Below are 72,089 nucleotides of genomic sequence, written 5' to 3'. Positions count from 1 at the left end.
ACTTAAAAATATCCCTAAAAACCAATTTTTGAAAAAAACTAAAAAAATACAAACACGCATGTTTTTAGTACCGATACACCTTTGCTGATACACAGGAGTGCATCATACTGATGGTGGTTCCGTTGGTAGAGTCTCTGACTCATTGAAGTAGAGGCCTGGGATCAAATCCCATTGTTGCCACCAGGGTTTGAAAGGTTAAGGGAGGGGGATGACCTGGGATCAAATCTCTGACCAGTAGTTTATTTCACTGGATGGGTGAAATAAATTACTCAACCCCACACTACAAGCCATAAGTTATAATAGGTAAACACAGAGGGAATTCTTAGGCCATGTTTGGGAGTATTTATGTTAAAAATAATTACTTATTGAATAAGTGATTAAAAACAAGTGCTTATTCAAATAAGAACTTATTTGTATTTGGCACCCAGTTTTTTCAAGTACTTGTTTTAAAAATAAGCACTTATTTCATATTAGGCATTTGGTGGTCTTTTTCTCCAATAAGCACTTAAATAAGCAATTGTGATTCTTTTGCCTTTCATTTTCTAAATTTTAAAAATGCCCAATCCAAAGTGAATGAATAAAAGTACTTTGATAGAAGCGTTTTTATAAAAGTGCTTTCATAAATGTATTTTGATAAAAGTACTTCTGTAAAAATACTTTTATAAAATTGATTTTGAAAAGTACTTTTATAAAAGTGTTTTCGTAAAAGTGTTTTTGTAAAAATGATTTTATAAAAGTGTTTTCATAAAAATGCTACTTTCATAAAAGCACTTTCCTAAAAGTGCTTTCATTAAAATACATTACTTTTATAAAAGTACTTTTCATAAAATTACTTCTATAAATGTGCCTTTGTAAAAGTGCTTTTATAAAAGGGTATAATTGGTATTCTAAAAATTTATCGGGGACATTTATGGGTGAACAAATTTGAATAAGTGCTTATTGTATGAGCACTTAAACAAAGTTGAAAATTTGGACTTAAAAAATAAGTCCTTATTTTTAAAATAAACACTTATTTTAGGCTTATTTCCCAAATACCAATAAGTGCTTAATAACTCAAATAAGCACTTATTTTTGAGCACTCCCAAACGTGACCTTAGTATTTGACAAAAACCCCAAGAGAGATTACTAATTTCTCCTACCTAAATAGCTAACAGAGTAAACATCACAAGGCAGGTTGATACGGTTGCTGGCTTAGTCTCCCAGCAGAAATTTGGGATTGAATCCTATTGCCACCAGGGGTGGGGGTTATGAGTTATGTTGCAACAATCTCCATAAAATATATAATAGATTTTTCATAAAAATAATATGGATTTCATATTTTGATTGCATAGGATAAAGCCAAATGAGAGCAATCATCAACATGACTCACATAATCAAGGGCGGAGCCATGAATTTTTTATAAGGGGGCCCAATACATAAAGTGGATTGGGGGGATAAATATTAATGGGCCAATACATAGGAGGGCCAACCATTGGGGTGAGGGCTAGGAGAAGGGGGAAACTTACATGAAATAATGCATTACAAGTGGGATTTTCTGAATAGAGGGGTCATGGCTCCCCCTGGGTCCCTCATAGCTCCGCTCCAGACATAATGATTAAATCCAAACCATATGACAAAACAAGGGTAAACCATGTGGCTCATGTGACAAATAACAAGGTTAAGATTTAAAAGTAATTTACCTTTCCTCTGTAATTAATATTTCGTACTTATATTAATTTATATATTTGATTTAAATTGTACTTTTTTATTTTTAAATTTTATTATTAAAAAATAATTTCACAGGATTCAGTTTCAATCTAAGATTCCCAAATCCATTTCGAATCGGTTTCAGATTCCAGTTTCCTTTAGTTGGATTGAATTTGTAAATTGTTAAATTCGATCCAATCCAACCCGATTACAGCCTAGTCTAGGGTAACAATTTCTATCCCAACCTACATTTTTAAGATGCAATTGACATGGATTGGTTTTCAACCCGAACCCAATCCAATCCGTCAATTTACCACCACTGTGTGAATTATTATATTTTATTTACAATTGGATTGGATTTGGATGGCTTGATTAAAATTTGATCCAACACAAGCTGGACCTTTACATCTTTGTTTTTTCCCCTCTTCTAACATTACTCAGTCTCAGACAACTCTTTCAAATTCACTTTTACTTTGGGCTCACGGCCCAAGAAGGAGGAATAAAACAAATGAAAATGAAAAAAAAAATTATAGGAAGAATGATGATTCAGCCCAGGGTCAGATTTTGTAGGCTTAAAGTACTTTTGGGCCAATTCATGGGGGGCATTGATACATAGAGTGTCGGTTGTTAATATTTTGAATGTTTATATCTCTGCAGTGGAAATTAGAAATCTGCATTGGATCTGTCCGTACTTTTTCAAAAATTGTATCGGATCTCAAACTTGCTTTTGACTCTCTATGGCGAACCCGGATGTCCTGTAAGAAAAAACTCTGCTCAGAGAGCATCCAACAAACATTGGGAATATCCCATACTAGAGAGAGATTTGCTTGGAGGCGCGTATATTGAGATGTTAAGCTCTGCTCAGAGAGCATCCAGCATACATGTGTATGATGCGCCAGTAGGGGTGTGTCGACCTGTATCTTTGGTCGCTTTTTATTTTTTTCTTTGAAATTGATTCAGAGGGGTCGGTTTAAGGCCAATTTATCTCTTGAATTAGACCAAACCCCGGAACTCCCCTTGTAGGGGCGTTTTAGGAAGCTTACGATATGTATTGACCGATACACTCCGATACGTTGCGATTTTTTTATCCTTGCTTGGAACCAAACCCTACCCAGAAACAGATTGGGTATGCTTGGTCCGAGGCTGGTTCAGAGTTGATTCCATTCGATTCCAGTTTAAACCAACCCATTTGCTCACCCCTAGCTGCAGCTATCAAAATTTAACTTAGTTGAGTTGTCTTGTCTGCCAACCATAGTTGTAGAGGCATTGCTTTAGCTCTAGTGGTTCAACTTGGGCTATCCAGCCCATCCCAACCTAAGGCTAGATCAACCCAACTCAAAGTTTGTGTGTGTGTATAACCTCTATACACAATTCAGGTATGGTTTGCAGTATCATTAATATTTGGAAAAATTTCCCTAAATATCTCCATTTTGCTAGATGAAAATACAAAATTTTCTGAGAACCTTTTTTCATAATATTTCTGATTTCATTCATATATATATATTGGAACCAGAACCTACCCGGAAATAAATTGGACAAGGTTGGTTTGAGGCTGGTTCAAAGTTGAAGCCATTCGGTTCCAGGTAAAACCGACCCATTTACCCACCCCTAGCTTCAGCTAACAAAATTCAACTTTTAATAGCCTGTGGTGCCCTCCACTCTACCATTCATTGCATACTCCCTGACAAAACACAAACCATTATCTGCCAACCATAGTTGTAGAGGCATTGCTTAAGCTCTAGTGGTTCAACTTGGGCTATCCAGCCCATCCCAACCTGAGGCTAGACCAACCCAACACAAAGTTTAATGATCACATTACTCTCAAATCAGGTATGCTTTGCAATATCAGCGATTCCCTAAATATCTCCATTTTGCTAAGTGAAAATACAAAATTTTCTTAGAGCCTTTTTTCCTAATATTTCCAATATTTTGCCAATATACCATGAGTTCGGCTTCAGTCAGGGCACGCTCTATACGTGCACCATTCGTGCAAAAAAGGCCACACATCCTTAACTTCTTGTGACTGTTTAAAGTGTGCAGGCTATAGGAAACAACGCCTCCTATCAATGCTGTTATTATTTCGAAAACGAGTAATAGTTTTCGACACTTCCCGCTCCTCTCTCGCAGGGCTCTCTCTCTCCTTCCAACCGGCGATGACCAACAACCATCACTGGCGACCCGGGGTCAACCTCAGGTATTGATTCTTTTCAAATTAGCTCCGGGAGATTGTAGATGGATTCTTGCAGAATCTGAAATGTTGCTAGAGCTGAGAGAACTGTACCAGATGTTAATGGAGCCTTAACTACAATCCTGAAGAGTGAAGAGAAAGACGACAGCTGAGCACGTATACAGATCTCTAAGTTGAAGGAGCTTCTTCAAGTAGGCAGTTTTCCAAGAATGAGTCCCTCGATTCCATGATCTTGGAGTGCAGCGCTTCTTGCATATTCGCTAATGGAGTGTTGCTAACCATCGCCAGGATCGTGGTGAAGAGAGCAGCAAAAGAAGGAGCCCCTCCAAGGTTTACGTACAGTATAATCAGACTCCATGAATGTACCAAAAGAACTCTCCAACTCTCTATGCATCCACATTGATCAAGTTTACGATTTTACCATTACTTGGACCGTATTTAATCGAAATGGGCTTTCTTGTAAATGGATGCCACATGAGCTGCTCTGACACGAATTCCAACGAAGTACCATTGCCTTTGAGATAGAGATTCAACCGTCAGTCTGCTATTAGGAATGGACCCATATAAGCAACTGTGTTCATCCATGTAAAGAAGAATGCCAATTCCCATCTACAAAAACCTTCAAAAGAAAGAGGAGAAAAAAGAAAGCAACAGACAAACCAGCCGGCTATACCTGCAAAAAGTGCATTCAGTGCTAGAGGTTTCCAGATAGCATAGATTATTGCCTTCAGAAGAGAAGAGAGAAGAGGCTCTGGTTTTCTGTAGACGAAGTGATTTTTGTAGTAAGGAAGAGGATTGCTCTGCTGTTTCGGATTCAGGAACTGACGGAATATGTGACGGTTCAAGTTTTTGAGTTCGACCCTTCTCAAACAGAGGGTTTAGCCACCGGAAAGTTAGTTGGCTCCAAATCCCAGCATGGGCGAAAGTGGTGATATCTCCGACAACATTATTGTCTTTCTTTCTGAACCAGTGAGCGTTCGAGCAGTACTTAAACTTTTAAAAAGTGTCAAATTGGTCCCTGTCATTAACCAACCCTCAGTTATTTGTTAAAGATGTCAAAACCACACTTCAAAAGAAGACACTGTTCATTGTCTTCTACCTTGGGACTTGGGACTGAACTGGTTACCTTTAAAGAAAAAAGAGAAAAGACATGAAATATGATAGAGGGAAACAATAATGAAAAACAAAGAAATAACTAGACAAGAATGTGTTTCAGATCTAAAGGTAGAAGACAATGACTTCATTAGTCTAGAATCTCAAACACCTCAACCGGTTTAGTCTCAAGGTAGAAGACAATGAACAGTGTCTTCTTTTGAAAGGTAGTTTTGACATTTTAAACAGATAACTGACGGTAGATTAACAGCAGGGACCAACTTGACACTTTTTGAAAGTTTAGGTACTGCAGTGACACGTTTGAAAGTTCAGGCACTAACTTGACACTACCCCCAAAGTTCAAGATACTAAAGTTGAATTTTCCCTTTTTGAAATAATGTAACGGCGTTAATAGGAGACACCGTTTCCTATAGCCCGCACACTTTAAACGGTCACACGGAATTAAGGAAATATGGTGTGTCCTCCTTTTGCGTGAATGGTGCACGTATAGAGCATGCCCTGACTGAAGCAGAACTCATCAACAATATTTCTGATTTCATTAAGAGACTAAATTTAAAGTTTAACATTTTAGAATATTACTAAAAACTTTTTAATATTTCATAAAAATCAACATGTTTTTTAAAATATTTTTCTAAAAACCAATGGAGAATTGGTGATTGGATAATTGGCTTACTATTTTGATATGATTCACTAAATTATTATAATTCAAAAGAAAAAGAAAATTGCATATAACTACAAAAGAGTATTCTTAACTAATCAAAACATACAATAACAAAACAATGCAAAAGTCAAAATGGCAAGTGACATATTTAACGAAGAGAAGGTTAAAAAACTAAAAGGGAGACAAAGAGAAAGATACCTCTTAAAGTCTCTTACACAAGGACTGTACAAAAGCTGCCCTTGCAGCACTATACCCCCATACTGAGCTTTACAAAAAGATTACCATGTAGGGGAAAAAAAAGGAATTATAACCTATATTTTTAAACAGCTTATGTGTAGCCAACCAAGAAAACATTTTCCCTGTATCTTCTGTTAAACAGAATCAATAGAGCTGCTCTTGTTCTTAAAATTCCTTGCTTTCCTGCCATATGCACTAAAAAACCACAGCCGGAACTACATTTCAGGCTAGCTTCCCTTTTTTACTCAGAACCTTCTACCCTTTAACCCTTTACAAACTCCACCACTGATCCTGGGCAGCAACTTTTCACTACAAACAGACTCCATGCTTAAGACCAAACTTCATAGGAGAATTTGCAATGTAACAAAAGATGCTTTACTGATTCCAAGTACCCTTCACACAAAACACAGTTTGCTGAGTCCAACATTCTTTTATGGAGGTTGCTCCTTGAAGGTTTTGCTAACTAATTCCATGTTTCTAGAGAACTTGATTGATTTTTTTAGATTTTCCAAATATCTTAGCAAAATTAGCAAAATATCTCCAAAATTTCTCAATCTCCCATGGTGAAATGTCCATTGATATCGAAATTGCAACCGTGCAGATATCCAATGCTTTTACACATTTGAAGATCAGATTATGGGGAACTGACCATTGTGAGAGTTTTAAGAGGGTATACAAGAAGAAGAGGTTAAAAAGTAGCAACACATCCTTGAGTTGCTTTTAGGAATCAATGCAAGAAGACACTTTTGAGATGCCTTTAGGTTGGAATTCTTTTGAAGCGTCAGATTTGGTTAATGTTGGTGAGGTTCCAGGAGTTCAGAACCAGAGGAGAAAGCTTGAAGAAAATTGGATGGAAGTTTCATTGTTTGGAAGTAGCCAAATCTTACCTTTGGTCTGTGATGCTCATACACATTGCAAATGCTCGTAAGGGGTAGAGGGTATGGATGAACTTGAATTGGACAGTACCAATGGAAGAGGAAAGGGGCAGAGTAAGCTTAATAATAGTGCTTGGAAGGAAATGGTCAGGTTAAGAATAAATCATATATAAGTTAAAATCAGCTAGAGCCTGGGTTTGTTCTTCTTGGGGGTTGAGGATTTTGCCAGACATTTTTTATGGAATTAGAAGGTAGAGTAAGAACTAAAAATTCTGATAGATTGATACCATTCCGGAGGAATCCATGTTGGAGGCTGTAGTTGATTTATCTGATGATTTGGAATATTGAAGAGGGTGGGATCAGACTCTGTTTAGAAGTTTAGTTTCAGATTGGTCTTAGCTTGCTTGGCTGTGACATTTTGGTCTTTGTGAGTAGTATATGTTAGGCAGCTGATGAGTTTTTTGTGATGGTCATTTTCATGTTACACAAAGAAACCACACAAAGCATACTCTTAGAAGCATAGATATCCAAGTAAGATTTCCTATGGTACCTGTCGTAATTTCTGAGAAATTTCTAGTTTCTAAAATCCTCACCATGGCAGCCATTCTCCCCCTTCTAAGTGTACATACCATCGAGTCCAGGGCAACCTACACACTAATAGAAAAGGCAAAAGATATCCATTCCACAACCAATAATAATGCTCAAAAGTCAGACAAGCTATCAAGTTCAAGAACTATATGCACAACTGAAGAAAAGAGGCAAACAATTAAACAAATTCAAGAAAATAACTGGACTAGAAATTGACATCAGATTATCCAAGAAAGCCAATCAAATATTTCAATCTGAAAGCAGCCATGATCAAGAAATAAAAAATGCCATGATGTAATATGTAAACAACTAATGATATTAATATAAATTTAAACAAATATGTAAACAATTGATGAAATCACATAGAATCAGACAAAAAGTAGTAGTTCAAAACAATCATAAAAAATATGTTGTTATCCACCTAGTGCACAAGTCATTTATCACTTAAAAAAAGAAGAAAAATTAATCAACATCCACACAGATCATCATCAGCATCTATCTAATCCCTGTACCAACCATATGGGGTTGACTACATGAATCCTGTTTCACCATTCCATTCTGTTTAGTGTCATATCTATTGTTAAATTATGAGCACTTAAAATCATTTGCTACTACATACTCATTTTTTAGATGTGTTGTTTCTTGACTACCCATTTAGGGGTGGATTCCAGCTGAGCCGATCCAAATATCCGGATATTTGAGCTCAACTCGCCAAAAAAAAAAAAAAAAAAAACACAAGGCTCAAGTTCGATCTCAACTCTTTTGAGCTAGAGATTTAATCTCGAATTTGGCACGAGCTCGACTATGAGCCAAGCTACCTATAAAAATAAAAATTTATACAGATAGAAAAATATTTTCTTATTTTAACATATAAAAATAAGAATTAAAAAAAATTTATTCTCATACATATAAAAAATAAACATATTAAATACATAATATAAGCTCAATTAGGCTCGCAAGCCTCATGAGCTGAGCTTCATTGGGCTTGAGCTCGGCTCAAAAATCGATTTAGACCGAGTTGCGTCGAGCTTTTCATGAGCTGACCTTGAATAGCTCCTGAAAATCTCAATCTGTATCCACCCCTACTGCCCAACCCAACAACATTGCTGGCCTTAAAATGATTTATAGGTTTTTCCTTTTAGCCTAAGTAGCATTCACCTATCAGATAAGACCCGGGATGCACCCCCTCCATTTTACCCATCCTACTCTAGTTCGATGGGTGACATCCCCCTCAGGATTTAAAGCGTACCCTAATTTGCAGTCCTAATATCATCAAATTTACACTACATATATCCTACCTTGTTTATAAGGTATTTGTCAATAAACATGTTTAGTCAATTCATCCATGACTAGTGTAAATAAATTAGTACGTTGTTGAGTTGGACCAGATTCTAGTTATTGGGCCCATTTGTTTTTATTCTTATTTTAAGTTATTAAGTTAGGAAGTTGTTGGGCTTTAGGCCCGTTAGTTTATGTTTTTAAGTTGTGACTATTCAGCTACTTTAGTAGCCGCCCTACTAAGGGTGTTCTTGTAATATCTCATTCTTTAAATTAAGTATAAATTATAATGAGGGGATGGCAACTAGAACGAATTCAATTATGGTTGACTTCCTACTCTTTCCTTCTCCTCTTTTCTTTACTGCCTAAATTCTTCATCTTCTTCTTCTTTCTCTTCACAAGGAATTCATCTAAATTTGCAATCAGTAATTTCTACTTGGTATCAAAGCAGGCTGAATGTTCCTTCAGTTGTTTTCTCATGCAGCCCTAGATCGACCGACTGCATGGTGATTTAAGAAGTTGATCGAAGATCTCAGGTAAGCCCAGTTTTTGGATTTTTTGGTGGATCTGTTTGCCTTGTAGTTGGTCTAGGGTTTCTCATCAAAATCAGGAAAAACTAGAGAAGGGGGAAAGTCCTGTTTCTATTGGACTCTTCAATTTTGACCAAGGAAGTGGCACCCTAATTTTTTAGGGTTCCTTGGAGTTTTTTGTAAGGGCGGTTCAAGTCTTGCCTGATTTGGAGGCTTCTAGAGAGAGTGGCTGCCTATTCTCTCTCTTCCCCCGTTCCGTAGAAAATGAATCTTTTGTGGGAGGACTATCTAGGGCACCAGAAAGGTGTTGTTGGTTCCAGAAGTGTTTCTTTTGATCTTCTTGCATATTACAATTATTTTCTTTGCATTTTTTGAGAAGCATGGAGGGTCACAGAGTTAAAAATAAGCCCGGGAGTGAAATGAGATTAGTGGGAGGAGGTGCTGGAGACCTTTTCGGGACTAGGACCATTACTACAGTTAAGTTGGATGGTTTAAATTACTTAGAATGGTCACAATCTGCAAAGATGGCCATTGGCACTCGTGGGAAATTAGGGTATATCACTGGTGAAGAAGTGAAACCCAAAACTAGCAACTCTTAGTGGGTACAGGAGAATTATATGGTGATGACTTGGTTGTGTAATTCCATGTTGCCCCATATAAGTAAAAAATTTTATGGGCAAACACAACTAAGGAAATATGGGATGGGGTTGCAGAAACCTATTCACGAAGGGAGAATGTTGCTAGGACTTATCAGTTGAGAAATTAGATCATTGTTACAAGGCAGGGAGATAGACCTATTACAGCTTATTTTTCAGCCCTTAAATCCTGGGGCAGGAGATTGACCATTTAGAGACATTTGCTTGGGAAACCACTAAGGATGCAACTACCTATTAGAAACATCTAGAGAAGTATAGGGTGTTTGAATTTCTTGCTGGCCTTAATCATGAGTATGATATTGCAAGACAACATCTTCTTTCCCAGGACAGTGTTACCCTCTCCTAGGCATATGCTTTTGTGTCAGGGGAGGAGAGCAGGAGAGATGTGATGATGAAAAATCCTATTTTTGATCAGTCAGCCATGGTGAGTACTGTGAGACCTAAACAAGGTGGAGATCGGGGTGGTAGTGAAATCAAGAAGGAAGATAAAAAAAATTTGATCTGTGACTACTGTAAGAAGCCTAAACACACAAGAGATACTTACAGGAAGCTTCACCCACATCTTGTGCCGAATAGACTGAAAAATAAGAAGGAAAATGCTCACATGGCAGCCACTGGTGACATTCTGGCCCCTCTTACTACAGCTACTCTGGAGTCTGTTACAACAGTTGTGGTAAGGGCTGAACTTGAGCGGTATGGCTAGCTTTTGAACCAGCGAGATACAGCCAATTCTAGTTCAACAATAGGCGGATAGCAAGGTAAAGGTGGTACTAGTGGAGTTCACTCTACTTCCTTTGCTTACACAAGTAGTTCACATGTCATTGCAAATTATGTTTCTACTTCAGGTAAGGAGGGATCTCCTTGGATTATAAATTCTGGAGCCTCAGAGCACATGACCCATAGCTCTACTATTTTTTCCTCTTACTAGCTCTGTTCTAGTAGAGATAGTCTCCGCAACTGATGGATCCCATGTTCTCATTGCTGAGAAGGGATCTGTCAAGATTAGTGATTCCATTTCCCTTCCCTCTGTCCTTCATGTTCCCAGATTGAACACTAATTTGTTATCTGTTAGTAGTTTGATTAAGATTTTGAATTGCTCAGTAATTTTTTCTCCTGGTCATTGTATCTGGCAGGATCTGGATTCAAAGAGGACGATTGAGAGTGGTCGTGAAGTGAATGGAATCTACCTCCTGGATGTGCTTCCTCCTCATCAAAGTCATCATGTCAGCAGGGATAGTGAGTCAGGGTTTGTGGGTCAGATTATGCTTTGGCATAATCGTTTGGGTCATTTGCCATTTTCTTCTTTGAGTCTTTTGTTTCCAAAACTTTTTGAATCTGTTAATTTATCAAGTTTGGAGTGTGAATGTTGTCAACTTAGAAAGCATTGTAGACATTCATTTAAAGCTAGTAATAAAAAGTGTTCTTCTTCTTTTGATGTTATTCATTATGATGTATGGAGACCTTACCATGTTCCTTCTATGGGAGGTTATCGATATTTTCTCTTATTTGTGGATGATTTTTCAAGATACTCTTGGATTTACTAGATGAGATCCCGCGATAAAGTACCATCCTTGGTGAGGTAATTTTATCAGATGGTGCTAACACAGTTTGGAAAGAGAATAAAAGTGTTCAAATCAGACAATGCCAAGGAATATTTTGAAAAACACCTTGCTTCATATAAGTTAGAATATGGTGTTGTCCATCAGAGCAGTTGCCCTACAGTCCACAGCAGAATGGTGTTGCAGAAAGGAAGAACAGACACATTATTGAGATTGCAAGAAGCATGATGATTACATGTACAGTTCCAGTTCGGTTTTGGGGTGATGCAGTCCTCACAACAGTATATTTGATTAACAGGGTGCCCTCTCATATACTTGGATTCAACACCCCATTCAATCTCCTTTTACTTGAGGGGGAGATGTTTCATATTCCTCTCAGGGTGTTTGGGTGTGTCTGCTTTGCACATATCCTTGGTCCTCACCGCTCGAAACTTGATCCCAAGGCAAAGAAGTGTGTCTTCCTTGGATATGCAAAAAATCAGAAAGGGTACTACCGCTATGATCCAGTCTTTGGGAGCTGGTATGTTACTATGTATGTCACCTTTTTTGAGTCCACATACTTCTTCTCAAAGAATCCTTCTCAGGGGGAGTGTTTTGGGGAAGTGAGTCAACAGTTTATTCCTGTGAGTCAGCAGTCTATTCCTCTCACAGTTCCAGTCCCTGTGTCTACTCCTGTGCTTGCCCTTCTGTATCACCTACCTTACCACCTTCTTTGCGTCCTGCTTCTTAGCATTACTCACGACAGAGACTTCAAAGGGAGGTTGATTCGACTACAACAGAACTCACATCACTTCCTGTTGGTTCCTTGGAGACTCCAGATTTAGCTGACATGGATTCAGGTATTCCTCTTGACCCCTCTACTATTTCAGTTCCCATTGATTCTACTAATCCTGTTACAGATAACCTGGATCTTCCTATTACTCTCAGAAAAGGGAAGAGAAAGTGTACTACTCATTGTATTTCACAGTACTTATCCTATAGTGGACTTTCTCCTTCCTACGATGCTTTTCTTTCCTCTCTTGACTCTGTATCTATACCCAATGGTGTTAGTGAGGCTCTCTCCAAACCTGAGTGGAAGGCAGCATTGCAGGAAGATTGAAGCTTTATTTAAGAATCAGACATAGGACATTGTGGACCTACCAGAGGGCAAGAAGACTGTTGGATGCAAATGGGTTTACACAATTAAATATAAGGCAGATGGAAATATAGAAAGGTATAAGGCCAGACTTGTTGCAAAAGGGTACACACAAACATAGGGCATTGATTACTTAGAGACCTTTGCACCAGTTGCAAAGATGACCTCTGTTCGGATACTTCTTTCTCTTGTTGCCACATACTCTTGGCCCCTGTTTCAACTTGATGTAAAGAATGCTTTCCTAAATGGGGATCTGCAAGAGGAAGTGTATATGGATCTTCCTATTGGTTTTTACAGTGATCCTGAAAAGGGAAATGTATGCAAGCTTAAGAAGTCACTTTATGGATTGAAACAATCTCCCAGAGCATGGTTTGACAGATTCAGAAAGGCCTTGATTGCTTTTGGCTACACTCAGACTCAATTCGATCATACCTTGTTTGTGAAGTGAAGGGATCTTTGGTGTCAGTCCTAATTGTTTATGTGGATGATATTGTTGTCACGGGGAATGGCCTAAGTGAGATTGATTGTCTGAAAAAGAATCTACATAAAAATTTTGAAATTAAGGATCTTGGAGAACTGAGATACTTCTTAGGCATTGAAGTTGCAAGATCAAAATATGGAATTTTTATCTCTCAAAGGAAGTATGTCTTGGATCTTCTTCAAGAAACAATGAAGCTTGGAACGAAGACAATCAGTACACCTATTGATCAGAACCACAGAATCAATGCATCAGAAGGTGAGCCGATAAAGGACATTGGGAGATATCAGAGACTTGTGGGTCGGCTGCTATACTTGTGTATGACAAGACCAGACATTTCCTATGCAGTAAGTGTGGTAAGTCAATACATGCATGCTCCACAAGTCCAACATTGAGACATTGTTGACAGGATTCTTGCTTATCTGAAGGGACACCCGGGCAAAGGCGTATTGTTTACTGACCATGGACAGTTGAAACTAGAGGCTTATACAAATGCAGATTGAGCATGATGTCTTGATGATAGGAGATCCACTTTAGGAGTATGCACCCTTGTTGAGGGTAACCTTGTCTCGTGGAAGAGTAAGAAACAAACAGTGGTGGCAAGATCAAGTTGGTGCATAGGTAGAAGAACCTATGATGTTGTACTATGATAACCAGGCAGTAATTAACATTGCCCATAACCCAATCCAGCATGACCGAACTAAGCACATTAAAGTGGACAGACATTTTATCAGAGAAAGAGTGACTTCTGGGGAAGTTTGTCTTCCATATATTGCTTCTGATCTGCAGCTCGCTAATGTTCTCACAAAAGATGTTGCAAGGAACAAGCTGGAGCATGATCTACGCAAGTTGGGAATGCGTGACATTTACTCCCAACTTGAGGGGGAGTGTTGAGTTGGGTCGGATTCTAGTTATTGGGCCCATTTGTTTTTATTCTTATTTTAAGTTATTGAGTTAGGAAGTTGTTGGGCTTTATACCCATTAGTTTATGTTTTTAAGTTGTGACCGTTCAACTACTTTAGTAGCCGCCCTACTAAGGGTGTTCTTGTAATATCTCATTCTTTAAGTTAAGTATAAATTATAATGAGGGGTTGGCGACCATAACGAATTCAATTCTAGTTGACTTCCTACTCTTTCCTTCTCCTATTTTCTTCTCTACTGCTGAAACTCTTCATCTTCATCTTCTTCTTCTTTCTCTTCACAAGGAATTCATCTAAATCTGCAATCAGTAATTTCTACTTAAGTGTTAAACATTGGGGAAGACCCACCATAATTATGAAATTTAATGCCTCTGCCATAATTGTTCCAACGTTAATTAATGGGTCCTCATTTATATACTTAATTAGGTCCACGTACCTATTTGCAGCTATTTCTTTTCCAAAACCCACCATATTATCTCTCTTATCATATGTTATATCTAGATCAACGAAAATACCATATGAAGATCTCACTTCTTCTTCCTCAACTTTTCTACAATCATCTCAATAGAAAAATGCCTTTAATTGTTGATCTCCTGGTAATTAAACCCAAATTGGAATTTTGATGTACTTTTTTCATGTTGTAACCTTTGTTCAATTATTCTCACTCAAGATTTTTAGTTTGGCACATGAGTTTAATCCTACTATATTGTTACGACTTTGTATATTTCTTTGTTTTAAACATACACATCATAGTGCTCCTTCTCCATTCATTTGGCATCATTTTTGCTTTCATTATATCATTAAATAGTAGAGTTAGCCATAATAACCCTGACTCACCCAAACCTCTCCACAGTTCTATTGGGATACCATCATATCCTAACACATTTTCCTTCATCTTGTATCAAACACCATTTTTCTTTAGTTTCCTCATCTTTTATCAAGACTCTTTGGCTCTTTGATTCCTCTAACATGATTTAGAACTCTAACTTTTCTAGTTTTCTTTCTCTCATCTTTGCTAAGAACATAATGTTGGGGGTGACAACTTTACTCCAGGGTGTTTGCTATATGCCAATGATAATCCTGGCTTTTAAAATTGGAAATTTTCCAAAATTCAGCATTCAAACTCTAGTTTAACTACTAGCAAACACTGCCTGAGTCTACAAACTGTTTTCTCTCCCCTTCATACCTAACTTATATTTTTTATAGTATGATAAAAAAGAAAAAATGCAACAGTACAAAAGGTAACTTGAAGAGATATTACTAAAAGGGGAAAATTACATCAAACTCAAAAAACTAAAACAAAACTAAACATCATCTTTAACAATGCCCAAATTTGACCATAGACCAAACAAGAATGCAAATTCATAACACACCAAACAATCATTCCACATTTCCACCATCAGTGAACAAATGTCAGCCACAACTTTTCTGCTTGGACAATATTTTCCTTCAAATATACATCTGATTTTCTCCTTCCAAATACAGTAAAAGGTTACAAATAGAATGGTGGTCCATAATAGGGGTACCAACTTGATCGATACCCTTATGGAGGTCTACATCCCCCCTCCCCTGACCACCACATATAGACCTTTCACCCAGCTTAAGTCCTAGCTGCTGAGCAGCAGAACACTCCTCAATTTCCTTGCAAAAAGATTTGGGTTTCCCACATTCCACCCAGATATTCATTTTTTTGTGTGTGTGGGAAGCACGCTTCTTTGGGAAGAATTGCTTTCATTGCAAAAAAAAAAAAGAAAAAAAAAGAAAAAGAAAGTACATGATGAAATGTACAACAGAAATAGAGAGCAAAGGAACTCCATCAGAAATTACGTAGGCAGGTGTTGATCACTATACAAATAGTTTAGATGAGCACCAGATTTTGCAAAGCTATCTACTATTACATTCAATTCCCTAGGAATCCATCAATCCACAATGGATTTGCAATCATTAGAGAGAGATCAGAAGTCTCTAGCCTTAGTTAGGTAATGAGCCAACCTCCAAGGTTTGCCATCCTTCTATCCTAGCCAACTGATTATATTTGCGGAATCACCTCAGCTTTGATGGAGCCAACAATCCTAATTGGTCCACTAAATGCCCAGCAAATATTGACCTCCCTAACCCCCATTACTCCCATTCCAACTACTCTTGTGTTACCAACAACACTTCCATCAAAGTTTAACTTCAGCACCCACTCTAATCTAAAGGAGATGTCCCGGGAGCAAGTATTACTAAGCGAGGAAGTAGCATATTATACACATTTCTATGTAGTTCATTCAAAGAAATTCCTTTAAAAGTTTTCGAATTAATAGGCCACAAATTATATTAGTGAAAAAATATGGGAAGTTAAGTCTTTGAGAGATTTTTCCCTTATTATTAAATATGTGGCTATTGCTTTCCTCCCATCCCCCCCACATCACTGGCTCACTGCATGAGCTATTATTGTTTTCCAATAGACTTTTCCTCTCTACCAAGGCCTCAGGCCTCTCCCTTGCCATTGCGAGAGAAAGCTATCAATATGTTCAAGGGAAACCCAACTACAACCAATCAAGCTTAAGAAATGATACCAAATTATCCTATTTTCAAATCAATGAGGGAGAAGATGCCCAAATGATTCCCCATCCTAGAGACAAAAAATGCAAGCGTGAAGAGAATAAATACTTGTGACTTTATCCAAACGAAGAACAAAGGCAAGTAATTTCTTTCTCCACGAACTTGCAGTTTATGTCAGTGATGGGGAATCTGTGGATCACCTCCTTCTCTATTGTCTGTAAACTAGGAAAAGTTCGCACCATTTCCGCAACCTAATGGGGTATAGTTAGGCTATTCCTGAGCTTATTGAAAACTTCTTTTGACAATGACAAAGCAAAGGACTTAGCAAAAGAGGTAATATCTTTTGGCAAACAGTTAGTCATGTTCTTATGATATGATGATTGCGGGAAGAAAGAAATACCAGATATTTGAAAATATGGCCAAATCTCATGAGGACTTGATTTCTCACATTACCCACAAATGCTTTTTGTGGGTTACCAACTCAAAGTCTTTTGAGGGTATCTCTATTAATGAGTTGTATAGAAATGTTGTAAACTTGCTATTCTCCTCTCCTATGCCCTTGACTCTCCCTTGGGTCCCAAGTAACATGGAGGAAGTGGTGATGATTCTTAATTTTGATAGAAGTGTTGTTGGAATTGAAGGAGTAATTAAAAGTTGGGAAGGTAGCATCTATTGGGTTTTAGTGGACCAATTGGGATTGCTAACTCTGCAACATCTAAAATCTTGTTTGCTCTCACTGGTAAATGCATTGCTAGAGATTTGGGCATCTGACATCTAAGCATTAGAGGAAACTATGCAAACACTACCAAATGGTCAAGTGAGGAAGAAGGTGACCCTTGGAGACCAGCACATTATGAAATTGAAGCCAGTGATATTCTGAATTCTGTGGTTATAAACTTGTAATGGATGCCTAGGGAACAAAACCCAACTGCAAAGGGCCTAGCCAATTCTAGTTTTTATTTGGAATTTCTTTATAGTGACATATCTCTTCCTATATAGCATTGTGGTTGTTTGTTGTTTCCCTACTGTATATCATCTCATGTATTCTTCTTAATGAAATATAGTTGACTTTCTTTCAAGTTTAGAAGTTCTGCTAAGCACAAGATAAATATGATGGAGACACAAAAGAAACCGAAGGAGATTTGAAGATGAATTTATTACCATGTTAAGAATAAGGAGTAAATTAAAACAGGAAGGAAACCATTAGTAGTTAGACTAAGTTAGCTTCCATGCTATAAAAAAAAGGAAAATATGAGAAATAAATTCAAGAATTCAACAAAAGAAAACCACACAATGACCTCCACGTTACTGGGTCAGAAACTTTCAAAAGAGATCCCATATGTAAATTGGAAAGGCATCCATTCATTCGTTACGCAATAATCGATACTAACTATCAATTAAACCAACAATTAAAAGCAAAAAATTCAAAACAAACAAAATGCAAATCAAAATCAATAAGCTAATGAAACAAAGAAATAATATTACCTCAATTTAGATCACACTATCGTCCCGAAAGAAGATAATCCCATTGACGAGAGAATTGATTGAAATACAGAAAACCAAATCCAATTTAAAACTCTGTCTAATCAAACATCTCAACAAGAAGATGATGACGGAGAGAGAGATATCAAATATCCAAGAAAAGGATGAAACCAGGAACCCTAAACGTAGAGAATAATTTGTTTATCTTTGCTTACCTCTAGAATGTAGGAGAGGAGAAGTAAGTTAAACAAGATAAATGAAAAAATGAAGCTTTCGAGTGTGATCTTGGAATAGAGAGAACCGCTCGCACATGTTCGGCCTCGAGCCGTTGCCCAGAAAAGCTCGAATTCATCAAGAATTGAGTCGATTGACATGCAACATTTTCTTAACAATTCGCGGGAAATTATGGAATAGAGAGAAGTTCAATTAATGGAGCTGGAGATCATGTTCGAAACCATTTGATTGGAGTACTCTTAAATGTTGATAGAAAAAACTGCATCGAAAATAGAAAGATTGCATTCAAGGATCGCGGTAGCCGATAGGGCCGCAAACGGATCGGATCGAAACAGTGCAGGAAATAAGATTTGATTTGTTTATATATCGAATCTTAACTGCCCGATTATATACGGAATTCAAATCAGATTTGGGTTGCAATTGGATATTGAATTAGGGTTAATTAATAAATTAGAAATGCCGAAACGGTCAAAATATTATATTATTAATTAGGGTTAATTAAAAATTCAAAAGACCCCCTGTACTATGGGGTCTGTGACGAAGACCCCCTGTACTATATTTTGCGACAAAGACCATCCGTTAGACTTCTATTAAAATCTGTTGTTACAATATTTTTTAATCCCCATGCTATCCTTGTAATACTATTCATCTTCCCCGACCTCACAAACAGCAGTGGCGGTAGCTGTTGAAGCGTCGGTGGACTTTGGAACCTCCCTCTCTCTCCCTCAATGAGGAAGTGCGAGTCCGACAATCGCGGAAATCATGAACAGCATGGCGGAGCGCTCGCATAGAGGAGAGAACATGAATTACACAAATTGATATAAGGATTGTAGGCCCCAAAAAATATCCATTGAGTATTAACCAGTCCAAGCCAAGGGTTCTCTAAGTAACTGTCAACTGATTTAGAAGCTAGAGAGTGGAGGCTGGCAAAATCTATTCATTGCGTTTCTGTAAGAAGCAATGAATCATACACAACACACAATGCTAGAACAATTTGAATTCCAGATCAAATAGCTCTCCACAGAAGAGAGATCACATGCTAGAATAGTTTGAACTCCAGATGCCCTCCTATAGACTTGAACTCCAAACGTTTATTCTCCTGGGAAAGCATAAATGGAACTTCGAGATCACAAAACTTGGGTAGCTCCGGTGGGATGGCACACCATATTAATGCCCAATTCAGGCCCTCAAAGAATGGATGTTGCTTAATCTCTGCCGCCCCTCTCTCTAACCCTAAATGCTTCTTTGGATCCTTTACCAACAGCCCTCTGATCAAATCTTTTGCCTGAAAACTGACCATTGAGCTTTCAGGAAACTTGAGGCTCTATATCACCACATTCACTAAGGTCTCCTCATTTCCCAGGCCCTTGAAGGGTGTTTTACCAAATAAGAGCTCGTAAAGAAAGATCCCAAATGTCCACCAATACACAACACTCCCATGACCCTCTCCTTTGATGATCTCAGAAGCTAAGTACTCATAGGTGAGCGGTCCCAACAAAGGAGTTGGATCGGGCAATGGTTGGCTCTGCCACAAGCAGCATCGATGAAAAGCATGAAACCTGCACCCAGGATGGCTGGAGACAGAAAGGATCTATACAAGGGGATTCTGCACATGGACCTGGAAAGTTTTTTGTGGGCTCCATGATTGATGACGAGGGTGTAAGAAGAGTAGGATTCACTGCACATCTCAATGACAAATCGAAATCTGAGAGCATGATATTACCATCTTCTCGAACCAGAATGTTTTCTGGTTTGACATCTTGATATATAACCCCAAGCATGTGTAGATACTCCAATGCAAGGAGAACTTCGATAGCATAGAACCTGCAGAAATCGTCAAGGAGAATTAGCTTCGGCAACAGAAGCTACGGATTTGAGGGCGTTTAGATCAACGTTCTCTCCTCTGCGCGAGCGCTCCACCATGCCGTTCATGATCTCCGCGATTGCCCAGACTCGTGCTTCCTCATCGGGGGAGGGAGAGAGAGAGAGAGAGGGAGGCTCCAAAGTACGCTGCCGCTGCTATTTGTGAGACCGGGGGAGATGAGCAGTGTTACAAGGGTAGTATGAGGATTAAAAAATATTGCAACACAGATTTTAACGGAACTCTAACGGAAGGGGGTCTTTGTCTCACGGACATAGTACAAGGAGGGTCTTTGTCATAGACCCCATAGTACAAGGGGGTCTTTGTTTTTTACCCTATTATTAAATAAAGGGTAAATTGCTAAAACCTCCCATGAAGTTTCTTACTTTTTCTAAGACCTCCCCTGAAGTTTGCTAATTGCAATCACCTCCTCTGAATTTCCTAATTGAGGTGGCATTTGATAAATCTGAAAATTCATATTTGAACAGTTAAAAAGATAGTAACAGTGTCTGAAATCTGAAAAGAGACATAGATGCTTTTCTACTTTTTAGAGGCTCTGAATCCATAAATTTGTTTGTGTTGGATCAACCCTTTACAATATGAAATTTACTGATTTTACTATTTTACCCCTAGAACATACTATTTGTGAATGTTGAGTTCAATTTGCATTATCTCATAAAAAATAATTTTCAACCTCAAAATAACATTGAAATAATACAAATAATAAATAATAAATTAATAATTAATAAATGAAACAATTAAAATTAAAAAAATAATTAATGACTATAAAAATATTAAAATAACTAATAATTACTAATTTACACAAATAAAAATAAAATAATTTTAAAAATTAATGAAATAATTAAAAATTACTATTTAATAAAAAAATTAATGTTTAATAAAAATATTAAAATAATTTATAATTAATAATGATATTATTATTTCTACTCACCGAACCGCTAGTGCAAGTTGCAGCGGCGGTGGCGATGGCAAGAAGATAGAAGGGAGAGGGAGCGAGAGCGAGAGTGAGAGCAAGAGAGACAAGGAACTGCCACTACTACTGTAACTTGCAGCGACGGTGGTGGGAAGACAGGAGAGAGAGAGAGAACCACCACCGCTACAACTTGCAGCAACGGTGACAAGAAGAGAGAGAGAGAGAGAGAGAGAGAGAGAGAGAGAGAAGGAACTGCCGCCACTGCAACTGTAGTGGCGGTGACGGGAAGACAGGGGGAGAGAGAGAGAGAGCGAGAGAGAGAAAGAACCGCCACCGCTGCAACTTACAATGGTGGTGACGGGAAGACAGGGGAGAGAGAGAGGGAGAGAGAGAGGGAGAGAGAGAGAGAGACGGAGAGAGTGCAACGGCGATGGTGGCAATGAAGCTTCATAGGTCACAGTGAGAGTTTGATTCGAGTTATATGAAGGACAAAAACATGTAATATTAAAATTTCTTTGAGGGCACTTATGGGTTTTACACACCTCACAATTACGTCTGAATGCATAAGTGCCAGGCTATCAACTTAAAATTTCAGATCTGAAAAAAGATTTGAGATTGATTTCCAGATGCAACACCAAACGAGTCCGGTGTTTGAAAAAACAAGTTTTTTAGACACTAGCCCTCTAAAAAGTGTTATAAAACGAGGCCTAAGTTGCAAGTAGACCCTGTCTCCTATAATCCTATAAAAAAGGACATGAATATGTCCAAAATACCCATGCAGTTACCTTTGACCAAAATGGTTATTTTCCAAATTCTTTTCATATCAATCGCTACCCTAAACCCAATGTTCAAAATATCGATATGGCCGATACACTGGTAGGGGTGTATCGACCTGTATCGAGACTCATTAGTCCTTTTTTCAGTTTTTTTAAACGTGGTTTAGAGGGGTCAGCTTAAGGCTTGTCTACCCCGTGAGCTGGGTTAAACCCCGAAACACCTTTTAAGGGCGTATCGGGAAGCCCCCGATATGATATGTATTAGCTAATAGGCCCAATACGTATCAAAATTTGGAAACTTGCCTAAACCCTTCCAAAATTTGATTTATTTTCCAAATTCGCCCTTCATATCAATTGCGCAAAGGTAAAGTTACAACTTTAAACTCTTTTTTTATTGATCATAAAGTTTGTATTGTTTTTTTTTTCCGTAAAAACCAACCTCAATTGTAATTGCATGGGTATTTTAGACATTTTGTGCCTCTTGATTGAGGATTCTAACAGAGCAGATCTACTTGCAACTATGTCCAAAATTTTAGGGGAGGTGATTGCAATGACCAAACTTTAGGGAAGTTTCAGTAACTATCAGAAACTTTAAGGGAGGTTTTAATAATTTACCTTAAATAAAACAGGGTAAATTAGAAAGACACCTTTAGGGTCAATAATAATACCCCTGAACTTTCATTTGCGACAAAGACCTCCCAAAACTTTCACTTTGTGATGAATACCCCTCTATTAGAGTTTAGTTAGCTAGCTTTGAAAAAGATTCTCATTTAGCTATTTAAAAACTTAAAGAGAAAATTTAGAGTTCAGTCCACCTCAGAGACCTTTGTTATTTTTTTTTTTTGTTTTATTAATCAACACCTCCACCTATAATTCACTACCCCATTGAATTTTGATTCGTTCCCCCACTTCTCATTGCTCCAAATGTATAAGTTGTACAAAAGTGTTATGGGGTGGACTGAAAAAAAAAAACCAATTTTTTAAATATCTAAACTAGTCAATTCTTTTTGATAGATATAAATTTATGGTTTCATTTGGTTTTAATTTCCTGGTTTATTGGAGAAAGGACTAAGGAATGAATATTTTTTATATTTTAAGTTGAAGAAAGACATTCATGTGAGTGAAATAAATCAAGAATTAGAAAGAAAAAATAAAAACTTATTTTTCATTTGGAAAAAATGGAGCTACTTTTGGTCAATTAGAGAGTTTAAGAGAAAAAGGGCAAGAAAAAGCAAATAAGAAAATTTAGGTGTATATTTTGGAAATTTGATGCATTCCAACACTTAATGGTCAGGTTGCAAAATGAAAGTTCAAGGGCTTTTGTCTCAAATGACGGTTTAGGGAGGTATTTACATAATACAAGGAAGTCTTTATAATTTTATTGGTCAAAGTCAAAGTGTCAAACAACTGTAACATAGCCATCAAATGCAGCTCTGAGTTGAACTCAAGGCCCATCGGCCCAACCCCATCTTACACAGTACATGAGTTCAAACCTAGCAACTTGAATTGAGCAAAGCCCGTCAAGGCCTACGCCTTAAATATGCTGAGCAAGACGGACCCTGACTGCCCCTCACATGGTCACTCCTATGCCTTTATTAATGGTCACTAATGGTGATTTATCGAAAATCTTGATTTTAAATATGATTTTTAAAGTCATGATAAATTTAAGAGAAATGTGAAAAATTCACGGTTTCAGATAATATCCCAAAATTCAAAATTAAGGCAACTCCATTCTAACAGCCAGAACTTATCGGAATTATTAAAAATAATTAAAACTTATTTGATTTACGCCCACTTGTGTTCAAAGATCGGTTTCAATCAGAGTTAGGCCCGTTCGAACAGTGTTCGAACAGCCTTTACAACTTTTCATCGGGAATATCTTTGTATTTCTGTGTTTTATTTTATGTGAAGATATTCCCAATGCAAGGTATGATGACTGTTCGAATGGACTTTTTTCTGATTGAATCCGCCAATTGCTATGAATTGCAACCACACATCACCCCCTTGAATTGTGTGCCCATACTCTATTTCTCCATTTGTGTGGCTGCACACCACACATCACCACCTTGAATTGTGTGCCCATCCTCTATTTATCCATTTGTGTGCCTGCACAAATTTCCTGAGACCCTCGTCTCAGGATGATCCCGTGATGTCCAATACATTTTGGGCACGTCACTCTCTTTTAAGCTCTAAAAATTTACAGTAACTTTGAACTAACTGTCCGGAGTCTCCGGACTTAACCCAAATGCTAAAGGCAGCCCAATTGGTCTTCCCAATTTTCGGAAAGTTCTTGGAATCCTAAGCCCTTCTTACCCATTTGGGTGGAACCTACTCAGAGCTTCCATCACCAACAAGGGTCGTCCTATTGGACCCAACAAGGGCATCCTCCCTATCTAGCTTTTGCTCAGAGTCAGCAGCAAAACCCACCACTCTCATTCCATTTTCCAACACTTTTTAGTTTCTCTTGGAGATTAAAGAGATATGAGGCTTCTGGGTGAAATGGGTTTTTGCAAAAACTTTAACGGAGAGTGCAAGGATACAAGATGGAGGAGAAAGTAAAGCCATAACAATCTCCTTCGTAATATATCTTTTTGGCTTCAAAATGCTAATAAAGAGTTTGCTCTGTTGTCTTCAACTTCGATAAATTCAGTTTGGGTCGCCGGAGCTACAGGTATATCACAGTTACCGGAGTTGCAAGTGCATCAAGTAACAAAGAAAAAACGGAAAGAGAGAATGTAGATGAGATCGGACAAGCATCGCCTGGGCCATAGGAGTTGGAGGTGGCGGTGAGAGAGGAGAAAGGAGATTGGGTTTGGGAGGGAAAAGGCGTAACTCAAATTTGTTTCAACTATTTTTTAGCATTTGGCTTATGTCCGTGCCGTCAGTTCAAGTTACCATCAATTTTGAGACATTAAAAGAGAGAGTGACGTGCCCAAAATGTATTGGGCATCGCGGGATTATCCATCCTGAGACGAGGGGGGTTCGAATCTGCCCCCGACTGATTTGCCCCCAAAATCGTCCCACACTATCAGAAGAGGCCGCGTGTCCTTTCACACGCATGCATCTCAGTCTCGTGCAGAGTTAAATGGGACGGTCGTTAGCTCCCATTTCGCCCAAAAAAGTGAGTTTTTCTCTTTCAAGTTCCAATCTCAGACCACCCTATCTCCTCCCTCGTCGGATCTTGCCGAGAAATCCAACACTGACGATCGTTTCGGTAGATACATCGGAGGTACGTACTCCCCATCCCTCTCATCCCAGATATTCTCAAATATGTTTTTCTCAATTTTTTTTTTTTTTAATTTCTTCTTTTTTGCAAAGAATCGCGACAGATACAGGTGCTGGCTCTGGTTAAGATAAAGGCTTGAAACAATGACAATAATGTCTTTTTATGGTATTCCCAGAAAGCTCTTTGTCTTGATTATGCGACTTTTAAGTTCCACAAACCGACTGCTTTCTATCTTTAAATCATCAGCAACAAGGACGACTATAGGAAAAGCATTCATCATTTTCCTTGACGGAAGCCAAACTGAATTAATTTACGCAACTCAACCTCCAACTACTCTTGATTTCCCTTTAAAGTACAGAAACACATCATGGCTCAAAATCAAGTTCTGAACTTGTTTATGAGCTTCAACCCTCTATTTTTTTTTTTTTTTTTCTGAGAGAACCAACCCTCTGGTCACGAAAACGGTTGTGCTCTGTCTAACCCACACAATTATTATAGTTTTAATTAACGCCATCTTCATTCCTTAAATAACCATGAAATTTGCTCTTATCTTTGCACTGCGTATCAGTCCAGCCGGAGGCATTCCATATCTTCCGGCGATTCTTCCCTTCTGCGTTTTTCTATTGTATAAAAAAGTTAAAAAACTGAAAAGAAAAATTTGAGAATATCTGAAATGAGAGGGGTGGAGAGTACTGGTGATTCTGCCGGAATGATCATCGGCGTCGGATTTTTCGGCAAGATCCGGCGGGGGAGGAGATGGGACAACCTGAGTTTCTGAGGGCAGGTCGATAAGAGTGAAAGATTGAATTCAAACTCGAAAAAGGGAAACTTGCTTTTGGGTGAAATGGGAGCTAACGGGATGATCTAACGGCCGTCCCATTAGCTCCGCACGAGGTTGAGGCGCATGCGTGTGAGAGAACACGCGGCGTCTTTTAATGGTGTGGGACGTTTTTGGGGCGCAAAGTGGGGGGCAGATTCGAACCCAGACGGGGGTCTCGAGAAATGCATTCCCTCAATTCACGGCCCGTTAGAGGGTGGGTATAAAAAGTGAGGGCCCGTTTGATTTGCGATCGGAATCGGAATTCCTTGGAGTGGTTATTAGTTATTTTGGTTAATAATTGTTAAGTGGCATTTGAAAAGATAAAAATGTCATCTAATTTTCTTTATCAATCATTTAAACTGAATAATCTCAAATCTTTACCTCTCCTATTCAAGAAAGTTGGGATCACTCGAATGTTCACTGAAACTGAAACGTAATCCCAATTTTTTTGAATAGAAGAAAAAGGATTTGAGACTATTTATTTTTTGTCAATATTTGAGTAACTAATAAAGAAAATTAGATGATACTCTAATGGCATTTGTGTCTTTTCAAATATCACATAATGACTGGTTAACGATTGATTACCATCAAATATTGGATTGGCATGTCTTAAAAGTTCAGGTATTGAATTATCACATTTTAAAATTCAAAAGCTAAAGTGACACTAAGCCCAAAATATAGGATAATAATCAGAAAATTTTCCATAAAATTATTTCGACTACACTATTTAATTCATTCTCTTTTCTTCCTCGTCTCCTTTCCCCCTCCCCATCTTCTAACCTAACTTACAAAAAAGATAACCATTTTGCAGACATTAAGAGCCACCAGCCCACTGCTGATGGTAAGGTTTCTAGTGGTACGGTTTCTTTTCTTCCTATTGAGATATAACTTGGTTATAAATCTAAATCAGTCCAACAAGAAGATCATATTCATATGGAAGAAAATATATGCATAATTTGCAACCCACATTTTTATGCTTTACCCATGTTCTATTGGAGACATATAATCCAATTTACACATCTGATGATGTATCTTGTCCCATTCTAATCGAAGGATTTCCATCTTGACCCTTTTCCTTCCAACATAATTTCTTATTTAAAGAGGATAGGAGGCTTTATTTAACTTCCCAATTACGAAACAATGCGGCCAAAGAACAAATAGAAATTCCATTTGATTCCATCTTAATTCAAATAGTTTAATATCTTTTTTAAAATCTACATAAAAAAGTTTAGTGGCATTAGGAAGAGAGAGATGGAAGTGGTGGTAAGCAATTAATGGTGACTGGTGGGGAGGCAAATAAGAGAGAGGGAATGGAATGGACACAGAAAAATGGGCAAAAAGACACTAGGCCACTTAGTTTGCAATGACCATTTTCTCCCAAACCCTCAAATCTTTATATCGTCACAATCTCCTTAAAGAGTGCATCAATACGGACTCACTTTGGAATAGGTAAATTCCCCATACCCAATCCCTCTCCCTGGTCTACACCTTGAACCATTTATCGATATGTATCTTAAACTTGATGCAGTTTTTTTTTTTTATGCTCGAAAGCTAGAGATCTTGTCATTTGGAACATCGCGATTGCTAGCTGTGTAAAATCAAGAAGTACTGAAGATGTTTGGATTCCCTTAAATAATGTGATTCCTGAGAAGACAAATCTCACGGAATGCTATTGGGGTATGTTTAAGAGGGAACTGCTCATAAGCTCTCGATTTGTTTGTCCAGATGCTTTAGTATTGCTGATTGCCCACCCATTTTTCTGTGTCTAGCATTTTGCAATTGGCCATCACCCATTTTTTACACAAAATGTTGGAGAAACATTAGAAATTGATGAATTGAGGTGTCCGGCGGGAGAGGTAAGGGGTGGATGGTGTGGTCAATTTTTTTTAAGTTTCATTGTTTTTTTTTTTAAATAAAAACGAGATAGAAGTAAAATTATTGAAACAGTCACTCTTATATTGCCTTTCGATGAGGGTGGATTTGGCCCTCCAATGACATTATGACACCTGGCACCTCATGCCAATTAAGTGTAGTCTCTTGACAACTAGGCAGCTCGCCACAGGTAGTTCGCCATTAGGCAGCTCATCCTCATGTAGCATGGCACCTCAGAACAACTAGGTAACACCCAAGACCACTTTGACAACAACTTGCCTTTGCTAAGTTGATGGTGTCCCACCAGGCGTAACCTGGCATAGGCGTGGCCTGGCACAAGCGTGACTTGGCACAGGCGTGACCTGGCCCTAGCACGAGCTAGCAGCCTGGCCCTAGCGCGACCTGGCCCTAGCACGAGCTGGTAGCCTGGCCCTGGCATGAGCTGGCAGCTTGGCCCTGGCGTGACCTGGCCCGGGCACGAGCTGGCGGCCTAGCCCAGGCACCGACCTGGTGGCCTGACACAGGCGCCAACCTGATAACCCCGAGGAGCTCACCACCGCACCTCGCATTTTACGGGATTGTGACTTGTAACGGCTATATTCGCTCACCCACTCCTCGAGTTAGGCGGAAATGGGCAACCTTACCAGTTGGTGGCTTTATCCCCACCTAATACGAAAGCATGTCCCTTCACAGCGGGAATTCAAGAACTGCTCCACTTAATCCACAAGAACTCTAGTATATAAAGACCTCATCCCCCAGGGGCGAGAGGATGGGTAACCTCTGCTCTCTAGCTCTCTCATTCTCTAATATCATTCTCAGCTCTCCACTAAGTGCTAACTTAGGCATCGGAGTGGCCTCGCCGGGTTAGCCACCCCGGGTCCTCTGACATTTGGTTCCTTGCAGGCCTCTAAAAGAGCAACAAAGCTCATCAAGGTAGCTCACCACCAGGTAACTCATCAAGGTAGTTCACCACCAGGCAGCTCATCAAGGTAGCTCACCTCCAAGCAGCTCATCAAGGTAGTTCACCACCAGGCAGTTCGCCACCAGATAGCTCACCACCAAGCAGCTCGGCACCAGGCAGTTCGCCACTAGGTAGCTCGCTACCAGGCAGCTCGCCAAGAAGCTCCACTTCAGCCTTTGAGTCACAGGCCACTTGGGAGCAGACGAGATGACGAGGTACTCAGCCAAAAAATTAACACATCACGAAAAAATGATACATGACCAGAAACGGTTACATCACCTTTAATATGGGTCATGTGGAGATTGATAGTGGACAGGAAATTCCTGCCCACAATTGGCAGCCAAGTTATTCCCTGTATCCTACCCTTAAAGCTCTATCCATTAACCTATAGGAGAAAACAAAGAATCTCCAATCATTGTCTATCTCAAACCTCCTTAGAGTTACAATCCTTTTTCTTTTTCTCCACTATCGTCCATTCTTGATTTCATATTTAGTAGTGTCCTCCTAAGCAACATTTAGCAAAGTGGATTAATTATATTTAGGTAGAAAGATTAAACCATTTAAACCAAAAATAATCAGTGCTAACAATTTGGTTTAATACAAATCGAGAAAACCATTCTAAGGACTAACCACGTTTATTATTCTTAATAATTTGACTAACAAATCAAGAAATGATCAAATAATGAAAGTAGCCTTAAAATGAGGTAAATGATTGAAGATGAATTGAAAAAAAAAAAAAACATTATCAACTACGGAAGATGGGGGAAGTTTAAACTTATCATTGTTGCCTTCAAAGGAGTAATTAGTTGCTACATAGAGGCAGATCGTAATGCTTGATGATGAATGTTTGAATACGGGAATCAATAACGGAGGACTATGATCTACTATTGTTAGAGCTTGAATTGGGTTGATCAGGAGTTACAAAACTTTAGTGATTGGTGATAAGTTTATTGCAACTATTTGATCAGCTTCAAATTATTGACATAGGTTAGATTTGACATTTCAATGCATGTTTGGCTAGTATTGGGATCAATTTCAGTGGTGGAGGATTCAAATAAGGCCCCTTTCACTTTTTGGTAAGTTACTTACCCGGGTAAATGCAATTACCCAGGTAAGTGTTTTCAGGAAAGACTTATCTGGGTAAGTGCATTTATCCATGTTCTTTTATTTCCCATGCAAACAAGACAATGACCATTTTACCCATAAAAATTCATTATTATAAGGGCATTTTTGTCCCAAGAAAGGTGGGAAAGTTATTTACCCACCTAGGAGATGGGTATCACTTACCCAAGTAAGTAAGTGACACCCATAAAAATAGACTTTCCCTGGTCCCCACATAAATCTGAAAAAAGAACATGGGATTCTTGGTTAATGGGAATCAAAATCCCATTGACCAACTTCCCCCCCTCTCAATATCCGGAAAAAGAATGCCCCCTAAGGATGATGGTGAATGGGTTAATTATTGGATGCTTGGGTGATGAAGATGGGGACCTTGTTCAATGGTGGAACTTGGATTCAACCATGATAGATATTGAGAAGTGTTAAGCAACCGGTAGTGGTCGTTTTGTCAATAACATTTGAGTGGGAGGGAAAACCTCTATTTGTTGTAGTGATGGTGTGAGAAGAAGAAGAAGAAGAAGAAGAAGAATGGGTGTTTTGATAAATGAAAAAGCCTGAAATGAAATATTGGTTTGATGGAAGGCTAAATGGTGTTTGATAGGTGTGAATTTGGCAAGCATATGTCATGAGGTGTTAGGAGTATATTAGTCATTGGTGGTGTCTAATAGGTTTGGAGTTGGGTTAAAGGGGTAGTAGACCTGGGAACTTTAAGGTTTTAGCCAATGAGATAGATTGAAATGGAATCTAACTTTCAAAAGGATAGATGATGGAGATCAAAGATGAAATTCTCTCAACTAGTGTTCAAAAGTGTTTGGGGTTTTATACAAAAAACAAATTTTCAATTAGATGGGTAGAATGATAAATCCGACGTTTGTAAGCATCCTAGGTCACATTGGGTTGGCCAATCTAGGGTATCAAAATGGAATATGATTGCTCACTGGATAAATAGAGAGGAGTTCCTTCGCAAGAATTTGGTAGGTTGGCTATAAGCGTGGCTCTTAGGATTAAGATTAAAGGCAGGGTTTTGATATGAATAGTGAGATATGGTTGGACATTGTTAGAGCTAGCAAAATGAGGGTAGATTAGTCATTTTATTTCTGTTAAGTTATGTGCTTATGTTGTAGTTTTAATACAGACTTTCTGTCCCATACTTAAGTGGGGGCAGTTTAGTCTTTGTACTACTAATTAGAAGCTAATCCATATTAGGTTTGATTGTTCTCTTCTTCTTCTTCTTCTTCTTCTGGTTTGAACTACTGTAGCTACAGGACAAAAATGGTATCAGAGCAGGACATTGCCCTCTAAATCTCCTCACCTACTCCTTTTTATTCGTGACCTCATTTTTTTTCTCTTTCTTTTTTTCTGGGCTGAAAATGGAGAACACAAATTCGACCTAGGTCTGAGAACACTTCAGTCCTTCTTCCTCTACGCAAAACTTGATTGTTTTTCAAGGAAAAAAAAACAACTTCAGAAGTGGATGGTCGATTGAAGCTCTCCATCGAAGGTTGGTTACCTTTTTTTTTGTGTTGTTGGTATTTCTAGGTTGAAAGCCTTCAAAATTTGCTTGGATTGATCATAACCTAGAGAACCAGGTTATTTGTAGCCTTGGTTCTTGGAAAAAGGTCCAAGAACAGGCTGTGTTTACAGTGGCCGAATGGTGTAAGGGTATGTTTGACCCTTTTATGTTGGTTTGCAGTTGTTTTGAAGCCTTTGTTGGTCACAAGTGACCTGAATTGAATGACAGGTTACTGCAGTGGTAGTAGTTGATGTTTTCTTTGGACTTGTAGTGCCCTCTGAAAAGGTCAGACAGATCTGTACCATGTGTGACAGATATGGTTGTGTGGTGGTGCTTGTGATGCTCAATGTCTGGAGGGCTTGTATGTGGTCAGTGAGTTGCTGAATTAATGTTAGTGTGATTCATGGTTTTGTGAAACCAGTAGTGGTGTGAACAAGAACAAAAGTTTCTGTACCTATCAACTGTGTTTGGGGACATCTGTGTGTTTGGGGACTGATTGATTGTGACTGGTTGTGAACAGTGGTGATTGATTATGACTGGTTATGAGCCTATCATCTGTGTTTGGGGACTACTATAGTGTCTGGAACATCAAACTCCTAACAGTAGTACTTAGTTGGTGACTGGGAATTCAGATTAGAAGTAGCATTGGAAAAGCATCATGGCAGCAACTGAAGATGGTTGTAGTGATCAGAAACCTAGTGTGGTGATTCCCTTTGACTATCTGGGTATGCAGATGACTTCAATTAAACTTAATGGTGAGAACTATGTACCATGGGCCAAGTCAGTGGAAGTTTTTCTCAAGTCAAAGAGGAAAGTGAAGCATGTGAAGGAAGATAAACCACCAGCTGACTTTTCAAGGTTTGATGACTGGGAATAGGAAGATCCCCAAATCATGATATGGTTATGGAATAGTATGAAACCCAAAATAAGTGTCAACTTTATGTTCTTAAATACAGCTAAGGACATATGGGAACATGCCAAGAAGCTTTATTCTGGGCAGGATAATACTACAAGGGTATATCAGCTCTATCAGGAGTATTTTGATCTGCAGGAAGGGAATAAAACCCTAGAAGAGTATTATGCCAGTATAAAGAACCTTAGAAATGAACTCATTGTCTATCATCCCCTCACTTAGATGTTAAGGTTCAGCAACAACAAAGAGAACAACTAGATGTCACTAGGTTCTTAGTGGGGTTGAAATCAGAATATGAACCAGTTAGGGCCCAAATATTGGGAGGCTCTACTCTTCCTACACTTGAGGAAGATTTTGCACGGCTTCGTAGGATTTGTTTGGGACCTACAAAAAATCCCACACAGTCTAACAGATCAGCATTTGTGATAGCCATAGGAGGTGGATGTGGTACTAGAGGGGGAGGACATGCCTCCTGAGGAGGTCGTGGTGGTTCTGTATTTGGCCGTGGTGGTAGTCGTGACTCAAGGAGAGGCCATGATAAAGGAAAAAGTAACTCTACAAGGAAGTGTACCCATTGTGGTAGGGACGGACATTCGGTGAATTTTTGTTATGATCCCCATGGCCCTCCTTCTACATGGGCCAATCATGCAGTAGCTGGTGGGGTTGATGTCTGTGATAACAAACAGGTAGATCTAACACCTTCCACATCTACATCTGTTTTCGGGAAGGAGATGGTGAGTGTACCGCATGATGAGTATGTGAGGTTCCTCCAAGCTACTTCACAACATACCCTCTCCCTGGATTATTGACTCTGGAGCCTCTGATCACATGACTAGGACTCCAGGTGTGTTCTCTTCCCTCACTAACACTTCCACATCTCAAACGGTTATCATTGCCAATGGTTCCTCTTCTCCCATCTGTGGTGTTGGCAATGTTGATACGACTTCTCTTTCTTTATCATTTGTTCTATATGTCCCTAAGTTTCCATTCAATCTTATGTCTGTTAGTAAATTAACCAATACTCTTAATTGCTCTATTATATTTTTCCCTTCCTTTTATGTTTTTTAGGATCTCAAGACGGGGAAGAAGATTGGTGGGGGGGCATGAGGCTGGTGGATTGTATTACTTTGATGGTGGTGGATCGTCAGTTACACATTAGACTTCACTCACTCCTCTACAGTGGCATTGTCGACTGGGACATCTATCCCTCAAGGCACTCAAGATACTGGTTCCGTCTTTGAGTCATTTGTTGTCTTTATAGTGTGAATCATGTCAGTATGGGAAACATCGTCGTATTCCCTTCAGTCCTAGAGCCTAGAGTTGATAGTCATATGTTGAATCATTTTGTTTTAATTCATTCAGATGTTTTGGGTTCGATTAAAATAAAGTCTTATAATAGTTACAAGTATTTTGTCACTTTTATTGATGATTGTTCAAGGATGACATGGATTTATTTAATGAAAGAAATGAGTGAATTATTTTTCATTTTTCAAAAATTTCATGCTGAAATATATACACAATTTGGTGTTCCAATCAAAGTTCTTCGTTCAGATAACGGTTGTGAATACTTTCTTACTTCCTTTCAATAGTATTTAGAACAGCATGGCTTCATTCATCAAACTTCATGTGCATCCACTCCTCAACAAAATGGGGTGGCTGAACGAAAGAACCGTCATCTCCTTGAAACTACTCGGTCTATTCTTCATTATATGAGTGTTCTAAACGATTTTGGAGTGATGTTGTACTTACTGCGTGTTTCCTTATTAATCAGATGCCCTCCTTCATTCTTCATGGTCGGTCTCCATTCTCTATTTTGTTGCCCACCTTGTCTCCCTTTCCATTAACACCCCGTATCTTTGGTTGTGTGTGCTTTGTTCACAATCTGAGTCTTGGGATAGACAAGCTGTATGCATGCTCTATTAAGTGTGTTTTTTTTGGCTACTCTCGAACTCAAAAAGGGTACAAGTGTTATAATCCCATTATTCGGAAGTGCTATGTCTGTCCTAATGTCACCTTTTTTGAATCTGTTCCCTTTTTCTCGGGACCTGAAGCATCGGTGTCTCCACCTTTGCTTCCTCTTTCTCTTCCAATCAATAATCCCGTTCTGGGTGTTCCAGTTGGGGTTGACCCTTCACCTCCTCTAGTGCAGATCCCTACTGAACGACCATCGATCCGACATGTGTATACTCATCGACAGACACCAGTTCCTCCTCCAGCTTCTACCTTGTCCGCAGATCCTGTTGTTTCTCCTGTCCCAGAACCTTTAGGACTTGATCTTCCCATTGCTTTACGGAAAGGTAAACGTAGTTGTACCCTCCATCCCATTTCCAATTTTGTTTCAGTCTCTTGCCTTTTCGCTTCACATCTCCCGTTTGTTTTACTGTTGTCATTTATTTCTATGCCTAAGAATGTCCAAGAGGCTCTTAGCTCACCTGGGTGGCGGCAGGCAATCGAGGAGGAACTCTCTGCCCTTCAGCATACTCAAACGTGGGAGCTCACTACTCTTCCTCCTGATAAGCATGTAGTGGGTTGTAAATGGGTGTATACTGTTAAATACTTGCCGGATGATAGTGTGGAACGTCTGAAGACTAGATTTGTTGCTAAAGGTTATTCACAGTTGTATGGGGTGGACTATATGGAAACCTTCTCTCTAGTGGTTAAGATTGGTTCTGTTTGTGTCTTAATTTCCCTGGCAGTTATGTATGATTGGCCCTTGTTTCAATTTGACATTAAAAATGCCTTCCTTCATGGTGACCTTATGGAGGAGGTATATATGGAGCAACCCACCTAGGTTTGTTGCTCAGGGGGAGGATGGTAAGCTGTGCAGATTGAAAAAGGCAATTTATGGGTTGAAACAATCGCCTCGTGCTTGGTTTGGGAAGTTTAGTGAAGTGGTGAAGAATTTTGGAATGAAACAATGCCAGGTTGACCACTCGGTGTTCAGCTATGATCCAGAAGCCGGAAAGATTTTATTAGTGGTCTATGTTGATGATATTGTCATAACTGGTAGTGACAAATTGGGGATCGATAAACCAAAGGTCTTTTTGCAAAATCATTTTCAAACAAAAGACCTTGGGACATTGAAGTATTTCTTGGGTATAGAAGTTGCTAGATCAAGACAAGGTATAAACCTGTGCCAAAGAAAATATGTTCTTGATCTGTTGGATGAAACATGACTGTTAGGTGCAAAACCGGCTAAAACTCCCATGGAGCCAAATGCTAAGTTAAGCAGTGATACATGGAAAATATTTGATGATCCTGGAAGGTATAGACGGTTAGTGGGGAAGCTGAACTATTTGACTATCACGAGACCAGACATCTCCTTTGCAGCCAATGTGGTAATCCAATTTATGCAGAACCCTTGGATACCTCACTGGGATGCAGTTCTTAGAATTGTAAGGTACCTAAAGGGAGCTCTAGGCCGTGGGTTATTGTACAAACTAGGAGGAGACTTGAAATAATTGGGTATACAAATGCAGATTGGGCAGGCTCTATGTCTGATAGAAGATCTACTACAGGTGACTACACATTTCTTGGAGGAAATCTTGTGACATGGAAGAGTAAGAAGCAAACGGTTGTGGCAAGGAGCAGTGTTGAAGCCGAATACAGAGCCATGGCACACACTACATGTGAATTAGTATGGCTGAGGAATCTCCTACAAGAAATCGGGTTCTCCATGGATAGACCTATGAAATTGTACTGTGACAATCAAGTTGCACTCCACATCTCATCTAACCAAGTTTTTCATGAGAGAACAAAGCACATAGAGATTGATTGCCACTTTGTGAGGGAGAAGGTCCTTACTGGAGAGATAAGGAATAAGCTAGGATTATATGACATATATTCTCCAGTTTGAGGGGAGTGTTAGAGCTAGCCAAATAAGGGTAGATTAGTCATTTTATTTCTGTTAAATTATGTGCTTATATGACAGTTTTAATAGAGACTTCCTATCCCATACTTAAGTGGGGGTAATTTAGTCTTTGTACTACTAATTAGAGGCTAATCCATATTAAGTTCAATTGTTCTCTTCTTCTTCTGCTCTTCTCCTGGTTCGAACTACTATAGCTACAGGACAAACAGACATCATTAGGCAACTTTTAAGCTTTAAAGGAGTGTGTCAAAATGTAATCTTTAATAGATAAATTGTGGGATCCTGGGTTCAAGGCTAGGATTTGGTCTAAATGGGTGTTTTAGGGTTTTGAATTAAATGGTTGAATTTGATTTAGTGGTTAGAGTGTGGATGGGGTTTGATCAAGACTGTTGGCTTAGGATTGAATGGGCTCAACGGTGGATCTAGAGGATTTTGGGCTAAGATTTGGCCTCTTAGGGTTTTTTGGGAGATCAAAACAGTTTGATCGGGGGTATGGATTAGGGTGTTTGGGAGAAAGTCGAGCAAAAAATAGGTGTCGATAATAGGTAGAACAAATTTGATTTTTTCATTGGCGTGCTTAGTTGATACCTTTTGTATTCTTGTTTCTTGATGTTTGTTAAGTACTTTCCTTTTCTTGATCGTATTGCTCCTTCTCTACTTCCATATTGAAATTTTCATCGAATATGTGTTCTTCATCATCTGGTTCTATAACAAATTACATCGGAATTAGCAAAAATGTACATGATTTTTGCCAGCATTGTCATTCTTCGGTTCCTCAAGGTTCTCCAACTTATCAGTTGTCATTGCCAAGAGAATGAGGCCATTATCACTGCTCATTTCTCTTGGTGAGTCTTCAAAACTTTTCTCCTATATCTTAGATGTTGGAATTGGATTGCTCTTTTTCAATCTCAAGCCCTCACCACTACCATATTATTCTTGGTCGATAACGACCACCTCTTGATATTAAATAACTAGATGAAAACATTTTACTCAAACTAGTTTTAAGAACACATGGTTGGTTTCGATTTTGAAAACAAAAAACACATATAAGCAATAACATGCTTTATGTGTTTATTTTAAGAACTGATTTGTTCTCAAACTAGATGGTTTTAATTTGTTTTTGGAGAATACAACAAGTAAAACAATTCAAAAAAAAATTGGGTGGGGGAGAATCCTCTTCCAAACCTCTCATTATATCTTAATTTATCATATGTTCTGTTTATGATTTATAATTTTTAATGGATCATCTTTTTGGTTAATCCTAGCTAATTAGTAGAAACAAAAGATTATTTTATTTTTTAAGGGCATTTTGTAACTTTGGTAATTAGTTAAAAAGGTCGGGTCAGGATTGGATGGAGACAAAAATCACACACATTGAGCTAGGTAGGCAACCTATCACGAGTGAACATTCTATATGCATTAGTGTGAATCTCATGTGAGCCCCATGTATACATATTCACTTGTGTTAGGTTGTCTATCTTGGTGTGTGATTTTGTTTTCAGCTCATCATGACTCAAAAGATTGCTTTTGAAGTTGTAAAATGTAGGGGTTCAACTTGGGTAGTAATCCAAATTAGACTTGACCCAACCTGGGTTCTTATATAAATTAGACTTGAGTTTTTGGACTACGGGCTTTATCCTAAGCTAATGAATTTGGCGTGACCTAAATTTGGGTTCGACTTCGATTGAGCCCTCAATTCTACTATTAAATTGAGTTTTTTTTCCTGACAAATCCTAAATCGGATTATAATACTCAATTTAAGATACTTATGTAGAAGTAAGGTTTTAAAAACTGACTTAGAAATGGAACCGCTGTAGCCACCGGTTTTCGGGTCAACGGTTCAACCATCTGAGTCGAAAGGTTTGAATGGTTTATATTATTAGGGCAAGTGTTGGTTAGTCTCTTTTAGTTTTTATGAGAAAGAGTGTGGCTGTGGGCTGAGAAAGAATGAAAGAAGAAGAAAAGAAGGAATAGAAAGAAAGGAAGAAGAAAAAGAAAAAAGAAAGAAAGGAAGAAGTAAAAGAAAAAAAAAAAAGAAATGAAGGAGAGAAAGGAAAGAAAAGAAGGAATGAGGGAAGAAGGAAGAGGTGGAGGAAGGACGAAGGAAGAGGAGGATTCAACTTTCATTGGCAATGGTAATGGTGATGGCAATTGTGGTGACAAATTGACAATAGAAACATAGATCTGAGATCTGATTTATCTTCACTCTCCAATCTTTGCAATCTTCTTCTTCTTCTTTTTCTTCTCTCTACTGTATGTATCTGGATCTCAGATCTGAGATCGTTCTTGTCTTAGACCTAAGGTTGTTTTTCTCTCTTTTTGTTGTACTCACAAACCATTATTTGGGTCAAATGGGTTGACATTTCAATCGCCCGGGTCAGCAATTCTCTGACCAAGTCAATGGGTTTTGGCCTAGGAACGGGTTAAGGGTGAAACAAAACTGGTTGCTTGGACGGTTTCTGGGCCGACAATCCAATTGTTTGGGTAAACGATGGTTCAAAAACACTATGCAAAAGTATATTCATAAATTATTTCAAATATAACCAACCCGTATAAGCCTAGACCAATTGAACATGAGCAACGAGCCCAAAGCCCTGAACCCATTCTGAGTTGTGTTTAGGGGTGTCAACGGTATTCGAAAATCCAATTTCGAATTTGATATTCAACATAATCGAATCGAATTCGAATGCCTAATTAGTCGAATTCGGATATCCTATTCTTACTGAATATTTAATTGGATTCGAATTCGGTTATGATCTAGTTCGATTCGATAAATATTCAAATTCGATCGATTATTTAATTCATATATATAATAATTAAGTTATATAAATAATTTATATATTTTTTATCAATAAAATATTTATTTTATATATTTATTAATTATCTAAATTAATTAATTAATTAAATTCGAATTAAATCAAATTCGAATTCGGATATTGCTTGATCCGATTCGAATTCGATCCGTTTACACCGCTAGTTGTGTTGATTGTCCGGATTTGTGCGGGGTTAAGCTCGAGTTGGGCCTGGATTTTTAAATTCGGACTTAACGTCGGGTTGGGCTATGCTGAACTCGAGGTTTTCATACGGTTGGCCTGAACCCGAGGTTTTTCCACTTTAAGGTTGGGCCTGGGTTGACCTTCAACCCGACTCAACCCGCACCCCCAGTAAAATGACAAGCTTAACCAAAAAATGTTCTAAAATGACAAAAAAGGCCTTTAGCGTTCTCTCCAAGACTCCCACTGTAGCCGGTTGATCTCCCCTGTAGAATTCTGTCTTGGACCTCTTGATCATGACATAAGATTGGAGGGCAATCCAAAAGAGATCAGCACGAAGGAAGCTCAGTTCCTTCTCTCCCCATTTCTTCACTCTGTATTGTCTCGTCTTCGAATCGTATCAGATATGGGGGATGGTTATTGGAGGTATGGAGATGGACGGCAGCAGTCAGCCATGCTTCCTCTCGCCAGCGGGAAGCGATCTCGCTCCGACTACGGTAACAAACTATTACTTCCAATCCACTCCAATCTTATTATTATTTAAGCAACTTCATTCATCTATTTAAGTTTCTGTCCCTCATTTCGTTTTAAATTAGGGTTTCATCTTAAGTAAAAGAACCTTTTTCGATTCTGAAATCCCTAGGATGAATAGGACCTCGAATCTTTAGGTTTTTCTTGTTCTTTTTTTTGTAATTTTAGTTTTTTAAATTGAGAACTACCATCTAAAGGGTTCATGAGTTTCTCGGCATCTCTTCTGTTGATGGATTTATTTCTAATTTGTCGTACAACACAAAGCCGTTCTGAAAAATTATATTTTGTATTGTTTGATCTCGATTGATTTAGGACCTTAAGATTGTGAGACAGTTGAGATCTTTCTGGTCGAAGAGCTAGGCAACTAGGATCTGAATTTCCTTGTTTCTTAGCGAGGGAAATTGGAAAAAAAGTATGATAAATGGGGTGCTGCGGGTGCAAATGTGGGCAAGAAAATCTGGGCATAACGATGGAAGGTCTTTTAATTTTGTTGCTTTTAGGGTTCCATTTGAAGCTGAAGTGGTATCTTGTGCTACTTTAGCTTACATGGCAGCTAGTTCAAGCTCAGGGTTATATCCTGCAATTGCAGGAATCCTTTTTAAGCATATTTATCAATTCTCACAAATTTTCCAATAAGCTTGCGGACCAAGTGGCCTATACACCCAAGTCATCCTTCTAAGTAATGATGCTTTTCAACTGGCTGTTTTGTGTCCTACCCCATGCTCTCTATTCAATATGATTGTTAATTGGCTCCTGGCAATGATATACTAGTTTTATTTGCCAATGTTCCATGTTTTATGGTCAAAGCTTGGTTTTCATCTTCCCTTAACATATGCTGCCCGACAATTATTTTCCTTAGTGTTGAAGTTATGTGTTGTTAAAAAGGACACTAGATGCTATATGGTCTAGATTTGGATACTATAGATGCCTCTATTGATTTACATTTTGTTCATCTGATTTTTTCTCTTTGTATTTTTATATTTTCCCCTTCACTAATTTTCTGAGACCTGATTCTGAGAACTTTTTTAGATGTCCCTGGTGGGCTTGACTTTCCTGGATATTATCCTCGTGATGATGAAAGGGGCACACATCGTGTGGTTAGAGACACTGAATCAATTGAAGCATCCTATGAGCGTTACTTGCGCAGCACAGTATGTGTTACTGATTAATATTAGAATTATTGAATTTCTCCCATCTTTTCATCCATTTCGAGTCAAATTATTTTTGAGGCTAACAAAGTTCTCTCTGCCTCAGCAACTTTCATCATATGAAAGTGGTGAATCTGGAAGATCCATGGGTGCAATAAGCAGTCGTCCTGTTGATGATCAACGTATATTAGGTGTTGGAAGCATGGACTCAACCGTTGCTGGAAAAGGCCGAAATATGGGATTTGGTGGTGGTAGGCCTGAGATGCCTCTTCCCCCAGATGCTTCAAACACATTATTTGTGGAGGGTTTGCCTGCAAACTGTACCCGCAGGGAAGTATCTCGTATCCTTCTAGAAGTGACCTGGTTCCTCCCCTGGTAATTCATTTATTTTGTCCAAAGTTCTCTATTGCTCCTTCACTTCAATTTGCAGATATCTTCCGACCTTTTGTGGGATATAGAGAAGTGAGACTTGTGAACAAGGAGTCTAAACATGTAAGTTATTTTTCCTATGTGTGAAGAGCTATGCCAAACTGGTTAGCTTGTTCATTTGGTTCAAGTTGGGGTCTATTCCATTCTGTTTGCTTGCCTTTATTTACACTTCAGCCATAATCAGAATTATTTGAGTTTGTATACAAATAAATTAAAAAATTTAATTGAACAGTGTAAACATCATTAAGTTTTATAGCCAAAATGGTAGAAACAACTTACTGATATTTTACCAGAATTTGGAGTTTCCCTAATTAATCTTCATTCTTTATTGAGAAGAGATAAGGAAGAGTTCTATTTAGCCTTAAATTGGACAATTCACTTAATCAGTAGAGGTTAGAAGTGAGAAGAGATAAGCAAATTTGTTGAACCATGTTGTATAGCTACCTGTAACAAATAAGTTAATCAAGCACTCTTCTAGTGAATTAGGTAACTTTGTCTCGGCTTGTTATTTAGAAGCCAATGATTTGTAGATTCATTTCTTTTTAATTCTTGCAGCCTGGAGGAGAACCACTTATCCTGTGTTTTGTTGATTTTGCTACTCCAAGCCAGGCAGCAATTGCATTAGATGCTCTACAAGGTGAACATAACATGCTCATTTTTTTCTCCCTTCAAGTTTTTGGAATATTAGCACCATATGTAATTTCATATCCATCTTGCTCCCATTTTTTAATTATTACAGTAGAAGCTATACAGGTATACATCTTTGCAATATTTCTCTTGAACCTATCTATTGTGCTTTCCTTTTAAAATTATCTTTTGATTGCATTTTTTCACAAGTTCCACTACTTTAATGATGCTCACCATGCCATTGATTATAATTGACTTGGAGACAGAGTCAGTCATACTTCTTTCTGTAGACAATATTTGGATGTAGGGGGACTACTCCCAGCAGGCAATTGATGGACAGTAAAACTGTGAAAGTGAGACATATAATACAGGAGGGAGTGGGAGTGGGAGCTCTGTTTATTCAGTATTTTAGATGTCCTTTGCTATCACGCAGGCTATAATCCATGAAACCAACCGTTTCTGTAGGTACTACTAAAACCAACCAATTAAGTGAACTAAAGGTGTAAATTTCCGTCTGAAGAGCGTTTTCTATGATGAATGTCTGGCGCTGTTTCTTAACCTGACAAACCATACACATACCAGCACTAACATAACCCGATGCTGTTTGATGCTTGTAGCAGTAGTTTATCTGTTTTTTCTTCTTGTCCCGACTCCCGATATGGGTTTTTAGCAGGGTACCGAACTTGGTACATCAGAAGACGATTGAAATGGGACAATTACACATCGTCTTGGTAAGGGGAGCTTAATCCTGGTTAAATTAGCAACAAAGCCAGGTGCTCTTCAGCTCTCATTTGGATGTTTGGTCCTAGTAACTCTATTCATGACTCAAGTGAACCAGTACGCCCATATATTTCTATTCCCTGTCATTATTGTCCTCATATGTTGCATTTTCCCTCTCTAAGCAATGGCAAAGTAGCATGAATCATGAATAATGGAGAAGGGTAAGATATCTTATTACCTGGTTCTGAGAATGGATAGCAGATAGATGGCTCTGCTCTTAGAGAAGATGTAAGCAGTGACGTGGATGAAAAAAGCGAATGACGTGGCAGTGGGAAACTCAGCCATAGCCAAGTCGACCCGAATTGGGTTGAATGTGGTTGTTGATATGAGAAGAGAAGACGGCCGGCGTCTGCTGTCATGTTTGCGTGTTTGATGCCCCTAATAATAATAGTCCCATACGCGAGTTTCGCAGGGTAAAACTGTCCAATTCGATTTTGCAGGTTATAAATTTGATGAGCAAGATCGTGACTCGGCAAATTTAAGGTTGCAATATGCTCGCTATCCTGGTCCGAGGTCAGGTGGTGGGCCTCGTGGCAGGCGTTGAGTAATCCGATTTTCAGGTGATAAATGCTTTTACTTATTTGTTGTTTTAATTGGTGGACGTTGGATCTGAAGAACTGAACTGAACTGACTGACTGCATTACGGAATAAAATAGTATAGCTGAAACTGAAATGGTTCTGAACGGACGGCTTCTTTGTAGGACGAGAGGACCGAGTGCAAATCCAATACCACTGAGTCGGGGAAAAGTTGGAATTGTGACTTGTGAGGGTGTGCGTCAGTGCGTGTTATCGAATAAACGAACGAGTCATACAGATACCATTCGACGAACGACTGAGCACTTGTAGGACTATCCGATTTCGCTATGTTTTCTTTTTTGTTTTTTCGAACCGTACATACATCTACGAGGGATGATTGGTGGCTTTGTTTTTCTCTCTCTCTACGCTACTACGTTAGGACTTTAGGATAGTGAGCACGTATGAACTGAGTACTGAGAACCGTTAGCAATGCCACGCCGGTAGCACTTATGAAGTATGGCCTCGTATCTTCTGGCTTTTATTTTTGTTTTATGCATTTTCTCCTCGAGAGATTGATGCTACTAATCGTGTCTTCAACTTTACTCATGTAATGTAGAGATATCTGGTATATTTTACTTTTCCGAGGATAAATTAGATGTAGTACTTTGTGTTTTGCTATTTTGCCATCGAATGCCATTAGAGTAAATTGTAGAATGCATGCATTTGCTGCAACGAGGTGATATATTATTATAAATATTACCTTGGCAGGTTGGTATGGCTATGCATTTTGCACATGATACATAGATGACTTCCCCACCACCTCCTCCCTCCCTTTTCAGCCTTCTGCCACCCACTCTTAAAGAATAAGATGCTTATTTCTTTTGCATTGTTGAACGAGAGATGAGCTTAGGATCCACGATAAAAGTCATGAAGTTTAGTATTTGAAAAGGGCCTTTCACTGTAGACAAGTTGTTTGGATTATAAGTTTACCAATGGCGGGGCGTCTATCTTATTGCTTCTGTAGTTAAAAAGGCATTAAGCTTTTTATTCAAAGAAAAGGCATTAAGCTTTTTATTCAAAGAATAGGCATTAAGCTTTGTCAAGAGGAATTTCTATTATCAAGTAAATGCATTACTTGTTCTCTATGGATGTGTAGGGGGACCCAGGGTTGCCATCTTCTCCCGTCTCCCCTTATTTGCTTCTCCCTCCATGGGCCCCCTGTCCCATGCAGTACATAAAACAGACTAGTAGAGGCTGCATCCTCGTATGAAAATTCCATATATTTGTTAAACAATTTTCTCTCTTTTAGGAAAACGTACTAGCCTTAGAACCTTGGCTAAGACAGTATAGGCAGGGGTTGGGCCGTTGGGGTTACATGACATCATACCCATATGTCCCTCCTTGCATCTGGTTTACTCTTTACGCTAGGCTTTTATTATGTTTCATTCCTTTTCTTTTATACATACAGCTTTACTCCCTTTTCTGTTCCCTTGAGTCCTTTAACAAGATCTATCCAAGTTCTAGATAAGGTTCAAAAAATCGTTATGTATTAGCTGATACGTCTTGTATCAGGTCCTTCCCAATACGCCCCTACAGAGGTTGTATCAGGTCAGGTCCTGGTTTAGAGGGTAGCCGGCACTTAAACCGGCCCCTCTGAACCAAAATTGAAATAAAGCGAAACTTAAAAAAAAGGATTGATACTGGCCGACACAGTATCGATATTTTGAACCTTCTAGAATTGGCAAATTTCTTAATATACGTTGACCAAATAAAATGATTTTAGCACCATCATTTTATTGCCTTGCATTTGAAATACACAATCAAGCATTTGAATGCACGCTAACTTCTGCTTTCATGTAAGCATTGATAAATAAAATGATTCTACCCAAGAAGCAGCTGACCGTATTATTGTTTTTATTATTATTTTTTTTGTTTTCAGGCACTTGATAAAACTGGAATGCAGAGGAGAATGCTAGTTTGTCCAATACACAAGGGAGAAAATGATCCTTTCTTCATGTTGCTTGTTTATGGAACATTATCATCTGGAGGACAACACCATGATAGTATATGATGTGGCAAATTTCATATACGATAACAAGGTTCCAAGTGTCAATATTGATACAACCGACATGGACTAACATGTATCAGCTTTTGGGCCTAGGAGCATGGTATGCCCGCTGTGAATCCCAATATATCAATTATCAAAGCTGCTTCTTTGTATTGAATCGATGCGGGTCAATATGGAATCAAGGATTCATGCATACTCATCACAATTTTTTTGTATTAAATTATTTTTCAATGTAATCATATAATACAAAAGCTGAATATTAAATTATTAACAGTTGGCCAGTTGCAATACTTGAATATTTATATATGTTAGTTTGGCCATATTTATATATATTACATAAATATATATGGTATGGCCCCCTCATGAATTTTGATAAATAACACCTGATTGGCTATCATGTTTATAATACCAGTTGATTGGTCTTTTTTTCTTCAGATATCATATATTTCCTATATCATAGTTGAACCCTAGTTTGCAATAATTTCCCAAATCTATGATACCCTAACGATACGATACCAGAAAATCCTTAACCAATCAAAGCACCCCATGAATTTTGATTAATTCCACCTGATTGGTCACCTATTTTATGATATTAGTTGATTGGCTGTAAAATTTTCCAGTATCATATCTTTCTCGTATCATAATTGAACTCTCAGTATATACAATTTTACATGTATTGCTTTATGCATGTTAATTTGTAGTATTAGATTCATGTATATCTTGCATATCAAATGCAAGTCACCCCATTATGGTCAATTTTTTTTTTTGCTTGAAGGACGAGCCTTGGGATTCTACAACTTCTACTCCTATCGGTAGGGTATGGTATTAGGATAAATCTAATTTCCCACACCAGCATATTGTTGGAAAGCATATCAATTCTATGCATTGCACTAAAACGGGATTTGTTACATGAATTGATAATAATAGTTTAACTAACAGTAATTGGTAAAAGACTGAAATTAATTAATATTAATTAATGTTATTACTTTTTCTTGGTTTTTGTGTGCAAATTGTTGTTTGCCTTTTGTCCCTTGTCTCTTTTTTGTTTTGTTTGCTAGTGGAGTCCACATGGACTAGAAATAGCACTCCTTTCCGATTTCAGTTTGTGTTTTTAAGGCTTCTTGAGAGAATGCACTTAAACCACCACATGCACGTGTCAAGTCGGGCTTGACTGGGCTAACACACTTGTGTGCCTACTTTTCATGTCATGCAGCAATGTTTTCAAAACCGGATGGTCAGATCGTCAAAACTGGGAACCGGTTACTTGTTCGGTTCCGTTTTATCCCAAAACTGTTATTTGACCAAAACCTATTGATTTGGTCAGCAAACCATTGAACCGTTCGACCCGGGAATGGTATTTTAATCATTTTTTGGTTTTTATAAAATTTTTATTTTTATTTTTTAATTTTTTCTCAAAATAGGCCGTCCATTCGGACCGAATGGTCATACCACTCGACTTGGGAATCGAACCCCAGAACAGTTCCCTATCCAGTCCAATTTTAAAAACCTTGTCATGCAATATCATATTGTGCTTTGCTATGCCACATGCGTAGGTCTAGGCCCTTGCCCTACCTTTATTTAATTACTATCATATTATATACAAATTCATAATTTTTAATTATTTAAATAATTATTCCATTACTACTTTTAAATCTTTGGTACGGTGCGGGGTTGTTGCTATGCAAAGCTGAAAGCATTATCACAACTACTTTTAATAGAAAAGTGTTGCACCTAGACATTCCATAGTCATTAGGGAAAGGTTATAGCGGGAAAGGTTAGGTCCTCGAGGATGCTACTTGTCTGGCTTCTTTAAATTCCAATCCAACTCTCTAAGTTCTAGACTCTTACAACTCAAATATATTTCTTCTTCAAGTTCATAGAGTGAATTTCAATATGCTTTAAGTCCAATTATTATGCTCATTGGTGTATTAATTGGTTTGTTCCAGCATTGACATAGAATCAAATCTCACAACCAATATTTTGGGAAAAAAGAGGTTTTGGTCCCGCTCACGATAAGATATGATATTCTGCTATGTGTGAATGGTCCCCGTCGACAAAATAGCGTGAACAGGGACGAACCATACCCCAATTTATTGTCCACAATATTTTCTCGTGTATGATCCATATTATCGTGTGGACAGTTTGTGGAAAGGTTTTAGTGTAACACACCTATGTTACATTAGTCTAATTACTCTCATTTTATTTAATCTTTTAATAATTTTTAAAATTTTAATTTTTAATATTATCAATAAAATAATAATTTTTAATGTTAATTCTAGCACAAGTCCGATGGTTCTCATTCTCAACTCTTTTTTCATTATTTAAATATTAAAATTTTAATATTTTTATCAATAAAAGAATATTTAAAATATTAATTTTTTATTTTTAATGTTTAAAATACTATTTTTTAATTATTTAAAAATACAATTATTGTCTACATATTGATGCATTTTTTTCTACTACCATATAAAATGCAAAAATTAGACATTTATAATCAATTATGTAGATCTCTCATAAAATGTATATGAGATACATGGAATAAAAAAGTATGGTTTGGAATACCTATAAAACACCACAGTTGGTATAGACTAGTTCAATCCACACAATTTATCCATAATTCAGAACCACTATGGACTGTAGTGGGTATGGAATATACCCACCAATTTTTCATCCACACACAGAGCACCCCTTTAAAAACTAGGAGTGTCATATAACCCCTAAAATGAGAAGAAGATATAGGAAATGGGGAATGCATGTTGGTTGAGAAGTGTAACGTCTCATAGGGGTAAGTTTGGGTGAAAGGAGAGTGCATATGCAAGTCTCATGGACATGGGATGGACTATTGGGATTACATCTTTTACCTATTTTTTTTTAACAAAAAAGCAAGAAAAATATAAGAAATAATTTGACTTACCACCGAAGATTGAGAGTGGCTATATTCAAACCTTTTTTTATTAAAAAGGCCAATAAATTCGAGAAAACAATACCAATATAATGCAACAGCGGAGGAAGTCCCACCCTTTTTTTTTTTTTTTCTTTTAGAAATGAAGATTCATCTCTCTTAAAGTTACTCTCAACAGACTCTGCAACTAAAACTCCAATCCGACCTTTGTCGAACAAACTAAAACTTCTTAATTGGTGAAAGTCTTTGCAGTATCATGTCTTTCCAACATCGTAGATTCCTTGCTTTATAAGTCTAATTGATTTAATCTTTTCGATGAAAAGTAATAAATTATTAAATAGAAATTATTTTTAAAATAATTTATATTTTTTATTAGCATAAAAAACCTAAAAATATTACCAATCTCGACTTGAATTTTGATTAACAAAATCCATACATCGCACGGGCTCCATTAGTAAGTTATATAGTTTGATTGCTTCTTGCTTGTGTGTGAATGGAACGCTGACCTTTTTCCTATTGCTGTGTTTCTCAATTGAATGAAAATTATATAGTTAGCGGAAAAAATATCGTCCAAACCATTTAAAAAAGACAAATATAACAAATGTCCACATTACGTCACATTAATTCACTAACAGACGTTTACCCAAAAATAAATCACTAACAAACGATCCCCTTATCTCCCACCCACCCATCTTCATAAATTGCAACTTGTCATTTTCATCGACCGTGTAAATATATTTCGGATCCGGAATCTCACTCTTCTGCGACTCTAATTCGGGGTGAAAGCCATAATTTAGATTCTGTAGGTCTTATTCGAGGAGACTTTGGCCATACTTGGTTTATTGATGTGGGTCTTATTATTTTATTTTATTTTATTTTTCATTTGGGATAAGAATGAATAATATTAGAGTGTTTGATTATAAAGTTTTTGTCATGGGATATATTTTTTTTAGAATGAAAAATTAGCCCATAGCTTAAAAACTGAGATATCTTGCAGCATGAAAAATAATCATGTCCTGTTTTGCTCATTTTCATTCTTCGAGGAAACTCTGTCTATAAAACTGCTACCATAGATGTACTATTGCAGAAAGTAGAAACTCACATCTACAAACATTGACGGCCAGCCATCCACTAGTAAACATCTATGCCAACAGTTTTGGAGACCTAAGCTGGCCGTTTATGAATACTGACATGTTTTTTTTTTTTTTTTTTTGAAGACTAAAAATAAGCAATATAGGACACTTGTTAGTCTGAAAAAATTCATTTTTAGAGAAAAAGTATTTGGTTTATAGCAATATTTTCTCATTCTGCCTATTTTTACCCTTTTTTTGTCCATTTTAGAATTTTATCTTAAATAAGAATGAAAAAAAATGAGAATTGAATCAAACATAACCCTAAATTTTGCTAAACTTATAAGAATGACACGAAAGAGTCAGTCATATACCAAGCCAAAACCGACAAATTTATTGTTTTTAATAAGGGAATTTATAATGCTAGAAGAACTTTGATCAAACAAACCCATGTGAATTATGACGAAAACCCACATATTGGTTATAATTTTTATTATGCGGTTGATTGGTCATAAGTTTTTCGGGCATCATGACTTTTCGGTATCACAGTCAAACCCAATTAATAAACAAATAAAACTTCTCCTGCCAAAAGAAAATTAATAAATAAATAAATCAGCAACCAACCTCAGTTTTGGGAACATCTCCTTTGTCATCGGAAATATTCTCGGTGTGCTGTGTAATGACTTATATGGAATAGTGTTGATAGCAGATGTGCTAACAGTAAAGAAACGAAGAGGATGACCCGGGCTAGGATCTGTTAGCTACTCACAAATTGTTCCCACATCTCTACCCATGGAACATTATAGTTGCACATTAGAAATATCTCCATTTTCATTCACAGGAGATATTCAGTAGATGACAGATTTAGAGTAGGTGATTTCACTTAACTAGGGACCCACCTTTCTGCCAACAAAATATGTTTCACCACCCTCCCAACATGATCATACACGACACGTCATGCATAACATGTCCCACTTTTGTAGTGGATCCCAGTCTCATGGTAAGATATGCAATGTCAGATCATATTTGGCGAGTGTTGGAAAAATTGGGAACTGTTCCTCACGCAGGGTGCCTCACATGCACATCTCACCATGCATTAGGAATATCTCTCGAGAATAATCACATATAAGTACGGGAGATGTTTACAATACATGGTGGGATGTGCCTGTGAGGCGCCCTGTATGAGGAGAAGATCCAGTCTCGTGTTGGAATCCATCCCAACTCTGTTCATAATAAGATATATCGTACTGTATTTTTTTTTTTTTTTTCTATGATCCATTGTACCAAATCATTAACCAGTACAGGCACATGGAAATCAGGAACAATGGACAAAGAAGTGGTCCTGGGTACATTACAATCATAAGGTAGCAGCTGGTTTATTGTCATGCACGGGTGAAAATGTAAAATATGAATTCCAATTTCTTTGGTTTACCATAAAAGAATTCTAATATTTTCCTTTGTTTTTGGACCCTACTCCCAACTTACAATTTTCTTTGAGATGATTCAAGGTTCTCTCTGTGCAATGTATATTGGATAAAATCATAATTCCCCTTTATGGTTCTGTTGCAGATAGAGGCAGAAAGTCACGGAGCAAGAACGAGAAAGAGAGACACAGAGAAATTATGGAATCTCAAGACCAGTTCAGAACCCCTCTTAGTGAGTCTTCTCGCCTCCTCATCTCCGTCTGGTTCCATTTCTATCTACCATACTACCTCACCCTACTGCTAAAGCTCTTGTTTTTTTTTTTTTTTTTTTTAACTTAATTGAATTCCTGTTTATTATAATTCTCCCTGCAGTTACGAATAGAGGAGGAAGTAAGGACGAAAATCATAACCGCCCATCCTCTTCTACTTCTTCACCTACTACCAAACTTATTCCGTCTTTAGACTGCCCAGAATCTGAAAACTCTCCGATCAAACAGGTTGCTCTGACGGTACCCACCACCGACGAAAATACCCTCCCGGTATTGACCTTCCGGATGTGGGTCCTAGGAACAATCTCATGCGTTGTCCTCTCCTTCCTCAACCAATTCTTCTGGTATCGCACCGAGCCTTTGGCCATCACCGCCATATCAGCTCAGATCGCCGTGGTCCCACTTGGCCGTCTAATGGCATCCATGATAACCGATCGCACGTTCTTCAAGGGTTCCCGGTGGGAGTTCTCGCTGAATCCTGGACCATTTAACGTCAAAGAGCACGTCTTGATCACCATCTTTGCCAATTCAGGTGCCGGCACGGTTTACGCAATACACATCGTCTCTGCTATTAAGGTGTTTTATAAGAAGAATATCACCTTCTTTGTCTCCCTAATCGTCGTTATAACAACCCAGGTGATTCTCTCTCTCTCTTTAGACTCTTACTAAACGTATATGATTTGTTTACATTTTGGGGGTTTGAGTGGAACACCTTTTATAGGGTTGGATAGTTTGAATGGTAGGTGCTGGGGTTTGGTTGGGCAGGGATCTTCCGGCGATACCTAGTGGAACCGACCGGCAGCAATGTGGTGGCCCGCCAATCTCGTTCAGGTCACCCTCTGTTTCAACTTTCAAGATTTGTGTGTATGTGTGTGTGTCAGATTCTACTTTCCCGACGGTCTTGATTTCCGGCAAGCAAGTCCAGTTTAGCTGCACTTGATGGGATAGGGATCTGCTACCAACAGACCTCCCTCCCAACACTGTTCCAACGTGCCAAGGCAGCCGTATGATGGGAACTTCTCCCTTTTCGTCATGGAGAGATTAAATTTGATTTTATAATTTCAGTTTATATCTTTACCATTTAGGCGCTGTTTGTTTATTCCAGCAAGTGCATGTTTCTTAAGTAAAAATTGCCCCGATAAGTGAGATTTAGTTTTTTTGTGCATTGCAGCAAGTTACTAGGCAAAGAGAGCGGTGAAAAGTGCTTATTGGTGTGTAGATAAATTAAATTATTTACAGGGTTTAACTGATATTCTTTGGTATTACCACAATAGTGGCAAGCAAACAAAAGTATCATGGTCAACTTATTGGTTGACCAATTTACTCCCTCCCACCCCACTAAATATAGACAAACAAACAAGGCCTTATTTGGACATGCATGCATGGGGGCCGTTTAGTTTTTTTGCCATTTATTTAATAAACATTTTATACGACATTCATCTTGAAAAATGAGAAAAACGATTGAAAAACGTTTTTGGATTATTTTTGAGAAATTAGGTGTCATATAAACTGAATAGTGAAAAAACAACTTGGTGTTTGAGAAAACATTAAATAAATGTTTCTCACACAAACAAAGACAAACATTTATAAACAATCTAACAAAACAACACCTGTTGGGAGAAACACCTATATGGCACTCATGAACTTGCACCATTTTTCAAAGAAACAACACCATCATAGTATGTGCTTATTTTCCCTCCATGAGGTATTAATAATATTATATAACTACCAAAAAAAATTAAAAATTAGGATCATTTTATGGTACTCCAAAACAAGGGTCAATTATTTATACACCCCTAATAGTTACACGACTTTACTAAAACCTAGACTTTTAGTTTGTGTATTACTAAGACATTTCTTATACTTTGCAACCACTTTATGTAATTGGTGCTTTTGTTAGGAATCATTTATACCTTCGAGAATGGCTAAATTTATCTTTTAAAACAAGTGAAAATTGTGAAACATAAATCCAAGGGTTTTTTTTTTTTTTTTCTTTTATTAAAAAATACATGTAATTACTAGTCATCTTATCAACCTTTTAGGGAATAAAACCATCACCCCAGATTTGGAAAAGGCATGAACTGCATATAATGTGAGATCTGTTAGGGGTTATTTTGGAATAAAAAACAATAGACCCATGATCTTTCACATTTTTCATTTATTTTAAGAGACTGCCCATCATTCCTAGATGAAAATGCAAACAGCTCTGGATAAAAGATGGATTAGATGAAGTGGTTGCAGACTATAGGGGTGTTTTTAGTAATACACAAACTAGATGGTAGCAACCATAATGGGTGTGTAAACTAGAGGTATAGATGGTACCAATAAAGAGTGACTCAACACAAATAAATGATTTTAAAGGGAAAGTGAATGACATTAAAAATATATTAACCAAAAGAATGGCAAGAAATGATCTAATAGTAGGACAGGATTCATTATTTAAGCTCCCATAATATGATGATAGATGGCATGGGAGTAGATAAAGGGAAGGGCAAAACAGTATATATTCATGTAGCTAATTCCGTATGGTTGGGACAGGGGTGGGTTAGGATGACGATAATGAATAGGACAGGATTCATGTAAAGGAAGGAGAGAGGTTATTAAACTTCTTGATTTCTATGAAATACTGAACAAAAAAAATTATAGTTGTTGTTATTGTACTTATTTAGAGAGGTTATTAAGTGTAGTTTTATTTATTTATTTTTTCATAAATCAAAATACTAAGGTTGTGTTTGGTTTAAAAGAAAATGGGTTTCCCTACCTTGCCTAAGAGAATGCTCCAGTAGTGGGAAGGACCCATAAGACAAAAGCTGGACATTTTTTTTTTTTTTCTTTTTGAACGAGTTTGATAATTGTAATAACAAACAAGTAAATATATAAATAAATAACAAATTGTTTTGGGTTGCTTGGTCAAACTGTCTACCTAAGGGAGCCAAAGTGGAAACAATGGATCCTGTTAATTTGCGTCTTTCTTTTATTTTGAGAGAGAGAGAGCTTAATTTAATTTACTCTATCTTTTAATGGTAATCTCACCTCATCCGGTCATAATCCTTCTATTTTTCATATTAATTAAACATTATAAAACGATATAAAAGAGTGAGGACCGAGGAACCCCCCGAACCCCAACCATCAGATAGGATCAAGATATAGAGTGAGATCTGGAGTCTACGGTGCATGTACACTCCCTGGGACCGACGATTTAGCATCAGCCAGATGGACACAATTTATGGTATATTATGATTTATGGAGGGTGGACCCATGAGCTGGGCCTGTCATCGTTTTCAACCAGCAAGGATTCTTTGTTTTTCGACATCAGGGAATCTATTTCGAATGGAGTCCATCAGCAACACGTCAAAAACAAAACTTGATTAATAATTATTACATAAACATACTCTTCAAATATAACTGGAATTTTTTTCTCAACTTAGTATCTCTTCTCATATTTTCTATTTTTGTTTTCCACACATTCTTCACTAGTGATTTTAGGTAAGAAGAGCTAGCTATTCAAAAATCTATAATATACATCATGGTTTTGGAACGCCATTGACCCGGACGGTCGGATCGTTTGGCCCGGGAACCATTCAAGCAATTGATTCCGTTTTACCCAAACTCAATCCCTGGCAAAAAATTATTGAATGGGTTAACGACTCGTTGACCCAGGTGGTCGAACCGTCGATCTGTTGATCTATTCAACGGTTTTTGGCCATTTTTTATTAATTTTATTTTTAATTTTTTTTGTTGTTAGAATGGTTCATGTATTCGAACCGGACGATCGAACTGTCGACCCAGAAACTGGTGGCTAGAACGATTTCATTTCTGAAAATCACCCTTATTTATTTATATTAATTGGGTTCTCAATTAACATCTGCATGAGCTGTAGGTATATGGTACTTAGGGGTGTAAATGGATTGAATTCGAATCGGATAAGGAAATATCTGAATTCGAATCCAATTAGAAAATTCAATATTGGAATTTGATTCAATATCCAACGGATATTGAAAATTAATATTTGAATTCGAATCCAATTAAATATTTGAATATTCGATTCGAATTCGACTAATTAATTATTTTAGGTAATTAATAAATATATAAAATAAACATTTTATTTATATAAAATATATAAATTATTTATATAATTTAATTATAATATATATAAATTATAAAACATTTATAAATTTTATATATTATATATAAGAATTAAATAATCAATCGAATTCGAATATTTATCAAATCAAATCAGGTCATATCCGAATTCGAATCCGATTAGCTATTCGATATGAATGGGATATCCGAATTTGACCAATTAAATATTCGAATTATTCGAATTCGATTCGATTATACCGAATCTCCTGACTCTTCCTCTTCGGTACTTGCTTCATTTTTACAAGTACATATGTCGTTGGCACAACATTCTTCCGAGGAAGTAGAGGATTCCCTTAAAGATACTTCTTCTTCTTCTTCTAGTTCATTGATTTTCTTAGAGATGTTTTTATTTTTAAAACACTTATTGGCATAATGACCTTTCTACCTGCATTTGAAACAAGTTAGGACTGAAGGTTTTCTTGTTTTAGAAAACCTTTTAGATTTTTTGTATTTCCTATTTTCCTTTTTCCTAGAAAAACTTGTTTTCTTTTTCTTTTGGGCCGGTCTGGAAGCGAAGGATTTAGGAGCCATTCCAAACTGGTAACAGAAATCTCCCAACTCTCTTTTAGAGTTGATTTTTTCCTTTTTAACTTGTCTCTTTAGACGCAGATCATTACATAATTCTAATCCTATCCGATTTACAACTTGGACTAGATATCCCATATGAGTAATTAGAGTAAAGAATTCTACCACCTCCTATTTGTCTAAGGTAGGTCCTAACCTTTTCAGCAAATACTGGTGGGAGTCCAGAAATGAATTGTTCTTTCCAGAAATCCTGTCTGGAGTTGGTTGTACCATCTAAAATCAGATAGGGTTTTACATTTAAGATGGAATTCTTCAAAGAATCGAATGAACCATGAGTGTCTAAAGATAAAATTCTGCAATAGGAAGACTCTATACCGGGCGTCTTGATAATCCCAGTAGTTGAATATCTTGGGTCTTCTGTCAATAGGCTTAATGATGAATTTTGGCTTGTTGGCATCACCCCAAGCAAATAAAGATATAAACTTGACTATTACTAGCTTGGAATAAGTTAGTTCAGAGTTGTTTGGGTCTTTAAAATAATGTTGAATTCGTGCAGATCCAGTATAGAGGAGAATTTCTTCATAATATTTTTTATCTTTATTTTGACCACAAACTGTGAAGTGATGCCCGTCAAGGATGGAGAGGGCTAATTGCTAAAGTGCTCCTTCTGGGTTGACATGAGAGGAGACAGAGGTTGCTTCTTCTCGGGAGATGGTTACCACAAAATCTAAAAGAGTTAGAAACATATTGGCTCAAATTAGCCTCTTCCATAACTGGAGATGGATCCCTAATTAGGGGAGATATTGATGGGGACTGATTAGTCCTAGAACTTGATCTGATCTGATGATTAGATCTTGGATTGAACTCATTAGTCATTCTGGAGCGCCTGAAAGTGGACTTATAGGAAGACGATGTCTTTTGTCGGTCATCTTCAATTAGATAACCTTGTAAGAATTCCCTTGTTAGAAAATCAGGTAGAGCATTTTCTAATCCTTTAATATATTTAATATCAAAATCAAAAACTGATAAAATAGCTTGCCATCTAGCAAAAATTTGTTTTGAAACCAGGTTTTTGACGTCTTTTTCCAAAATTTCTTTGGTAGATTTATAATCAATTTGAAGGGTAAAATGCTGGTTTATCAAATCACTTTGAAATTTAGTGATGCAAAGAACTATGTTGAGCATTTCCTCTTTTACAGTGGAATATTTATTCTATTAGTTTGTTTACCTAAAACATTTAGGCATATATTTGTATAATTATTTTGTTCTATAATTTGAGAACAATGTTCTGAAGCAATTTTTTCAGATTCTTTTATTATCATCGAATTTTTTATTGGGCTGGCTATGATCTCATCTTTTCCTATTTTTATTGTTTCCAAAGGTAGATGTATTAATTCCACAATTTTTTCCAATTGCTGCTGTCTTCCAAGCTTTAGACAGTTTTTTGGTAACACACAAATCTAATTCTTCAGAGGGAGGTTTCATTTTCTTGAACTGTTTTTGTTTTGCAAGCCATTCCCAAAATGGGATATTTTCTTTTAATTCCTTCATATCATCATACCATAACTCTCTGATACGATCTCTCTCTTCTTTAGAGAATTTTTCGAAGAACCATTTCTTCTTTAAAGGTTGTACATTAAAAGTCTAACCTGATAAAGTCTTTGTCTATTTGGAAATCTTCTTCTATTTCCAACATATTAATTTCAAAGTTTGCCTCTATAGGCTCATAGGATTTAATTGACTGATTTTCTCTTCAAACTGTATGATAGTCTGAAGAAGGGGTATCCATCATTGGTGTTTCATAAGTGGCATAAATGATGCCTGGAGGAGGATGTGCAGATTTTGTTAAATCTATTGATCTTCTGGATCTTGTATCCATCGATTCAACGTACGAAGGCCGCGAAGATGACGAGGCTCTTCAACCTTAATTCTACCGATCCATCTTGTTCACTGAATATAGATGCCAATTCAGTAGATTCGATAGGTCTGAGATGTTCTGCTTTAGTGAGTGACCAACTATCCGACAATTTCACTTACGAATTCAGCATTATTTCAGAGACCGAAACAAATCCGAACTAGCTTATTCCAAGCTAGTAATAGTTAAGTTTATATCTTTATCCGCTTGGGGTGATGCTAGCAAGTCAAAATTCATCACTAAGCCTATTGGCCGAAGACCCAAGATATTCGACTACTGGGATTATCAAGACGCTTGGTACAGAGTCTTCTTGTTGCAGAATTCCATCTTTAGACACACATGGTTCATTCGATTCTCTGAAGATTTTCAAGGCCCATATCCCGATTGGGCATATGTTTGGTGGACCTCTTGGGGAGCTTCAGATAATCCAGCAATTTCACTTCCTTCCAGGTGATTTGCCTAGGAATTGTGACATTATTCCTAGCATTGGTCTGGAATAGGGTAGTCATTCCCATAATTCCTGTTATCCTGGTATTAGGACGGATAGTATTCATGGTCTTAAAGTAGACTCTGTACACTAACGCTATATTCTTTGATCCTGGTTTCATGTCGAAACCTTGGGTTTGAAGCCTGAGGGTTAAGGCTTCATGAATCCTGGGATCCATTAGTGACACGGAGAAATTTGGGAAGGCATTAAAGTAACCTTCATTACCCTTAGGAATATATTCAAGTGTTTTTAGTGGGACTTTATAGATGGGGAATAAATTAACACATCATCTATATACACTATTATGAATAGAGTGTATGGGGTGAAGATCTAATTCATAATTCTTTGAACCTCAGATGGGGCGTTTTTTAGCCCAAAAGACATTCCATTCCATTCATAGTGTCTGAAGGGCACTGCGAATGTCGTCTTATATCTATCCTTTTCTTCTATTATAATCTGCCAATAACCTAATTTTAGGTTAAATTTGGAGAATATTTCTGCATTGTATAGACGGTTTATTAGATCCTATTTATTAGGAATAGGGCATCTAATCCATCTTAGGGCCTTATTGAGGGGCTTATAATTTATTACTAATCTTGGTACTCCCCTTTATATTTCTGCTACATTTTCTACATAGAAAGTAAGGTAAAATACAAAAACCTCCCATGAATTTTCTGATAATCATAAAAACCTCCCCTATAGTTTTCTTTTAGCAAACCCCCCCCCCTTTATTTTTGAAAAAATCAACAAATACTTCCCTTCCATCAATGACCAAAACTGAAAACATTAAAGAGATGATATTTTTTTCAAAATACCTATTTTACCCTTTTACAGATTAATGTGCATCTATTTTTACTAGAATAGCATTGTCGTGGCTTAAACACTATTCATCTTCTTCCTTACGACACCCAGCGGCAGAATAGCGGTGCATTCCATAATCCACTCAAGAAATCAGTAGGTTCTCATGGAAAAGTAGTAGAAAAGGTCATCCCTTCTCGTCAAACTAGAGTTTCTTGCCTCCCTGGGTTTCTCTTTATCTCTTCTCTCTCTGTTTTGTTTTTTAGAGATGGAGATGATGAAGAGCTTTGGCGGATCTGCAGTTCCTAGCTCTCTACTTGAATGTTCTCTTGTGCCGGCTCTAATAGTGCTTGGCTTTCAGGCTTTCAGGCTTTCAGGCTTTCAGCTCTTCACCTGAACGTTCTCTTGTGCCAAATCCGCCGACTGATGGAAGCCGAGACCCTACCTACTTGCTGTCGGTAATGAGTGGGGTGGTAGGATTTCTGAAAGATTCGGCAGGTGCCAAGCCTACACAAAAGTTCTGCTGGCATTATCCCTGGCAGAATGCAATGGCAACGTGGTCGTTGAGGCGGGAGTGGTTGCAGAGGTGGTGGAGACAGTGGCGGAGCTAGAAGGATCAATGGTAGAGGCGGGAGTGGTTGTAGAGGTGGTGGAGATAGTGGCAGAGCTAGAAGGATCGGTGGCAGAGGCGGGAGCAGTTGCAGAGGTGGTGAAGACAGTGGCGGAGCTAGAAGGATTGGCGACAAAGATATAATGATATGGTAATGAGATCGGCACAGAGGCGGGAGCGGTTGCAGAGATGGATACAAAGACGACAGGAAGAGGGAAAGAGCATGGGAAGTGATTTTTGGAGGGGGTGGCTCCGTCGGAGGATGTTGGTCGAGCAGTGGTGCTAGCGCTGCAGGGAGAGTGCAGGGCAAGGGTGAGGAGGAAGGGGGCCCAAATTCGGTGCTTTAAGAGAATGGACAGCTAGATCTGTTGGAGGACAGGCACTGATGAATGTTGATGGACTTTTGCTTCTTTTGGAATAGGCAAACCACAGACATAGAGTAGAGAGAGAGGGAGGGAGTGGTCTGAGTGGAGAGAAGAAAAAGAAAAGAAAACCCCCCATTTTTGGGTAAAATACAAAAATAGATGCACATTAATTTGTAAAAGGGTAAAATAGGTATTTTGAAAAAAATCATCATCTCTTTGACGTTTTCTGTCTTGGTTATTGACGGAAGGGAGGTGTTTGTTGATTTTTTCAAAAATAAAGAGGAGGTTTTTGTTAAAATGAAACTATAGGAGAGGTTTTTATGATTGTCAGAAACTTTAGTAGAGGTTTTTGTATTTTACCCTAGAAAGTAGGGCAACTCCAGGGAGATTTGCTAGGTCTTATTAGACCCTTTTCTAATAATTCTTGGATCTCTTTTTTATAGATTTCTAATAATCTATTATTCATTTGAATTGGTCGGGCTTTTTGGGGATTTTTGTTTCACTAAATTTTTCTTCATATTATTATTATTATTATTATTATTATTATTATTATTATTATTATTATTATTATTTGGCTTCAATCAATTTCATATCTCCCTTCTAAGGTTACAATGAAAAATTGTTTATTATTGAAGTAAACTAACCAGGTGTAGAATTTGCTGTTACAGGGCCCTACACGAAAAAGAAGAGAGATCCAAAGGTGGGCTAACACGAACTCAGTTCTTGATTGCCTTCATCTGCAGTTTCGCCTACTACGTTTTCCCGGGCTATCTTTTCCCAATGTCAACCTCACTGTCATGGGTCTACTGGATATTTCCAAATTCAAACGTAGCCCAACAATTGGGCTCGGGTCTTAACGGGCTTGGCCTCGGTGCTATTGGACTTGATTGGTCAACAGTTTCGTCCTACCTTGGGAGCCCACTTGCGAGCCCATGGTTTGCCACTGCTAATGTGGCTGCTGGTTTTTTTATCATAATGTATATCCTAACTCCGATCTTCTACTGGCTCAATGTTTTCAAAGCCAAAACATTCCCCATATTCTCCGATGGCCTCTTCACCTCCTCGGGGCACACCTACAACATCTCAAGCATCATAGACTCCAATTTCCATCTTGACATCAATGCATACGAGAAGAACGGGCCGCTCTACCTCAGCACTTTCTTTGCTATGACCTATGGTGTTGGCTTTGCAGCGCTTACAGCTACGGTTGTTCACGTCCTTCTCTTTCACTGCAGGTATATATCACTGACAAGACACTGGCCAATGCTAGCATCACGACCTTGCCTTTCAGGGTCTGTTTGATTTGCAGTCGAAATTAGAATCAGAATAGTTTATTCTTATAGTCAGTTTGGTTCAAACAGGAATCTGAATGAGAATTAGAATCAACTGGAATATGATTTTATTCCCAAGAGAGGGCGAATGGCCATTCCTTTAAACAGGGAAAGGGAAAGGTGGAATGGCAATATGATTCCAATTCCATCGAACCAAACAGTTGGAATCGGAATGGGCAATTCCGAACCACTATTCCCATGAACCAAACAGGCATTCAGTCTTCACCCATCAAAATGTAAACATTGGTTTTGAAAACAAGTCAATTTATAAGGCAGAGTGCAAAACCATGTGATGGTGCTATGTGTGCAGGGAAATATGGCAGCAAAGCAAGTCGGCCTTCCAAGAAAAGAAGATGGATATACACACAAGGCTTATGAGCAGGTACAATCAAGTCCCCGAGTGGTGGTTTGTGTGCCTCCTCGCGGCTAACGTTGCAGCCACCATCTTTGCTTGTGAGTATTACAACGATCAGCTGCAATTGCCGTGGTGGGGCGTCTTACTAGCATGTGGCCTTGCTATTTTCTTTACTCTCCCCATAGGCGTCATTACTGCCACCACAAACCAGGTAAATAATTTGATTCTTCTCTCACAGTTCTCTCCCTTCAATGAGAAGCTGAAAGAGTATTTGATGATCAAGTTCATCTAGCTCATTGCGTTATAAATCTTTTGTTTGAACCAACAGTGTTTTCAAACCTCCGTTGACCTGGATGATTGGACTGTTCGGTCAGGGAACCGTTCAGGCAAAAAGTTCCATTTCACCCTTAATTCAGTTCTTGGCGAAAAACCGCTGATTTGATCAATGACCTGCTGACCTGGATGGTCGACCCATCAACCCATTCAACAGTTTTGGAACAGCCGTCCATTCGAGCAAACAGTCAAACCATCGAACCAAAAACCGGTGGCCAAAACTGTTCCGGTTCCAGATAGGTTTATACTTTTTAAAACCTTGGTAATTAACTTCATTTTGGAATACAGACACCAGGCCTGAACATCATCACAGAGTATATCATTGGATACTTGTATCCAGGTCGTCCCGTTGCTAATATATGCTTTAAGGTTTATGGATATATCAGCATGACATAGGCCATCACCTTTCTACAAGACTTCAAGCTCGGTCACTACATGAAAATTCCGCCCAGGACAATGTTCATGGCACAGGTAAATTAGTTTCTGATCCAGATCCGGAGGACTACTACTGTTAGCTAGCCTTCACCCACTGAATTATCATTTGCTTTTCTTGATTCCAACAGGTAGTTGGAACACTTATAGCAGGTCTAGTGTACTTGGGAACCGCCTGGTGGCTCATGGCCACTATCCCAGACATCTGTGATACTTCATTGCTACCCCCAAACAGCCCATGGACCTGCCCAAGCGACCATGTGTTCTACGACGCCTCCGTCATCTGGGGATTAATTGGGCCACGAAGGATCTTCGGTGAGCTTGGCACCTATAAGGCCATCAACTGGTTCTTCCTAGCAGGGGCCATTTCCCCTCTCCTAGTTTGGTTTGCTCACAAGGTCTTCCCACAGCACAAGTGGATCGGACTCATTAACATGCCTGTCCTAATAGGGGCAACATCATCGATGCCCCCGGCTACTGCCGTAAATTACAGCAGTTGGATTATCGTCGGCTTTCTCTCCGGCTTTCTTGTCTATAGGTACCGCCAGCAATGGTGGCAGCGCCATAACTATGTCCTATCTGGGGCTCTTGACGCTGGCCTTGCGTTTATGGGTGTGTTACTCTACTTGTGCTTGGGCTTAGAGGGCATCAGCCTCAGTTGGTGGGGGAGCGACCTAGATGGCTGCCCGCTTGCTTCTTGCCCCACCGCCAAAGGCGTTCTAGTTGAAGGCTGTCCGATTTTCTGATCCTTCTTCCAATTAATTACTATATTGTATACACACCTACAATTACATTTTCTCCTCTAATTTCACCATTCTAAAGAAGAAATTAAATTTATTTTTAAAAATTATATACCTTCGTTAAGGTCCGTACGTTTTTTGATAAGTTATTTATCCTGTTAAGTATACATTTATTTATGTTCTTTTATTTCTCAAATAAATAAAGCAATAATCATTTTAATCATAAAATTTTATTATTGAAAGAGATAAATAATTACATTATTAGAATTTTTTATATGTATGGTGATTACTTTAAAAGCCAAAATAATCACCATGTGTTCCATGTATAGAGATATGGACCCACCATTAAATGGGTCTCACCTAGAAGGCTAAAAGATCCACCATCTGATTTTGGAATTTAATTGTAGATTTAGACCGTTAGAGTACCTTTTAAGCAAATAGATTTGATTGTGCCTTTTTTTGTCTCGCTGTTCTTTAACTTAAGTTGCATCCATGGTTTTTAAAACCGGACCGGACCGGAAAAACCATAATCTGTCAGCCACCCGGGTCTGGTTTTACTAGAAATCGGAAATTTGAAAATAATGTTGAAAAGTCAAAAAAACTGCTGACCCGGGTGGTTGGATCGCTAAACCGTTCGACCTGGGCAAGCGGTTCGTGTGTTAATATTTTTATTTTTAATGTTTTAAATAAAAAATAAAATACCATTTATATCCCAACCAGTTTGATTTTCGAATCCCAGTCCCTTATTTGGTTTAGCCTTTAGGGTTATTTCCCGAGTTCCCTCCTCAGTCCTCTCAAGTCTCAACCCTCACACCCTACCACCTGCAGCGGCCATCAACTCCGGCATCCAACGGTGACACACACCGACAGCAACCGGCGAACTTGCAGCAGCAAAAAGAGTCACCCTCACCCAAGCACTTGCAGCGGCACTCGGCACTCGGCACTTGGCGAGCTTGTTGACTCAATACACAAGATGTATGCAGTCTTATACCCTTGAGGGCTTCAAAACCTGAACTGATAAGCAAGGAATATCTTAAATTTTATCAAATCAACACATTCTTCTTCTTCTATCCTTCTTATTCTTCGTTTCCTATGAAAAAAACAGTCTCATCCTATATTTTTCTGAATTTTCTTTCTTTTTTTCTTCTCAAAATATGTTTTGATATGAAATTTATGCTTTCTTCTCAAAATATGTTCAGATAATTTTTTCTGAACTGATATGCTTTTTCCTTCTCAAAATAACAGGTGGTCATTACATATTATTGCTTACATATTTTTTTGAATTTTTTCTGTATGTTTTGGATTTTTTTCTGTATTTTATTATTTTTATATTTAGATATTTTTATTTTTTTCATATGTTGTTTTTTTTTCCTGTATTTTTTTGTTTATTTCTTGTATTTTATTTAAATTTTTATGATATTTTTTATATATAAGTATTTTTGTTTTTTATTTATTTATAACGTCATGGGTCAAACTGTTAGACCCTAACGGTTGAACCGCCAAACCGGAAAGCGGTGCCCTGACCGATTCGATCACCTGTTCGATTTTAAAAACCATGGTCGCATCTATCCAACTTAGACAAGTGGCAGCTTAAGAGGCACCACATTGCTGTTATGATGAGGGCCCCTTCAATATTGTAGCATACTAGCGTGACTCTAATGCAATTCTTTTTGTAAAATGTAATTGTTTTAACAAAATCAATCTAGTTTCCACATGTTTCTAAAGAAAAGAAAATTGTTTATAAAATGAATTTAGCATAGGATTAATTATAAATTTTTATGTGTTGTAAGGAATTAATATCGATATACTATAAATCCTCAGTATTAAAATGTTTTAATATATGATTTTATATGAGGTTATAGTTTGTCATGCCCCATTTTACTGAAAAAAGAATTGCAAAAAAAAAGTATTGAATTGATTTTTAGGTATTCTCATTTAATATATAATAGCATAAGAAACGTGCATAGCACCTACATACTTGGATTTAACTTTTATAATCTACACGAAATTCAAAACAAGTATTTGATTTATATCATAATAATAATAGAAAAAAGATAATAGATATATTTTAATTTACTTTTAGGTAGTTTATGAAGTAATAAAAAATAACAAGAGAAAAATTGTGTGCACAATCAAGTGGATTGGAACTTTTTGACACAAATCATTCCGGGGTCAAGGGGTTTGATTGAACGCTTCATCATGGGCATTAGATTGTAAATTCGTATATGAAAAAACCTTGCATTAGAAGATATATGATCAGTCTCAAGATCAAAATTTCCAAACGAAATAGTACTGGAATAGAGAGAGGGCAGAGATGCTGCTATCTACCTACGGACAACGCCATGCAGCCCCCTTTTGTAGAAGTCGTGCTACACTTGACTCTAGCTATATATCTATTCCGCTTAAATATCTCAATCTTTATCAAGAGGCCCTATTATGTGTTGGGTGTGGGTCCAGCCCATATGGAGGGGCCACCCCACCTTCATTTGCTCCCAAAAGAAAAGGGAGTCGAATAGTGGTAAAATGGTTATCACATTTTTGGCTTGTTTTTTTTTTTTTTTTATTTGAGTGGCGTTAAAGTAGTAACCACCAAATAAAGAAGAAAGAAGAAGAAAGAAAAAAAAAATATAGAATCAAAAAGAAAGTTTTTTTTGTTTTTTTGGTTCTTTGAGTTTTGTGAAGAAGAGGAAAAAATTGGCTCTTGTTCCATTCAAGATTAAGTTCGGAGGTGCTTTTCAAACCCGTTATTGATGATATTAAGTGTTGGAGTTAAGAATCCCACCCAGTTTAGATTTGGTGATTCTTCTTCCTTTTTTCTGTTTCTCAATTCAGATTTACAGCAACTTGGTGAGATCTAAACTTATGTTTGTGTTGTATTCACTTTGCATTTGGTGATGTTAATGTTGTTCTTGTGAGCTAATGATTATTTTCTTGATGTTTGTAAGTCTCTAGTTGCAATTAGAGAAAACTATTGTATTCATTAATTTCTGAATTAGTGGAAGACTTTTACGGATCATAGGTCCGTGGTTTTTCCTCGATTTTGGGGTTTTCCACGTAAAATTTTGCGGTGTGCTATTGTGTGGTGATTGTTATCTGTTTTTCTGTTACTTAGCTGAATTATTTACTTGTTATTATTATTGTTGGCAAATCCATTTTGACACACAAATTTCTACTACTATAGTGGAAGACTTGTTAATATTGCTGTCTTGGGATTGGTTTTAAATTCATTTCTGCTACTATAGTGTAACTTACCCAACACTATGGGTACTCAAAAAAAAATCAGAACATAGAATTAAACTGAGAAAATTGAACATTTTTGAAAAACTGAAAGATTGATTCAAAAACATCTACAGTCGGTTAATCAAATTAATCGGTATATTGAAAAAGCAAAGAATCACCAAAACTAGTCAATAGGTTGATTTGGTTTGGGGATTTTAAAAAATCAATAGTACTAGTTTCAAAAACTATCCCATAATTCGATCAACGGAACCATGAACGCCCTTACGCACCACGTATTGATCCAAAATGTTGCATATAACAATTCAAAATGTTAACAAAGGTGACGACAACAACATCTACACTAATTCTTGTTCTAAAGTGCAAGGTTTTTGAACTGCCCTTTATCCCGACAGTCGAATCATTCAAACTGGAAACTGGTCATAAAACTGGTTCCATTTTTATCCTGATGAACTATCATTTACGTAAAAAGCTGTTGAAATGGTTAGAGCATTTCAACAGTTCACGATTTAATGAAAGTTATTTAATTTTTTTAAGAAAGCATTAACAAAGAAAATAAGGAGCAGAGAAAGAAGGGGAGAGACTGAGACGAAGTCATAGATATGAGATCACTGAGACCAGAGAGAGAGACATCATTGTTACTGTTTCTTTTCTTCTTTCTTTCCTTTTCAGCTGGCATCCACCTACTTAGATTAATGATATGAGATGGGATCTGCTCCTCACACTTGGGCGCCTCACATGCACATCTACCGTGCATTGGGAACATCTTCCATGAAGAATAACTTAAAAGTACAGGAGATGTTCCCAGTGCATGGTAGGATGCACCCTCTGTAAGGAGCAGATCCAGTCTCTAATGATACATATACCCACACAATTAAACCATTCAGCCCAGACGGTCAAACTGCTGACATAGAAATCGGTTTATAGTGAGTGGATGTTGTTGGGGAATCATTGTTGAGAAGAACATATCTCTATCATCATTTTGTGGCATTTTATACAAGGCTTAATATACCATATCAACTAATACATGTCACATTTAGGAGTTATCCAGGAAAATAAGCTTTCACTGGTCCCAACATAAATCTGAAAAATGAACATGGGTTTCTTGGTCAAAGGGAATCAAAATCCCATTAACCAACTTTCCCCTCTCTCAAAATCCATAAAAAGAACGCCCCCTTAGCATTATTCCACGTGGGTCCAGAAAAGCTTGGCCAATACACCAACATATCAAAGGGGATGGATCATATAGTATTGTCTTTCAAAATAGAAGGAACCCTCTAATGTTCATTATCTTTTCAGAATATTAATTTTTTGAAGAGGAGCCTATGAATGATGATTTATGACTTTTTTGACAAAAATTTAAAATTAATTACATCTAGATGTTAGGAATGAATAACCATATGATAGTAAAAGTCCTATTGAATTTTCTATAAATATTTACATAAATAATAATTAAGTAATTTAATTAACAATAATTATTAATGATTACTTTTTTTCTAATTATTTTTCTATTTTATTAATTTTAACTTAAAATTTTCTGATTAAGTAATTATAATTTTAATTTCCCAAGTTAAAAGTTAATTAAGTACAAATAATTTTTAATAATACACTTATCATATATTAATTGTACACCTATTTATGGGCCACGTTAATTTTACGACTTATCCACACTTCCATAGAAAATATCTAGGACCGAGCCTGAGCTCGGACCTTAAACAGAATCCCAAAGCCCAGTCTGAATAGGATGTAAAACTAAATTTGAGACCAAAGCAAAATTAAGTATCTATTATTAATATATATTTTACTATATATAATATTATCGGTTCGGGCTTAGGCCAGACTTATTTACAAAAACCTGAGTTCAGCCTAAAAAATAATTGGGCCAGATACTTACAACCCAAGCCCAGCGGGCTATCCCACCCCACAAACAAGTACAATTAATTATAACTTTCATATATAAATTAATATTATTATTAATTCAAGTGGTAGTGATCTCCTAATCACCAACAAGATCTACACAAACTATACTTTCATCATCTCACACAGCCATACCACAAAAACCTCAATGATGAAACTAATTGCATCCTCATTGAGATCCAATTTGATTGTGACCCTTTTGACCTTGATGATACTGTTCGGATGAGACCAACACCTACACCCTTAACCCCAATTCAATGTTTGAAATTCCTTTATTTAATGTCTTAATATAGATTTTTCATTTTTATTTTTAACCATTTTATTTGTTATTTAATTATTGCATTAGTTATTAATCATTTTTAACCATATAATCAATTTTTAATGGTTTAATCATTTTCATTCCTATTATTATGCTAAGTTATTTATTATTTTTATTAATTATATTGCTTTTATATATTGATTAATTATTTATTCATTTTTATTTAACAATTTTACTACATATTTAATTATCTTATTATTTAATCAACCATTTTTGAATTGTTTAATCCTTTTCTATTATTTAACCATTTTGACAATGTTTGGCATCGATGTCGTTGCTCCAGAAAACAGCGACACATCAGTGCCATGTCAAAAAAATCGATGCTCTAGAAAACGGTCTAATGTTTGAAACTGTTTTTCCATTAAAAAACGTTGCCCCAAGCCATGCAAGGAAACGCTGAATTTGATGTTTTCTCATTTTGGAGCTAGTTGTTGCCAACGGTAACATGATGTGGCAGTGACGTGGCATCCAACATGTATTATATTTGAATTGATATGGTGCATCACAATGCACCATATCATAAAATGCTTCTCTTCTTTTTTAATGAACCCTAACATTTTCTTCTTCTACTTTTTCAGTTGTTGGAGGTTGAATGGCGTGTTTTCCATTCCCAATCAATGGAGGTCTACCTGCATAACCAGTCACTGGAGATAGGGCTGTTCACGGGTCGGGTTGGGTCGGTTTACTGAGATTTTTCCAACCGACCCGACTTAGTCGGGTTAACTAAAATTGAAACCGAAACCGACCCTGTGTTAAGCAAAACCGATCTGGTCGGTTTGAGTCGGGTTGGGTCAGTTTGGATCGGTTTCGGCTCTAAGTTCAACCATGCTTGAGAGTCAAATTATATTAGAGGTTGTGCTTGAGTTGAGGGGCTAAGGGGAGCAGACCAAGTTAGAATAGAATTTATCAAGAAAATAGAAAGTCAAACTGTATTAGAGAAAGAAGACTGAAATTTGTATATTCCAAGAAAACTTCTAATCTAAGTAAAAAAGGACACCTAATTATAATTGTAATTGGTTGCCTATTTGGTGTAAAAGACCATAGAAACTAGGATCTTTTGATTCTTTTCTTTAAACTTTTCCAAAAAAATTCATTGTCTAGTTGTCTTACAATACTTGCCATTAATGTCATTCCTAACTAGAAGACTAGAAATTAAGTTAGGTTGTAAATAGGATAGAGACAACTTAGTTAAGTAGGAACTAAGTAGGTTGTAACTACTAACTACTAAGTCGGTTCGGTTTCAGTTTTCACACATGAAAACCAAAACCGACCCGAACCATCGGTTTATAATTTTTTACAACCCGAAACCGACTGGTATTGAAGAAATCCCGACCAACTCGGGTTGGGTCGGTCCGGGTTAGTCGGTTTGGTCGGGTTGGGTCTTCTTATGAACAGCCCTAACTGGAGAATCGATCTCGTCGCCAAAGGTCTAGAGGTCTACCTTCTGTCCAGCTTTTCGGCATTATATTCTATGGCTTTTTATCAGTTTTTTTTGGTGATTTCTTTTTTTTTTTGTGATATATTCTGGTTTTTCCATGCAATTTCATTCAATTTTCTGACTTTCATACTTTGTTCTATATTTTTCTATTTGTTTAGAATTTTTCTATATTAATTTATAAGATTTTCTGTTTTCCCACATGTAATTTTCAGATTTTTTTTTGTCATTTCCTCATGATTTTCTGAATTTCTTTTTTTATAGTCTATTCAACAATTGAGACTATAGGATGAAACTGTTGGATGTAAGATAATATATACATAGTAGAAGCACTGGATAATGGGTAGCAGTGCTGAAAATGGATATGTGTTGCCCCAGGAAAACAGTGTTGTATATGCAGCATTGATGTCAAACACACTTTATTTCTGTTAATTAAGTAGGGTGCATGAATGGGAGATGCTTGTGATAGGCTTTCATGTTGTTACTTGTTAGAGAAGAAGGAAAAAATTTAATGGGGGTCCAGGAGAGAAAAGAGGGTTTGTGACATAATTCACTTTTGCATGTATTGTTGCCCCACCAAGACAACACTTCATCTAATACAAGGTGGGGCTATGACGATACATAAAAGGCTTTGATTTCATTGTTTCAGCATAGCAGAAGTGGTTTGCTTGTGACTAGGGGTGCTTACAATTCGGTAGAGCACATTTTTTGAACCGAACCAATCTGCTTGGTTTTTTAATTATCCAAACCGAAGCAATCGGTTAATCGCAATTCAGTTTTTTTTATGCATTTGAAATTAAGAAAAAGGGAAAAAAACCTTGAAGCATTTCTTAAATTTTTCATTAAGCATTTATTTTAACATAAATTCTCAAGGACTAAAATTTGATCGTTAGTTGGTTTTTCAAGCATTTCCTAAATTTTTCATCATTCAGCTCTGAAGAGAGAAGAAAAATAGAAAAAAGAAGAACCTAAAAGACTTCAATATTATCTCAGTTTTGAAAACAGTGGCGGAATTTGAAGTGGAGGCATTAAATAAACTGAATCATAACAATTTAAACAAGAAGGAATCATGGGAATAATAAGCTACATACCTGGAAACATGTTCAAAATGAAGTCAAAAAACCTAGTTTCCATGCTAGATCTGGCTCTCAAGAGTGCAAGTATTTCCTCTTCCCTCCATGGATCTACCAGTTCAGAAGTGGAATTGAGTCCTGGGAGCTCCATATTTCGAGTCATCTCCCTCTCTTCTTCTTTCTCCTCATTTTAAAGGGGACAAACTTAATAGAGTGCAAGTATTTCCTCTTCCCTCCATGGATCTACCCGTCGATCAATCTGGCCCATTGGGGAAGAAGAAAAAGATAGATGAGAGAAAATGACTGAGTGAGAGAGAGAATTGAGAGTGAGAGACATTGAGACTGTTGGCGTGTCGGTCGGAGGCTCGGAACTCGAAGGTCGTCGGACGTCGATGACTCGGTCGGAGGGCGGAGACCGTTAGTCCATTGGGGAAGAAGAGAGATGAGAGAAGAGAACTGAGAGAGGGAATAGGGAAAGGCCGATTAGGTTAAAACTTAAAATTGAATCCTTTATTTGATTTTAAAAATAAAATATATAAATTATACATTAAATAATATATTATATATAATATATATTATTAGTATATACCAGTCGGTTCAATTACCCGCCATTTTTTTAAAGGTTAACCAAAACCAAACCAGCTAGTTTGGTTAACCATTTTTTTGGTTTGGTTTCAGCCGGTTCGGTTTTTCGATTCTTTTTGCTCACCCCTACTTGTGACATGGGATTAGAGAGGGACAAGAGAGAAATGAGAGGGAGTTGTCTTGTTACTTGTTGTTAGAGCCTAGGAGAGAAAAGAGGGCCTCTCTATGGGGCGGTTGGAGAGAGAGAGAGAGATATGAAGGGAGAAATTTAGAGAGGGTGTAAATTTAATGTGAAGGGTTACAGACATGGCCTACGAAGAGTTGGAAAGGGGAAAAGGAGGAAGGAGAATGCAGGGAAAGGGAAAAAGGAGTAAGGAGAGGATGGGTGACATGGACAACATTATTTTACATACAATATAGATTTGAAATTCAAATTCAACCACTTTAATTAATCAAACTGTAATGATGTCATTATATATATGTATATGTGTGTGTATATATGTAATAATTATAAATTACATATTAGATTATAATATATTCAAAATATATAATTATCTTTTTCTATAACATATTTTTATTTTAGTTTCAATTTTTATATTAAAAATTAAGATTTTAGGCCAAAAAAGGCATTTTCTGGCACAAATAGTGGGAGAGTCGTGGGAACATGTAGATCTCAAAAAGTTACCCAAAATGAAAAGA

At 37.5% G+C, this 72,089-nt stretch overlaps 1 protein-coding gene, 1 long non-coding RNA gene and 1 pseudogene across 6 annotated transcripts; all 3 read left to right on the top strand.

The window, feature by feature from the left end:
• The first annotated feature begins 24,388 nt into the window (after positions 1-24,388).
• Positions 24,389-25,181, top strand: LOC148801130 (uncharacterized). The gene is made up of 2 exons (XR_016084064.1): positions 24,389-24,967; positions 25,057-25,181. It is a non-coding gene; the product is annotated as an uncharacterized LOC148801130 (long non-coding RNA).
• A 14,102-nt stretch (positions 25,182-39,283) lies between these two features.
• On the top strand, positions 39,284-45,533 carry LOC104594116 (protein MATERNALLY EXPRESSED GENE 5-like). 4 transcript variants are annotated; one of them, XM_010254272.2, is made up of 7 exons: positions 39,284-39,523; positions 40,587-40,708; positions 40,812-41,046; positions 41,136-41,197; positions 41,690-41,771; positions 42,982-43,101; positions 43,243-43,733. In XM_010254272.2, exons 1-6 carry the CDS (start codon positions 39,433-39,435, stop codon positions 43,083-43,085), a joined length of 696 nt encoding a protein of 231 aa, XP_010252574.1. In that variant the 5' UTR covers positions 39,284-39,432; the 3' UTR covers positions 43,086-43,101; positions 43,243-43,733. The 4 variants fall into 4 exon arrangements, with proteins under 4 accessions (XP_010252574.1, XP_010252580.1, XP_010252587.1 ...); XM_010254278.2 differs by lacking the exon at positions 43,243-43,733 and adding an exon at positions 44,997-45,533 and having other exon boundaries at positions 39,297-39,523; XM_010254285.3 differs by lacking the exons at positions 42,982-43,101; positions 43,243-43,733 and adding an exon at positions 44,997-45,533 and having other exon boundaries at positions 39,297-39,523.
• Positions 45,534-50,459: 4,926 nt separating this feature from the next.
• LOC104594109 (oligopeptide transporter 7-like) lies at positions 50,460-62,969 on the top strand (annotated as a pseudogene). The gene is made up of 8 exons (XR_016083679.1): positions 50,460-50,753; positions 50,894-51,426; positions 51,534-51,631; positions 57,559-57,562; positions 60,302-60,868; positions 61,275-61,530; positions 61,941-62,123; positions 62,216-62,969. The product of XR_016083679.1 is annotated as an oligopeptide transporter 7-like (transcript).
• The last annotated feature ends 9,120 nt before the right edge of the window (positions 62,970-72,089 follow it).

This window comes from Nelumbo nucifera, chromosome 3 (assembly GCF_055504915.1).
Source record: "Nelumbo nucifera cultivar China Antique chromosome 3, China Antique-T2T, whole genome shotgun sequence".
Taxonomy (NCBI): Eukaryota; Viridiplantae; Streptophyta; class Magnoliopsida; order Proteales; family Nelumbonaceae; genus Nelumbo; species Nelumbo nucifera.
The sequence above is the reverse complement of the archived record's forward strand: the minus strand, read 5'-3'. Positions and strand labels throughout refer to the sequence as shown.

Coding starts and splice junctions, on each gene's coding strand:
- LOC104594116 (XM_010254278.2), top strand. CDS start 39,433: ATGGGGGATGGTTATTGGAGGTATGGAGATGGACGGCAGCAGTCAGCC. Junction 41,198..41,689: donor TGAACAAGGAGTCTAAACAT/GTAAGTTATTTT, acceptor TAATTCTTGCAG/CCTGGAGGAGAACCACTTAT. Junction 41,772..42,981: donor TGCATTAGATGCTCTACAAG/GTGAACATAACA, acceptor TCGATTTTGCAG/GTTATAAATTTGATGAGCAA.